The following is a 72,089-nucleotide window of genomic DNA, read 5'->3' on the forward strand; positions in this document are numbered from 1 at the left end:
CAGACAATCAGCTGCCTGCTTACATCTGTTCATTAATACCTTCACATTCTATTCCACTAAGTAATATCAAAATTACCATAAATAAGCTTCATTTTTGAATTAAACTTCAAGATATTCAGGTGTGCTACCCTTGAACTTCACTTTTGTCCAAAATTTCAACTTTCTAATTGTTATAAATTTTATTTTTGACTCCAACCAATTTCTATTAAAAACATGCATTTGTAGTTTCTGTGTAGTGCTGCACTAGCACAATCTGCACCAGTCATCTCTCAGCACCTTCACTAACCATTTAAAACTTTTGAGGAACACAAAAATTATAATTTTAAACTTTATTTAACAGGTCTCAATGCCAGTCTCTTTTGCAAGCACTGAGCATGCGTGGCAAATTGCACAATTTTCAGGCTATTCCAGTGGCGTAGCTACAGGTGGGCCTGGGTGGACGAGGCCCACCCTGTCTGGCCTCCAAAACAGTTCAGCAGCAGCTGCCTCACTCCCCTCTCTCCCTCTCCTCTACCCATGGACTGGCATTGCCCCCCACCCCAGCTTGGCACACTCCCCTTTCTTGTTATAACTCGGCACCTTTCCCAGCAGCAGCAGTGTTGCCTGCACCAAACTCAGTCTTCCCTTTGTCACATCCTGCCCTCGATGTCACTTCCTGTTTCCTCTCTGGCACGATGTGGCAGAAGGAAGTTTATGGGGCTGGTGCAGGCAGTGGATGTACATCACTACTGTTGCTGCTGTCGAAAGTACTAAGGTATGGGGGTTGTTTCAGAGAAAGGGGTATTGCTAGGCTGCGGGGGGGGGGGGGGGGGTAGAGAAGTGCTGGATCTGGGGGCAGAGGAGAAGGAGATAGATGCAGGACAAAAGGGGGGACTTTAGAAGGCCCACCCATCCAAAACTGACAGGTCTGGCTACGCCCCTGGCGCTATTCTGAGCTCTCCCCATTTCTGCCATAATACTCTGAGCTTCTTTGTGCCGAGCACAGCAAAATCCACATGTGTGCGATTGTGCTGTAATAAGATTCCACCCTACCTAGGTTAAACTGAGTGAAATTGGCACTTAAATCAATAATAGGAGCAAGTTCGACTCTATTCTAACAACTGCAATGTTATAGAGGAAAGACTTCAGACTCTCGGTCACAGCTGTTAGCACTTAAACAAAATAGCTGACCGCTCGGCTCTGCGTGTCTGATAATCAGTTCACGCTGGCGAGAATCCTCATTAGTCATAAAAACCTCTTGCACACCGGCATATCAATTCCATATGTTTGCTCGTTGTGTGACACTCTGAAAATACTTAGCTGTGGTTTTGTGCTGGGGCAAATCCAACTAGTCCGTACCCGACGGCGTGCTCCCGCTTCGCTCTTTGCTTCTTAAGGAGCCGGACTAACTAGCCCTTCTCAGCACCTACAACAATATAGCATAATATAATTAAATCAGATATCTTCTAATAGAGGAGAGTAATCGAAAAACTCACATACTCGGGGAACGAAGGAGCACCTTCAAGGACCACCAGCTTTCATCATTGTAATTACTCCTGCTAAGCAGGAAGTATTTATACTACTTCCTGTACGTTCTAAACCTCCCATGTTGCAGGGCTAAATTTAAAGGGCAATACTCTGGCCTTGATCTCGTAAATCTTAAAGGAACGCTTTCCACTCTACTATTTAAACCTTCTGGCATTAAGGATCTGAGTCTATAGATCCAACGCTGTTCTCTTCGTATTAGCTGACGGTTGCGATCCCCCCCTCTTATGTTGGCTGGAATATGATCCAATATTATACATTTAAGATCTTCAAATTTATGAGAATACTCAACACAATGTTGGACCAGGGGGGCATCCATACGCGAATATTTCAGATTATGCTTATGATCGCTCAATCTGTTCTTCAAGGACCGTGTCATTTTACCGACATATATTTACAGCATGGGCATATCACTATATACACCACATGATTAGACTCACAATCTGTAGCATATTGCAGATAATACTCTCGTCCATCCACCTGGATTTTGAAACACTTGTGTCCTCATCATCTGGGGACAAAATATACATTTAGTACATGGTCGATGACCTGGGTTTCCTTCACTCGGACCTTTCCTAGGTCTATCTTGCAAGATTTCTTTCAGGTTCGATCCTCTAGAATATGTCACTCTTAGTTCTTGTTTATTAAACACTGGATGCAATTGCAGAATCTTCCAATGTTTCTTCATGATTCGAACTGTATTTACTGTACCCTGCATATATCTCAATACGCACGTTTGTAGATGACTAGTATCTTCTTTTTCACGTTTATTAAATAAATGCTCTCTATGATTGTATTTGGCATGAGAGTAAGCCCGTTTGATTAGGTGGTTAGGATAATCTCTAGCTTTAAATTTCTGTTAGCAGGAGTAATTACAATGATGAAAGCTGGTGGTCCTGGAAGGTGCTCCTTCGTTCCCCGAGTATGTGAGTTTTTCGATTACTCTCCTCTATTAGAAGATAACTGATTTAATTATATTATGCTATATTGTTGTAGGTGCTGAGAAGGGCTAGTTAGTCCAGCTCCTTAAGAAGCAAAGAGCGAAGCGGGAGCTCGCCGTCGGGTACGGACTAGTTGGATTTGCCCCAGCACAAAACCACAGCTAAGTATTTTCAGAGTTGTCACACAACGAGCAAACATATGGAATTGATATGCCGGTGTGCAAGAGGTTTTTATGACTAATGAGGATTCTCGCCAGCGTGAACCGATTATCAGACACGCAGAGCCGAGCGGTCAGCTATTTTAGTTTTAAGTGCTAACAGCTGTGACCGAGAGTCTGAAGTCTTTTCCTCTATAACATTGCAGTTGTTAGAATAGAGTAAGAACTTGCTCCTATTAGCATTTATGTGGTAGTATATTGTATGAGCAAGTACCAAAGAGATTGTTCACTTAAAATCAATGAAAATTGGTTGTTCAGGGCTCCTAATAACTCCAGAAACTTCCCAGAGCCATCTGACCACTTTTCCCATTTGCACATGATGTCATTAGTGATGTCATCGTGCGATGCGTGTGATTACACTTATTAGCCCAGGCCAAGCCCAAACAAAGCCTGGGCTTTTTGCACAGGCCTGCCGGCCTGCATTAAACTATTCAGTGGCTCAGAACACCACATGTCACTTAACACCCACGATTCCCACGTCAGGACCATCAAACACTGCCACTGAATCCGTAGCAACCATAACGTCCTGGGAGACGGGTAAATTATTTTTTAAACCTGTGTTTACATTTTGTTAGGCGATAAGATGATTAGCCATCACTCAAACTACCCGGGGTTTTATCTTAAATTTATTGCACTTTTTCCTATTCTGTTAGCTTGGCCACTACAAAGACAATCTACAACCAGGCTATGCCATGGTGCTTCTGGAAACTCTGCAACCGTTTGTCGCAAATTAACCACTAGGTGCTGCCATTAGACATAACAGGGCCTCTCTCACAGGACTGTGAACATTTCCTACCACAGGCTCATTTCTTCTCTTCTCCTGCTTCCTTTTCTTTGTCAGGTGAGGAATAAAACCAGGCATAATCTTTCATTGAGCCAGGAGAGTGCTCAAGGCTAAATCATTTTAAAGATATTGAGTTATTTCCTCTCTGTTCTCTGTAAATAATCTATGATGAAAATCCGTGGGGAAAATAAAGTTGGATGGAGAGAAGGAGAAACACTGATATATAGAGAGACAAAACATAGTGACAGATAGCGAATAAAGGTCAGCATAGCCATCTAGTCTGAACCAGTACGGTGGATATAGTTGTACCTGTCTGCTCCATGAAAACATCCAGGTTATCTCCTCGATGCCTTTATTTAGGGCCCCTTTTACCAAACTACAGCAAAAGGGGGCCAGTGCTGGCATCGGCACATGTTTTACATGCGTGCTGAGGCCCCCTTTTATCACAGCTGGTAAAAGGGAAGGTCTCGCTTTCCTGCAGGAAATGGCCAGGTAGCAAGTAAAACACTTGCCGCGTGGCCATTTCTGGGAGGAGCCCTTACCACCACCCATTGAGGTAACCGGGTACAGTCTGGCGCTACAAAAATTAATATTTGTAGTGCCGGAAATTAAAAGCGGTAGAAGCAGGAAGTACTGCCAGACTGCTGTGATAGCCTGGCGGGTACTTTCGTTATAGCGAGCGGTAAGCTTGCGTTGGGCCTACTGCCGCTTAGTAAAAGGAACCCTCAGTGTTGTAGTTGCTCTGTACAGGTTATATCCCTCTATGCCTTTTTTGAAGCATGAAAGTAATTTGGGTTTGCTTTGGTTCCCTCCTCTAGCTACATGGAATGTCAAAGTGGAAGAGGATTGTTCTGGTCTGTAAACTGTTGTTACCTGCTTTGAACTGTGAAGTGTAAGCGGGATACAAGGCTAGATTAGATTTAGAAGTTTGTTGCATTAACAGAACCGCTTTACTGTACTACCAGGTTGCTCTGTCATCCAGAAGAGAAGATACTTTACATTCATTTTGTATGTATCATTGTATTCATGCACGTACTGAAATGTTGAGTCAGTTAAGTGACTGAAAGGACAAATATTAAGAGTTACATAAACATAATTAGCTAATGCAGAATTGTTTGTTCTATGTAATCTGTTCCAGCTTGATTAACAGCTGTATCAAAAAGGAAATGAAATTACATCAGAGGAAGGCAGGACGCTGAGAGGGCAGGGAAGCGACGAAGGTGGGACGCTGAGCCTGAGCAGTGCTGAGAGGGCAGGGAAGCGACGAAGGCGGGATGCTGAGCCTGAGCTGTGCTGAGAGGGCAGGGAAGCGACGAACACTCAGGCGAGCCTGCCTGCTTGCTTTCTGCAGTACCGCCGGTTCGCGCTGCGACTTTGGTAAATATTAGATTTGCAGGGGGCCAGAACGGAAAGTTGGTGAGCCGGCCCTCAGAAAAAGGTGCCAGTACGCTGTACTGGCACAAAAAAGTACTGACTTTATATAGATATAGTAGATGGCAAGATTCTGGCTCTTCTTTGCAGAAGGTTGGGTTGAGATGCCTTTGAGGTATAGAATCACGTTTTTCTCAAACTCACGGATTCTTTTACAGAGCCGTGGTAGGGCTACCGCAAGGGTAGTGTGCACTCCCTCGTAGTGCACCGTGGCACCCTGTAGTAGTTCTGTGTTTGCCATCACACCAGAAAATATTTTTCTATTTTCTAGTGCAGGGGGTGGGGAGTAGTATGCCCAGCAGTAAGTGACCATCAGCATGCACTATCTGATTACTGCTAGGTTAGCGCATAAGCGAGCCATTACTGCCTCCTACATAGGAGACGGTAAGGGCTTAGGCAGTAATTCTCCACACACCAAGATTTTTATTAGTGCACGGCCATTTACAATTTCTATTTAAAACACTGGAAATTCCTACTGTGGTAAAAGTGGCCTTGGCGTGTTACAGAGCTGTGGTAAAAAAATGGCCTGCAGTAGCATGGGCATGTGAAAATTGCCAAAGGACCCCTTAGCTTGATATGTCAAACATTGTGATTTGCTTTGAAACATTATAGTCCTGATTCATACTGTGAATTTCTACACAGAAGGGAGATGCAGACACAGCACAGAATATTAGCCATACCCAAATAAATTCTGGGTACCACTGCTGACCTGGATATTGAATGTTTGTGGCTAGGTTTCTTGAAAGTATTAAGTTAGACCAATAAAAGGCATAATCTACAACTAATTTTATTCAATTCACCTTTATGTCTGTTTTCTAAATATTCAATATAATATGGCTCGGGAGTCTGCCTGACTCAGCAGAGCATCCATTCATTTTGATATTCTGTACTGCAGCTTCATTATCTTTTATTGTGAGATGAATTGGGTAGAGTGCCAAATGGGTATCGGAACAAAATATAAACAAATCAATGTACAGTATAATGGGATGGAAGGGTAATAATAGAATGATTTTATGCAGGGTAATCAGAATTAGCTTGTGAGCCCACTAGGGACAGAGAAACTACCTGCATATAATAAATATAACTGCTTTGATTGTACCACAGAAAGGGCAATGTATCAAATCCCATCACCCCTTACCCCTTAATTTAGTGGCCAGCTCTGCTCCTGATTGAAATGCTGAAGTTCATACATTTATTTTTTTTATTTTTTTTAATAATACTTAGCAGTCTTTCCGCAGCTTTTGCCATTGCAGTGGCATTGTGTCACTATGGTGCTTATTTTTGAAGCTCTGTTGTGTTTTGGATGTCTTAAAACTGGCATTCAGACATCCATATTGCAGGGACATCCAAATCCCAATTTTGCAAAGGCAGGATATGGACACCCGACATTGTGTTTTGGGCTGGGACTACTTAGGTCCTGAAATCTGGGTATCCAATGACTATTACTGAAGGGAAGAAAACGTTCATCTCTAAAAAGAAGGACATCATTATTTAGACCTGGTTCAGTAACGTCCAGGTTACAGAAAGGTGTTCTGATTGAGCAGCTATCCACTGGACGGATTAAGGCATGACACCTCCTTAATCCCTCAGTGGCTGCTGTCCTCCTCCCTCTCCTCCAGAAGTGAAACCAGCAAGGGATACCAGGCTTTTTGACAGCTTAAGGTATAATGAGCATTCTTAATAAAGCAAGAAGCAGGTCTGAGGAGTAGCTCTTTAGAGACAGAAAAATAGCTACTGTACCTAAATATATGACACCCGCAAGCCTGAAGGCTACTGAAGTGGTGTACATTCAGGTACAGTAAGTATTTTTCTGTTCTGTTGAGGGCTCACAATTAAGCAAAAAAAAAAAAAAAGAGTTGAAGTGGGCTTTGAAACCTGTGTCTCTTGGTTTACAGTCCACTGCACTAACCACTGGCTGCCCCTCTGCTCTGCTTAGATGTCTGTGTGCCTATTTTCAAAGATGCTGCTATGCAGACATCCATGTCCCTTGTTTTGCCCTATTCATAATTTGGCCGTTTCAGTTTGCAAAATGGATGTTCATACTGGATGTTTCCAGCACATGGATGTCCATCTCAGATGTATTTAGAACAGGACATACATGTAAAATGGATGTCCGTTTGTGACGTTTTGAATTGGTTGTCCTTTAGAAAATGCCCCTCAGATCTCATTTTACAAGCCTATTCATGTTTTGAGTTGTGCATAAAATGGCACAAAAATTGTTTATGCAAGATAAACTTTTAAGGAGCCCTTTAACTAAGCTGCTTCTTGCAACTTAAAATGTCCTACCAAGGGATGCACTCAGGCAACTCATGGTAACTGCCAAATTAATGCACTCTAACCACATGCTAAAAAATCATTTTAATTTGTGTTTTGAGGGGGTGTATCAGGGAGTGGAGAGTGGTCGTTCTTGTGCTAATCATTTAGCGCACTTACATTACCATGTGCTAACTGGTTAGAGCAGGAATACCAGGTGAGCCCTTCCCACCTACAAAATAGTTGGCAATAAATGCTCACAGGGTAACATTTTTTAGTAGCCGCATGCTAATGGCAATATTAGCGTGTGTCCATCCTGTTAGACTGTCACTGGAATGCTTTGATGATTCACTTATATATACTGTCATCTACCAATATTTGCATATTTCCGATCTGACAAAGAAGGGCAACCTTCGAAAGCTAATCAAGAAATGTACTAACTTATGTCCAATAAAAAAGGTATCATCTTATTTTCTTTTCCATGTTTTATTTGTTTTATTTCTATTGATTACTAAAAATACAGAAAGCCCATTTTTTTTACATCTGCAGTAAAAATGCCATTAGCATGCGGCAAAAACCCACCAAGGGCATGCTAAGTCCACTTTTTACCACAGCTTAGTAAAAGGACCCCTAAGTCCCCATTTTACAATGCTGGTAAATGTATGTTTCAAACCCAAGTGAATGCAAATGGCAGGGAGCGTGGTCTGGGTGTGATAAGGGTGTGGCAAACACTTATTCCCTCATTTCGGAAGCAGACTAAACATTTATGGCCTGAAAGATTGGTTGGGAGTCCCACCTGCTACCAAGCGCATTTTGGGTTTGGTGAACACCTGCTATTGAGGGATGTTGCCCCCTTAATTTCCCTTATTCCATCTTTTTTTTAAATGTACATTCAATATTGGAGCCCAGACATGGCCTGGCATTACATATCTGGATTTAATGCCAACAGTGGTCGGCAAAATGCTGATCACTTTCTGCTGAATATCGGGCCCCTGGTATTTTAAATCAGTGGTAGTGTCTATATTTTAAATTATAGTAAAAAAAAAGTTCATTTCCGTTTATATTTTAACCCTTATAGCACAATGTATCTAATCAGGACATGGTAGATTAAGATCTCTTGTTTATTAATGTCTTAAGAATAGCTTTTCCAATATGTTTCCCCAGTACTACTGTCAAGAGAGTATACCTTACACAGCTTGGTATTCCTGAGTCAGTGGTAGTAAGTTTCCTATACTATACTACAGTTTGCTATTCAAATTCAGGCCCAGTTAAGGATGAAGAATTTGGAATTGAGATGTCCAGATCAGGACATCTCAAGTTTCACTAGTATTTTACAACAGAATCTGCCAATGTACAGCTTGTTCTAAAATACAGGAGAATTAGTTGTTTATGCATCATAACAAATAAATAAAATAAACATCCATTTTAGAAAAATAAATGTATATAATATTGATGGGTTCAAAGCTGGTACATAACTGGCTATCTTTGCAACACTGGAAACATTACCAGTTATCCCGATGCTGTCATAGTGACCAATTTCTCTTGCTAATGTGGTATTGGGGATGGGAGGGGGTGGGAAAAAAACCAATCAAGGATTAAGGGGGCAACATCTCTCAATAGCAGGTGTTCATCAAATCCAAAATGTGCTTGGTAGCACCTTTGTTTTTGCATTTTATTTTTACATTTCCTTTCTTCCGATTGTTGCTTTTCTTTTCTTCTGTTTTTCCCTTCTCTTTCCAGGGTCTGTTATCCATTTGCTATATCTCTTCTCTGCTCCCATTCTTTTCCCACTTCTGTCTCTGATGTTGACATTACCTGTCAGCTTCTTTATCCACTCACTGTGCTTCTTACCCTCTAGTGCTCAGTCTCCCTTTTTTTATTTTTTCACCTATCAACTTTTCATTTCCTTCTCTCACTTTCTTCTCCCAATCTCCCCCTTTCCCTTGTATCATTCCTTTCTCAGCCTATTTCCTTCTCTCTTTCATCCACTCCCCAATATTTCTTTCACTCCTCTCCTTTCCCCTTCCATCCAGCACCTCTCTCCTCTCCTCTTTCAGTTCAGCATCTCTACCTCTCTCCTCTCCTCTTTTCCTTCCAGTTAATCATCTTCACCTTTCTCTCTCATCTTTTCCTCTCTCTCTCACTGGGGTTGCTCCTTAGCTAGGCCACTGAAGCAAGTAGAACAGCTCTAAGAGAAATGTTAAGGACTCCACTAGGTTTCTAGTACCTGCACTCTGTGCAGTGGCGTTCCTAGGGGGGCAGACACCCGGGGCGGCGCCCCGCCCCCCCCGGGTGCAGCACCCCCCCGATGCAGCGTGCCCCCCCGGGTGCAGAACCCCCCCAGGTGCACGCCGCTAGGGGGGGTGCCGCAGCACGCACCTGCTCAGAGTTCCCTGACTTCACGCGTTCGCTGGAGCTCCCTCTGACCCGGAACAGGAAGTAACCTGTTTCAGGGCAGAGGGAGCTGCAGCAAACGCGTGAAGTCAGCAAACTCAGAGCAGGCGCGCTCCGCGGCACCCCCCAGCAGCGTGCACCCGGGGCAGACCGCCCCCACCGCCCCCCCTTGTTACGCCACTGACTCTGCGGGCTTCTGCCGGCATCTCATTCCATGAGGCAGACTTCCTGCTGCAATGGAGCCCTGGTAAAAGTAAGTACTGGAAGCCTCTGTGGAGCACTTTAAGTTTCTCTAAGTGCTGCCCTTCTTGCTGCCATGGCCTGGCTACAAAAAGAATCCACCGGGGGGGGGGGGGGGGGGGGAGGAGGGCACCATAATGGGGAGTTTACACTACATAAGAACATAAGAGTAGCCATACTAGGTCAGACCAATGGTTCATCTAGCCCAGTATCCTGTTTTCCAAAGAGTGGCCAAGCCAGGTCACAAGTACCTGGCAGAAACCCAAATCATGGCAACACTCCATATTACAAATCCCAGGGCAAGCAGTTGCTTCCCCATGTCTGTCTCAATAGCAGACTATGGACATTTCCTCCAGGAATTTGTCCAAACCTTTTTAAAACCCAGATATGCAAACCGCTGTTACCACTGAAGAGCATGAAATCAGGGATAGCTCAAAGTGCAGGAGGAGGGTCCCTCGGCATGTGACAGAACGGGGCTGAATATGTAAGTCACACGCCTAATGCATGTGTCTTGGAATGTCTGACATGCTGAAATGCCATGAGTTACCTTCAGGGTGTCACCTCTCTTTATTTCCAGTCATTCTAGAAGCAAGTGGTGAGAAAGATAGGGGGAATGTGATAATTTCAGATCCCCTGAATAAGTCCCAATCCAGGAGGTAGGCTGGGAAGAGGCTGCAATAAATGCCTCCTCTTTTTCCTTTTCTTTCTTCAAAACCTTTAATCAGCTCACTCTCAGGAAACTTACCTCTGGCACCCTCCCAAGAGTAGAAGAGAACAATAGACATTGCAGTCACAAACTCCTACAACGATTGGAGGGGAGGGGCAGGGAGAGGAACCTAGCACTACTGGGTTTAGCATCCTTGTGCTCTGTGGACCAGCCCCAGCCTATCTGAGCCTTTTAGTCTGTTCCCTTGGGATGGGGGAGGGGACAGCCCCAAAGGACTATTGCTTACAGTGTACCTCAAGCTCGGTTTAAGCTCCACCAGCAATCTGGGCCTACAGCCTTCATGGGAGAAGTCTACTTGGTCTACTCATATTTACTGCACTGGTTTTAGGTCAGTTCCCACCCACCAATTCCCACCTGGACACTTCCCACTACAGCAGGGAGGACAATTTCCACCCATAACCCCCAAAATACAAAACACACTAGGCCAAATAATCTCCCTCCCTTTTCTCTTCCACATCATTTGGGGGACAAGTACTCCCTCACCCCCCCCCCCCTGTTGCAGGAATGGAGGCATGAATTTGTGATGCTTCAGGAGTCAGACAGCACACACCAGTATGAGAGAAAAATCTTCTTTATTTGCCAGCAAACAAGCAAGACATCAGTTCTAGCTCTCTTCTCCTCTTTGTGTCTTTCTCTCAGCTCTCTGTGTCTTTGTCTCAGCTGCTTCTCTTCTTATGCTGTCTTCTCCTTCTTCTGTCTGTTCCTTCTGTCCTTCTCTTTCTTCTGAGCTCCTTCTCACGTAAACTGCTTCTGCTCCTACTTAAATACAGTTCTATCCAGCCTAGCCTAGCCCAGCCCCCTTACTCTCCAATTGGTTAAGGAATAGATTGGTCACTTTGCCTCAACCAATCATTACTTTTGAAATATCAGTTACATAGGTTCCAGACATCCTAAACTGACCTGTGACCTGGGGCCCCTTACACCAGACATTTGGGCTCCAGTCTCTTACATGTTATTATGATTGATTTCTCATATTCCTAGTACTAACTGCTAACTAAACTCTGGCATTCATTAAAGGGGTCAAGGGCCAATCTTACTTAATAGCATACATATCAGGTTATCACTTTCAAGACCATTTCTACATTTTACCTATAATTAATCAAGGAGAAGAGAGCTGACTAGTTCTGACCTCTTCACCTATCAGCTTATACATTGAACCAGCCAGAACTATGGCTAAGTCAAACCACATGTTGATCTCCTCAATGCAGTCCTTGCTTGACCTCTTAAACAGCAGACAAAGAGTAATACAGAATTTAACAGATATTCTACACAGACACAAACCTTATTAATTTACACAGAATCAGTATTCCTTATAAGCAAGAACTTCTAAATTCTAATCTATTTATATCTAGGATTATTTAGAATCTAACTATTTCCTTCTAAGCATTTTTCTATTTAATCCTAAACAAACTGCCTGCTTACAAAACTATTCAGTATGCCTAATAATGTACAGATGTTAAACTAGCTTTCATCATTCACCAGGGTGAAAGAAATTCCTGTCTCTGACCTTTCTAACCCAGCCCGGCAAACGTAAATAACCTAAACCAGATGACATTCCTTCACTTTAGTTGCCAGGTAAAAAGCTAGAATTCAAACTTCAAGCTTTTAATATCATTTCTTATATATATATAATTATGCCATGGCTGCCTCATTCCCCCCTTTGAGACTAAAATCAGCTTATGCAGAGATAAGTCTCACAACTCAAACTCTGGAGATTATAGTGATCCTAATTAGGAATAGACTTGTGAATCACCATTACCCTACTTGTTAAACAAAACACTCCAGAGGCTGGATAGGGAGACGTAAAAACTGGCCTTAGAGAAGATTCAGAGGGGGAAGTAGCATTATAAAAGGACCACCAAGTATAATCCTGGCTCCAAGGACCTGAACTCGAAAAGTAGGGAGGTATAAGAGCTGGGAGTTGCACAGGGACAGGAACAGCTGGGACATCTGTAGTATAAGGAGAAAATCGGGAACACACAATACAAGGGGAAGTAATCTTTGCCTGGCTAATTAGTTCCTGGACAGAGTGTAACCAAAGGTTGGAGCGAGTTGGGGTATTAGGAACAAGGAGGCAAGGAGTAGAAAACAACAAAAGCATCCAAACTACTAACATTTTCTTTCTTCCTAATCTAAAACAAATACAGCAAACTAATTAAGCAATAATATTTCAACAGTCTGTGCTAATCACAGATTATTCTCATATAGTGTTCTCAGTCTTTGAGTTCTTATACCAGTTGGGATAGACCCTCAACTGACAAGGATCAAGCTCTCAAATTCCAGGAAAGCCAGAATCAGAGCAAGAAAGAGTCTCAGTGTGAAGCCGAAGTTCAGCCGCTCCTGCAGTATGCAGTTGACCCTTCTTTTCAGCTAGTAGATTCTTTGGTTCGGGTCAGGCGCAACTTCAATGGCTCCGCTGGATCACTTTCTGCTCTCCACTGTCTAGGCTCCGTCTGATCCGTGCTGGGCTCAGTCTGGTCAGCAGACTTAATTCGAGACCAATGGACCCATGGAGTAATCCCTGCGACCTTCACAGCTGCAGGGGTAGAAAGCAAAACAGTAAAAGGTCCTTTCCATCGGGGCCCCAAAGGCTGGAGCCTCCAGTCTTTCACCCAAACTCTATCCCCTGGCAGGAAGGAATGTACCTGAGCCTGGAAGGGGACAGGGTTTATTTCTCTCACATAAGACTGAAGCTCAGAAATTATCTTACCCAGGAGGGCTACCTGCTCCTGCACCTGGGCAGACCCTAGAATCCCTATGTCTCCCTTAATTCCCTGTAAATGGCTGGGGGCTTCCCATACACAATTTCAAAGGGAGAGAGGGCTGTTCCTTTAGTTGGGGTGCATCGGAGGCGGAAGAGGGCTAGTGGCAGTGCCTGTGGCCATTTCAGTTGGGTTTCCTGACAATCTTTGCTAGGCTATTTTTCAAGGTTCTGTTTGCCCGCTCAACCTGCCCTGAACTCTGGGGACGATAGGCACAATGCAATTTCCAGGTAATGCGCAATGCGCGGGACAGGGCCTGAAGTGTAGCTTCAACAAAGGCGGGACCATTATCTGAACCTATGGCAAGGGGCAGTCCATACCTGGGGATGACATCCCTAAGGAGGGCTCGAGCTACTTCTGTGGCTTTCTCAGTGACTGTAGGATATGCTTCCACCACCCAGAAAGGTACAAACCATAACTAAGAGGTATCGGAGCCTACCGCTCCTGGGCATTTCTGTGAAATCTATAACTAAAGACTCAAAGGGTGTTAGTCCTCTAGACTGAACTCCTGGTGGAATACGGGGTCCCTGACGAGCATTATTCTGGGCACAGAGAGTACATCGGGCAGAGGCAGTGGCAACCAGACTATCCAATCCTTCCAGCACCACTACTCGATTGAGTAGGCGGGCTAGTGCTGTTTTCCCTAAGTGTGATAGGTCATGAGCTTGAGACACTACAGGCCAAGCTAGGTGGCGTGGCACCAGAACTCTGGTATCAGGGAGATGTAACCAGCCATCAGGTCTCCTTACTGCACCTTCTTCTTGAGCCCATTTCTCTTCCATTTGGGTATACATAGGCGTCCATTCTTGCAGTCGAATTTGGAACAGGGGAGTCACAGTACTTGCTGGGGGTCCTCGAGCAGCTTCCTTGGCCACCCGATCAGCATGGCGGTTCCCTCGGGCCACTGGAGTATCTACCCTTTGGTGTCCCCTGCAGTGAATGACAGCTACCTTCTTAGGGGCCCACACAGCCTCTAGCAGCTGAAGTATTTCAGGTCCATACTTAACAGGTTGGCCTGCAGCATTTATGAGTCCCTTTTCCTTATACAAAGCTCCATGAGCATGTAGAATTGTAAAGGCATACTTGGAATCAGTATAAATGTTGGTTACCAGTCCTGCTGCTAACTCCAGAGCTCGTATGAGGGCCACAAGTTCTGCTTTCTGGGCTGAAGTTCCTTGGGGCAGGGCTCTTGCTTCTATCACCTTGTCCTCTGTCACCACAGCATAGCCTGCCAATCGCTTAGAGTTCTCCACATAACTGCTTCCATCTGTAAAATAAATTACATCTGGGTCCCTCCACGGAACATCTTTAAGATCTGGTCGACTGGAGTACACTTCATCCATAGTTTGGATACAGTCATGATCTGGAGGTCCCTCAGATGCTGGCAAAAGAGTGGCAGGATTGAATGTAGCCACTGTTTCCAGGTGTATCCGTGGATTCTCACACAAGCTGGCTTGGTACTTAACCATACGGTTATTTGTAAACCAGTGGTTGCCCTTATACTCCATGAGGGTGAGAACTGCATGGGGGACTTTAACAACCAGTTCTTGCCCCAAGGTCAACTTATCAGCTTCCTGGACCAGTAAGGCTGTTGCTGCAATGGCCCTCATGCAGGCTGGCCATCCTTTAGCCACTCCATCCAGCTGTTTAGACAGGTATGCAACAGGCCTCTGCCAGGATCCCATCATCTGGGTCAGCACACCCAGAGCAACCCCCTGTCGCTCATGGACATACAGTGAGAAAGGTTTCTCCACATCAGGAAGGCCTAACGCAGGGGCTTGGAGTAGGGCTTTCTTTATGGCAATGAAGGATTGTTGAGCAGTAGGTCCCCATTCAAATGGTTCCTTTTCACCCCCCTTTGTGGCTTGGTAAAGGGGTTTCGCCATCAATGCAAAATTTGGAATCCAAATTCTGCAGAATCCAGCTGCTCCCAGGAATTCCCTAACTTCTCTTCTGGACTTGGGTTGGGGAATTGCAGCTACCGCTTGCTTCCTACTAGCATCCAGTCTCCGACTTCCCTGGGAAATACAAAAGCCCAGATACTTCACTTCTGACTGACAAAGTTGGGCCTTTGAGCGTGAGACCTTATAGCCTGCATCCAAGAGTAGCTCCAGCAATTCTCTAGTAGCCTCAAAACACTCTTCCTGGGTCACTGCTGCAATCAGGAGGTCATCTACATACTGGAGTAAAACTCGCCTGGAAGGCTCAGATTTAAAAGTCTTAAGGTCTTGTCCTAGGGCTGTCCCAAAAATGGTGGGGGAATTCTTGAACCCCTGTGGCAGGCGGGTCCATGTATACTGAAGCTTCCTTCCTGTTACTGGGTTTTCCCATTGAAAGGCAAAAAGCAATTGACTGGCGGGGGCCACCCGAATACAAAGAAGGCATCTTTTAGGTCTAGTGTCGTGAAATGGGTAGCTCCAGAAGGTATCAATCCTAACAGGACATATGGATTAGGCACTACAGGGTGTAATGAGATAGTGGATTTGTTAACCACTCGTAAGTCTTGGACTGGCCGGTAATCCTCAGTCCCTGGCTTCTGAACTGGCAATAGTGGCGTATTCCATGGAGACTGGCAAGGACGAATAATTCCATGGGATAACAGACGATTCAAATGTGCTTGAATCCCTTCCAGAGCCTTTCTGGGAATTGGGTATTGGCGAAGATGGATTGGCCGGGCACTTGGAAGTAAGTCTACATGTACAGGAGGAATATTTCGGGCCAACCCTGGGGGATTATCTTCTGCCCATACCCCACTGACTTGAAAGCTGTCTGCCAGGGGTAGGTCAACTTGGCCATGTGACTGATGCAGCCGCCATTCTTCTTCAAGAGGGCAACAGAAACTCAGTATACCCTTAGGGCTGGATGTTGGGGGCCGAAAGGAGACTGAAGTCTGGCCATCAGAGTCAAAAGAAATTTGGGCCCTAAGCTTGGACAGCAGGTCTCGACCTAACAAAGGGATTGGACAGTCTGGCATATACAGGAATTCATGAGTGACTATGTGTGAGCCTAATTGGCATCTACGGGTTGTCAGGAAAGGCCTCCGGTTCTGCACCCCCGTGGCTCCCACCACTCGGACAGTTTTTCCAGACACAGGCGCTAATCGCTCCGTCACAACAGAATGTTCAGCTCCTGTATCAATCATGAATGGAATTGAGCGGCTCCCTATAGTTAACTTGACCATAGGTTCCTGGGAGCCCAGTTTGTAGGAACCCGGTCTGTCCTATTCGTCCCATTCTGCCATCTCGGCTATCCCGATGATGTCAGATTCAGGAGGCTCATATCTTCCCTCTCGAACTCGGCCTCGGCTTCCTCGATCTCCTGGTCCCCTTCTCAGTCCCTGGCGCCTCTGGGGGCATTCATCTTTCCAGTGCCCTCTTTCCTTACAATAGGCACACTGGTCCCTCTCCAATCTTGGTCTGGGATTCTCCCCCCTTGGCCGGGATTGATTGAAGGAATCTCGGGGCCTGGCTGGTGGTCCGGGGTCCCACTTTGGCTTCCCATTAGCTAGAGGTCGACCTCGGTTAAGGGTGGAATTAGTAATGGCTGCCGCTAAAAGGTCGGCCTTCTTCTGCATCTTCCGGTCAGCCTCTCGGCGCACCTCCTGATCTCTATTAATGAAAACCTTGGTTGCGATCTCAATTAGCTGGGTGGTATTCATCCCTGCGAATCCCTCCTGACGCTGCAACTTCTTCCGGATATCTGGCATACTCTGGGCCACCAATGCACTATTCACCATTCTCTGGTTTTCTTGGGGCTTCAGGGTCAAATGGGGAGTATGTTCTGTAGGCTTCAATTAGTCGCTCTAAAAAGGCCCCAGGGGATTCAGTTGCCCCTTGGAGAATTTCAGAGACCTTTGCCAGATTAATGGGCCTCTTTATGCCTTTCCTCATACCTTCCAGCAAGTCCCGGCAATAGCCAGACAACAGTTCATAGTGCTGCCCATCATTTGGATCCCAATCTGGAGCTGCGCGAGGAAACCGAGCTCTAACCCATCCCTCTGGGTCTTGTGTCCCCCCGGGGACACGCTCTCGCGTGATGGCCTCAGCATTTTGCAAAATCTTCCGCCTCTCCTCAGTTGTGAAGAGGGTCAGGAGAAGTTGTTGACAATCAGTCCAGGTTGGGTTATGGGTGGCCATAATGCTAGCCACTAGGTCCACCACTGCCTGAGGCTTTTCAGTATAAGAGGGGTAATGCGTCTTCCAATTCAGGAGATCGGTGGTTGTGAAGGGTACATACTGATAGGCCTGTGCCTGTATAACCTGACCCTGATTATTAGGATCCGGTCGAGTGGTAGTTACCTGGCGGAGAGGCAGAACTCTCGAGGAGGTGGGAATGGAACCTGAGGTAGAGCTAGGAGCTACCCTCCTATCATGCTCAAAGGTGATTGCAGCGGGTCTAACCCATTCAGTGGAGGTAGGTTGAACCCCTGAGGGATGGGGAGGGGTACTCATAGACTGAGAGGTGGTCACAGGTGAGTCAGTCCATTGAAATGGATGCCGGGCCCCTGATGAGTGGGTAGGGGTATTAGAGGGAGAGGCTGGGCTGTCAGGAGTTGAGGAGTCAGGGAGTGGAACCCAAAACGGGTCTTCAGAAGTTAACAGGAGAGGATGTGGCAGAGGAGAGTAGAGACTGGGTGAAAAGTCCAACCTAGGGTGTGGCAGGTTTGGCACAGGAGGGGAAGAACTATCCGGAGAAGCCTGTGCTGGAGAGGCTTGGGCTGGGCGGCGTGGATCTCTGGGGGTGGCACGGAACCCCAACAATGGGCCATAAGGTGGTGGCTCAAGATCTGAGGGGTCATCAGAGAGTATGGGTTTCTCAGACAGGGTAGGGGCGGAAGCCACCGATTGGGTGGTAAGCTTCCTAGGGCTCTTTCCCTCTTCTAGTTTAGATTTTCTAATCTTTCTTTGAACACGGCCTAACATGAATTTTACTGGGGATCCCATATAAGTTTTCAACCAGGAGGGAGGGTCAGTCACAAGGCTGTCCCAGGAATCTATATAAGGGAGTTGTTCAGAATATTCTGGTTCTCCTACAACTATGCTGTAGACCTTCCGGATTACTTCAATATCTAAGCTGCCACTAGGGGGCCACCCCACTCCCATAGATGGCCACTCAACTTCACACAAGGTTCTTAAAGTACTTGAGCTTAAAGTCTGTCCATAGTCATTAATTAAAAATCCTTTTCTAAAGTTCTTAAGCATACAATCTAGGGGGGTATCAATTTGTCTAGATGATGTCCCACCCATAATGCTTACAGTTACAACACACAAAAGGGAGGGAATTTTTGAAAGTGCAGTAAGGGGTCTGCACTCTCGAGACACTAGGTAGACAGACAGCAATCGCTTCCTTCCGTTGCTGACCAATTGAACTCGCGTTAATTGGAAATGCAGCTATAAGAAGTCCGCACTCAATAATCATTCACGCATCACACATTCCATACAGAAAATCCCACCCAACAATTTCAGATTTCTCAGATACAGATAAGCTCAAGCGTTTTCGCTTCTAATCTCCTCTAGATTAGAAGGTACTAGGGCCTTCGCTGAGAGTTGATCAGGCTCTCCTTCCTCAATTTGTTTGAGGGGCTGATTTACAATTTTCTAGCTAGAATTACAATACAGAATACAGAATACATACCCGGCGAATGTTCTCCAGTCAGTTGGGTGCTGGGATTAATGCAGGATTCATCCCACTGCTGCCACCAAGAATTGTTGCAGGAATGGAGGCATGAATTTGTGATGCTTCAGGAGTCAGACAGCACACACCAGTATGAGAGAAAAATCTTCTTTATTTGCCAGCAAACAAAGCAAGACATCAGTTCTAGCTCTCTTCTCCTCTTTGTGTCTTTCTCTCAGCTCTCTGTGTCTTTGTCTCAGCTGCTTCTCTTCTTATGCTGTCTTCTCCTTCTTCTGTCTGTTCCTTCTGTCCTTCTCTTTCTTCTGAGCTCCTTCTCACGTAAACTGCTTCTGCTCCTACTTAAATACAGTTCTATCCAGCCTAGCCTAGCCCAGCCCCCTACTCTCCAATTGGTTAAGGAATAGATTGGTCACTTTGCCTCAACCAATCATTACTTTTGAAATATCAGTTACATAGGTTCCAGACATCCTAAACTGACCTGTGACCTGGGGCCCCTTACACCAGACATTTGGGCTCCAGTCTCTTACATGTTATTATGATTGATTTCTCATATTCCTAGTACTAACTGCTAACTAAACTCTGGCATTCATTAAAGGGGTCAAGGGCCAATCTTACTTAATAGCATACATATCAGGTTATCACTTTCAAGACCATTTCTACATTTTACCTATAATTAATCAAGGAGAAGAGAGCTGACTAGTTCTGACCTCTTCACCTATCAGCTTATACATTGAACCAGCCAGAACTATGGCTAAGTCAAACCACATGTTGATCTCCTCAATGCAGTCCTTGCTTGACCTCTTAAACAGCAGACAAAGAGTAATACGGAATTTAACAGATATTCTACACAGACACAAACCTTATTAATTTACACAGAATCAGTATTCCTTATAAGCAAGAACTTCTAAATTCTAATCTATTTATATCTAGGATTATTTAGAATCTAACTATTTCCTTCTAAGCATTTTTCTATTTAATCCTAAACAAACTGCCTGCTTACAAAACTATTCAGTATGCCTAATAATGTACAGATGTTAAACTAGCTTTCATCATTCACCAGGGTGAAAGAAATTCCTGTCTCTGACCTTTCTAACCCAGCCCGGCAAACGTAAATAACCTAAACCAGATGACATTCCTTCACTTTAGTTGCCAGGTAAAAAGCTAGAATTCAAACTTCAAGCTTTTAATATCATTTCTTATATATATATAATTATGCCATGGCTGCCTCACCCCAACATTATCTTTTACACATCCTTTTCCTCTTTCAGACATGCTATATCCCCCACCCCAAACTAGGTTTCTACCTAATTCATATTTAATTTGGGATCTAAATGCCATAAATATGTAAATACATAAATAAATACAAACTGCAGTCCATGTGTGTGGGGGGGGGGGCAATGCCCCCACACCCCCCCAAAATAGGTTTCAACCTAATTCAGCCCCTCAAATTGACACACTGATTATAATTTATAACAAATTACTACTCTACCTATGAAAAGTTATTCCATTATTATACATTCTCTGTGTACATCCGTATGCTGCTCTAACCGGAATAAACTGGACTTATGGGACCCGATACAAGAAAGAAGCTACAGTCGGTAAAAAAAAAAGAAAAAGGCTGGGGGGGGGGGGGGGTGAGAAATATCCTGGGGGGGGGGGGGGAGTCCTTGGTGGGAATTGTCCTAGGTGGGAATTGTCTTGGGGAGAACTGGTGGGTGGGAACTGTCCGGTGGGAACTCACCTGATACCACTGAACCAAACCATGTCTATCCCATTTGCTTTAGCCAGAGAAATACTGAGAAGCTAAAGGTAGTACCAGATCCCTATAAGGGGAGCAAAGTCAGGACGTAACCTACTCATCTGGACTGGTCTGGCATAGACAATAAGGAATTGTTAATATACATCTGCAGGAACTCCATCCCTGTTGTACAGATTGTGTAAAGATAGGTGCAGAGCCGTAGCGAGGGTGGCTGACACCTGGGGCGGGTCGCCGCTGCGCCCCCCCAGAGCGCATTGTTAATTGATGAAGAAACGAAGAAGCGAGGGGCGGGCGGGAGGGCCGATCCGCCCCCAAGTCCACGTCGCTGGGAGCTGCGTCAGCTCCGTTGGTTCCTTGCTCTCTCTGCCCCAGAACAGGAAGTAACCTGTTCTGGGGCAGAGGGAGCAAGGAACCAACGGAGCTGACACCCCCCCAGCGGCGTGCACCCATGGCGGACCGCCCCACCGCCCCCCCCCCTTCCTACGCCACTGGGTAGGTGCACTTTTTCTGTGTGTCTACTTTTATGCATGCATTTCCTTGCACAATTTTATAAGAACCCTTTCCAGTGTCTTAAACATGTTTTATGAGCAAAAAATGTTTTATAAAATCATCCCTAATGAGGAAAATTTCCAAAAGCTGTTACTGCATTCATTTACTATGTCACTATCAGGCTTATTTTCGAAAACGAAGGGCGCCCATCTTTCAAACAGGGTCACCCAAATTGGCATAATCGAAAGCCAATTTTGGGCATCCTCAACTGCTTTCCCTCGCAGGGATGACCAAAGTTCACAGGGGTGTGTAGGAAGCATAGTGAAGGCGGGACAGGGGCGTGCTTAACATATGGGCGTCCTCGGCCGATAATGGGAAAAAGAAGGGCGTCCCTGACGAGCACTTGGCCGACTTTACTTGGTCCATTTTTTCTTGCGACCAAGCCTCAAAAAGGTGCCCGAACTGACCAGATGACCACTGGAGGGAATCGGGGATGACCTCCCCTTACTCCCCCAGTGGTCACTAACCCCCTCCCACCCTCAAAAATAAACTTTAAAAATATTTTTTGCCAGCCTCAAATGTCATACCCAGCTCCCTGACAGCAGTATGCAGGTCCCTGGAGCAGTTTTAGTGGGTACTGCAGTGCACTTCAGGCAGGTGGACCCACGCCCATCCCCCCTACCTGTTACACTAGAAACCCACTGTACCCACATGTAGGTGCCCCCCTTCACCCCTTAGGGCTATGGTAGTGGTGTACAGTTGTGGGTAGTGGGTTTTGGGAGGCTCAGCACCCAAGGTAAGGGAGCTATGCACCTGGGAGCAATTTGTGAAGTCCACTGTAGTGCCCCCTAGGGTGCCCGGTTGGTGTCCTGGCATGTAAGGGGGACCAGTGCACTACGAATGCTCGCTCCTCCCACAACCAAATGGCTTGGATTTGGTTGTTTCTGAGATGGGCGTCCTTGCTTTCCATTATCACCGAAAACCGGGGACGACCATTTCTAAGGTTGACCTAAATGTTGAGATTTGGCCGTCCCCGACCGTATTATCGAAACGAAAGATGGCCACCCATCTTGTTTTGATAATACGGGTTTCCCCGCCCCTTCGCCAGGACGTCCTACGAGGACGTCCTCAGGAAAACTTGGGCGCCCCGTTCAATTATGCCCCTCCACGTTATCCTAAGAAGAGGGATGTTTGAAAATTATCCACCCTCCCTGTGGGTTTTTGTACTAATGGTCCTATGAGTTTGTGTTGCTGTCAGCAGGGCCGTGCTGATACGGTAAGCGGGGTAAGCACTGCAGGGGGGCGCCAACCTCTGGAGGGCGCCGCCACGGTGCTTACCCTCACCGCTTACCTGAGCTCCCTGCCGCCGAGGCCTTTAAATATTTTACCTCCGGTCGCAGCAGCGTCAGTGAAAGCGCTGCCGACGTCTCCCTTCCCTTCGCGCTCGTTGGTTCCCTTAGTGTCCCGCCTTCTGAAGGTGGGACACTGAGGGAACCGAGCGCAAAGGGAAGGGAGACGTCGGCAGCGCTTTCACTGACGCTGCTGCGACCGGAGGTAAAAGATTTAAAGGTCCCAGGGCGCAGAGATGAGGTAAGGGGAGGACAGAGAGGCATGGATGGGAGGGCAAGGCCCAGGGAGAGGACAAATTGCTGGAAATGGAGGGGAGGGGAGAGAGGAGGATTGCTGGCTATGGATCGAGGAGGGAAGGGCAGAGAGGGACAAGGATGGACATGGATGGGAGGGCAGGGCCCAGGGAGAGGACAAATTGCTGGAAATGGAGGGGAGGGGAGAGAGGAGGATTGCTGGCTATGGATGGAGGAGGGAAGGGCAGAGAGGGACAAGGATGCACATGGATGGGAGGGCAGGGCCCAGGGAGAGGACAAATTGCTGGAAATGGAGGGGAGGGGAGAGAGGAGGATTGCTGGCTATGGATGGAGGAGGGAAGGGCAAAGAGGGACAAGGACATGGATGGGAGGGCAGGGCCCAGGGAGAGGAAAAATTGCTGAAAATGGAGGGGAGGGGAGAGAGAGGAGGATTGCTGGCTATGGATGGAGGAGGGAAGGGCAGAGAGGGACAAGGAGGGACATGGATGGGAGGACAAGACCCAGGGAGAGAGGAGAAATTGCTGGAAATGGATATAGAGCAAGAAATGAAGAAGAAAGGAGGAAAGTAAAGAAATAAATGGAAAGGAAGCCCTGGAAACTGAGTTAAGAGGACAGATAGCAGCAGAATCAGATACTGGGCCAGCATGATCGGATAAAGAAAGTCACCAGACAACAAAGGTAGAAAAAAATCATTTTATTTTCATTTTAGCGTTTGGAATATGTCCACTTTGAGAATTTACATCTGCTATCTTATTTTGCAATGTATAGCAATTTGTTTCTAAGAATATTGCTGACAATTCCTTTCAGTGTGGCAAGTGGTGAGCGAATCTTTTTAAGGGGGGGGGGGGCTCCAACTGATAGTCTGCAGGGGGGCGCCAGAGACCCTAGGCACGGCCCTGTCTAGACTGCCCACACTGGGACAAAGTGCATGGGATTTTGTGAAGGTTGAATACACTGAATACTGATTAGCAGGGCTTGGCCTAACTTCAGGGTCTGTTCTAGAATGAAAAGATGACATTTGAGAGGCTCAGCAAATACCATCTCTGTAGAATTTGTAAGTTGTTGGTTGGTCATTTGTATAATGTATAAGCTGAATTAAAATTGGGTCTAGCTTAGAACTGATCTCTGTGGAAGTCAAATGATCTGCCTCCTCCATACAGACAGAGATGGAAGAAACTGGAAAAGATGTATTATGGCGCAAGAGTATCTCAGTACTGCATAGAGAGGAATTTATGCAACTCATTTAAGGCATGGCTGATTTTGCTAGTTTGTTTATAGAAGATGACCATTTGTTAAGAAGAATTGTGATTTACAATTGCATGGGTGTCCACAGGACAACCTTTAATTATGAAGTGAATCCAACACCTGGCATTTTGTGCCAACCTAATGAAGGCAGTATAACATATCATTCAGCCCAAAAACAAGTACCAACTATTTCTGTTATTACAAATGCTTGATATACCCTGGCGCTCATTTTCAAAAGAGAAAAACATCTCAAAAGAGACACAAAGCGTCAGATAGACACTTTTCATGGAAAAACGTCCAAGTTGTGATTTTCAAAACTCAGATTTGAGGTGGTTATCTCCGCAGTTTGTCAACATTTCAAGAGGGCATGTTGGTGGGGGGGGGGGGGGGGGAGGGTTATTTTGGGCGGAATTTGGGCAGGCTCAGAATTTGGACCTTTTCCCGGGATAATGGAACAAAGTAAAAACATCTAGGGCAAAAATTGGGACATTTTTATTTGGACCTCTTTCAATTATGACTAAGTCACAAAAAGGTGCCCTAACTGACCGGCTGATCACTAGAGGGATTAAGGCATGAACCTCCTTAATTTCCCAGTGGTCAGTGATCCCTCTCCCACTCCCCAAAGATGTGACAGTGAAAGTACATGCCAGGTTCTGTTACAGCTTCAAATATTATGGCCATTTCTATTAAAGCAGCAGCTGGTCCCAGGAGTAGGCTAGTGATCAATGCATTGTAGAGAAATAGACCCAGGCCCATATCCCACGCTAACTAGTACACTTGTGGTGGAAATTGCGAGCCTTCCAAAACTCACAAAATATCGATTGTTCCTATTGATAGGAGACACCTGCAGACCTGAGGGCTTTTGTAGTGGTGTTCAGTTAGGTATAGTCCTGGAGGGCTCACAATATATAATAAGGGGTTAAGGTGGGATTTGTACCTGAGTCCCTTTATGTGAAGTCCACTGCCTTGACCACTAGGCTGCCCCTCTGCTCTACTAGGATGTCTGTGTGGCTTGTTTGCTAGGAATGGTCCACACAGCCATCCCTATGACTTGTTTTTGTGCATTTTTCTCTAGGACATTTTTCTTGACATGGCACCTAAAGAAATATGTACTGAGCACAAAATCGTCTTGAAATTAGTGATTTTCAATATAGACATTTTTTAATTTTGAAAATTGCTATATTCAGGGTGCGAATTTTTGACATTTTCATCAAAACATCTACAACTGGACTTGGACATCATATCAAAAATTTCTCTCCATGTCTAACAGAATGTACAGCTACAACCTCTTTGTTGACATTTATTTTAGCATAAGCATAGACATAGAAACTCATAAAACCTGGTTTCAATTCATTGAAATATATTTTGCAACAGGAAAAATCAAATTGTATCACATTATAACACTACAAAAATAGAAACAGAGATGGAGAGAGATACCAAATGACACACCCGACTCATCTATTTTAGTATACCTAGTCATCTGTTTGCACATTTGGTTATGCAGTAGAACATCTACTTTGTTTCCTTCAATACATTATATCACATCATGTGCTTGGGTAAAGTCACTAATTAAATTAGCAACAGGTGAGTCAAAGGCAGGTTTTTCTTCACTTCTCAGAGTAGCTTTGATTAGGGCTCCCAACTTTTCCACAGACCATAACAGGACACTTGAAAAACCTGAAGAAGGGTTGCTGAGGACTGATGGGAGAAGGAGAATAATGAAAACCAGGGTTATTGCAGGCCACACAGACATCCTGCTCTAACCCTGATGTCTCCTAGTCATTCCCTGTTTATTGCAAATGGGATTATTGAACTGAAGCCTCATGGACAAACTGTAATAATTGTGAAATTCCTGTCTTTATTTCCTGTATGACAAGGTGTATTCTTTTTGTATTCCTGTACTTTGTTTATGGCAATGTTTGTTTTATTTGTATAATGGAAGTTGTATAAATGGAAAATTTAAATAAAAAAATAAAACAAAATAAAAATTGTGAAATTCCAAAGGTAGCATAAAGCTTTTGTGCATCATTTTACAACCTTTGCAATTTTTCCAGTGATCCAGACACATGCAGGTGTACTATAAGACATGCAGTTCCAGGGAATGTTCATGAATTATTGCATTTCTCATAAAACACTTGTATACCGCTAGGTCATCAGAAAAATAATGGGGACAACAGCATGAGAAACCAACTGAAGAAAAATCAGGAAGACAACCCCCTTGTATCATCCAATAGAAAACAGAAAATTAGGGGTGGGCCAGATAACCCTTTCAAAAATTTAAATGCTGAAAAACAGGTGCCGATGTGTCTTTTCACTTTTAGTTTTGCTCAGACTCACACACGTTTGTTTCTCACTATCAGGCCCGGATGCCATAGGCTTTGCAGCAGTAAGGGCGCCCTTGTTCTGTGCGCCATTCTTCGAGCATTGCAGGGAATAGGAAATGTCTTCATTTAGTCACTTAACCCTCCATTGCCCCATGTAAGCCGCATTGAGCCTGCCATGAGTGGGAAAAGCGCAGGGTACAAATGTAACAACAAAAAAAATTGACTACATTAGCATGCTACTTGCGCTGATTGTAGACGAGCTCTTTGTTTCCCACGGTAAGGGCCTTTGAGCATTTTGTGCAGGTTAATGCAGGTGCTAATCCAGCACTAATGGCCTCTAGAACCTGTGTTTACCTCTGAGCATCAGGGTCTCAGTACTTGGAAGTTGCAGAGGCTTCCTTTCGCTTCCAAAAGAAGACAAAACTGACAGTTTAATGTAAGAAATTGAAAAGAAATTCTCTCCTCAAATCCCTCTACACTTCCCCTGAGCTGGCATTGTAGCGTTGCCATCTGAGCATTTGGAAGGAATAGTTACATCATAATGCAATTTTTGTGGTCATCTTCGGTGTACACGCTGGTGCTGATGCTCAAGCCCTATGAGCATTTGGCGCTGTACAGCGCTAATCTCTTTACTGCTGGCGTTAGTTTTGAACATCGGCCCCAAAAAGTCTTTACAATTTAAGGGGTCTTTTACTAAGCTGCGGCAAAAGGGGGCCTACACTGCCATCAGCACATGTTTTTGATGAGCGCTGAGGCCCCCTTTTACTGCAGCGGATAACAGGCTGTTTAAAAAAAAAGAAAGAAAAAGAAATTGCCGTACGGCAAGTGAAACACTTACCATGCGGCCATTTCGGGGGGGGGGGGAGCACTTACCGCCACTCATTGCGGTGGCAATAAGGGCTCCCACACAGTGGCGTTCCTAGGGGGGGCAGTGGGTGTGGTCCGCCCCGGGTGCACGCCGCCAGGGGGGGGGGGGGTTGCCGCGTGCGCCAGTCCTCCGTTGTTCCATGCTTCTTCTCTGCCCCAGAACAAGAAGGAACACCCCCCCCCCCCCCCCAGGGGGGGTGCCGCGTGCGCCTGTCCTCGTTGTTCCATGCTTCTTCTCTGCCCCAGAACAGGTTACTTCCTGTTCTGGGGCAGAGAAGAAACATGGAACAACGGAGGGCAGGCGCGCGCGACACCCCCCCCCCCCCGGCGGGGGGGGTTCCTTTGCGGGGGTGTCCTTTCGCCGGGGGGGGGGGGCGCATCGGCGATCCGCCCCGGGTGCCAGCCCCTCTAGGAACTCCACTGCTCCCACGCTAAACCGGCAGCTCACGACACTGCCCAATTACTAAAGGGTAGCCCAGCGGTACTTCCGGTTTACAGAGCGGTAAGCCTGTGTTGGGCTTACTGCCACTTAGTAACAGACCCCTAAGTAAGAAAAACAGTTTTCTGAAAGATGCAAATCATTTCCAGCACACAATTACTTAAAATCAGATAACTCTGTAAAACATATCGGGGGGGGGGAGGGGGGGAGAATCTGCTGTGACGCTCCGAGTAGACTGAGCTAATAGCTGGAGCAGCACAAGTACTACATTAATTTGTACTTATAATAAAGAAATTACATTATATCTCAAAAGCACTACTCTTGTAAGAAGAGTGAAGCTTGACTTGTTGGAAAACTCGCACTCTTTCGTCCACAAACATTGTACCCTGCTGCTCAGCTCTTGTAAAGTTTACGGTAAAGTTGACAGCGGGGCGTTTACTAAAAGGAAATCACACAAGGCACAACAACATTCATCTCTTCTCCGAGGTGTTACAGAAGAAGTATGAAATAGAGCACGGGCTCCTTCTGCCCCATTATTACAGCAGCAGAAAAACCAGCTTTTCTACTGTTGGGGTTTTAACCTCTGCTGGCAGCCGGGTCTGACTAGGAAAACCGGCCAGGTGTAAAACTCCAAAACTTGACTCACACCTGCAGCCTACAGGAGGCAGTCCCGAGTGACGTCGACACGAAATATGCGGACTAAAGTAACAGTAATAACGCTGGCGCGTGCGAATGAACCGGGAGGGAGGGGGCTGAGCTCGTGCCGTCCCTCTAGGTGTCACTGTGGAGGGTAAATAAAAGCCAGCGCGTGAGCCGGTGGCAGGCAGCACACGAGGGGAATTTGGTGTACAGGGACTTACAGCTGTCTACATTTGACGTCTAGTAGTAACACAAAATTAAACAGCATGTTTTCATTGAGCTGCCGCCTCTTGCTCCAGTGCCGGACACAGGCTCCTCTGATTGGAGCAGTGGTTCTACCCCGCAGAACATGCAGCACCAGTGCCTCCCGAGAGGACGGGCAGCAGAAAGGAGCTTCCAGGAACCCCACGGTCTTTATGGACGTGTTCGCCGACAACCAGCGGTTGGGGCGCATCACCTTCGAGGTAAGGGCACGAGGGGCGGGCAATTAAGCGCTCTTCACGCGGCAACAGGATGTGGGGGGAGTTGGCGCGCGCCCTGCTTGGAGGCACTGGGCCCAGGGTTTATTAATACTTGGTAACTCTACGGTACCGCAGCAGCCACTCTGCTGGACCCTGGGCAGGTAGAGGGCATGAAACGACAGTAATCTTCACTACATAATAAGTACGATGCGAGACACCTGCGCGTTGCAAAGTAGGAAGGCGAGGCGAGGGCTGATGCAATGCAATGCCCGAGAAGTAATGTCTGCAATCTGTTGCTCTGCACTGTGCTGAAGGTCAGACGCTGAAAGTTGCCGTTTTGCTGTTGACTGAAAAAAAAAAGACCACGTCGCATTGCAGTAACTTTTTCTTTAATAAATGCTTGTGTTGTCTGCTTGCTCATGGTAGTGGGGGATCACTCCCGTATGTGTAGACCTAGGTCTGGCACTTCTCCGACTCTGCTCGATCGAGGCAGCGTTCACAGCTATCTGAGGGGGGAGGGGAAGCTATTATTACACAACTATCTCTGGTTCACTTTAGCGGTTGTAGTCTGAACCTGGAAAGCAAGTGACAGGCGATAATGCCCTTGAAAGGAAGTTAGCCAGATGCCTCTTTTGAAGGTGGTTACTGCCCTCTATAATGGGATTAAGAACCCAGATCAATAAGTTCTGTCTGGTGGTGGGTGTCAGAATTATTTCATGGTTTTGACTTCAAAAGGTCTTATGTTCCTGGATTGTCTTAACATTTCCGTTTAGTATTCTCACCATAAAATCATTGATGCAGTGTTCTGGTTTTGTAAAGTGGGACAACAGGACTTGGAGAACCCATATCATTGTTGTTCCATTATAAACATAAAAAATTATACTGTTTTGTCACCCTCTTATCACTCATCCATCACACCCTGTCTTCCTCACCCAGCTGACCCCTGTTTCTCACCTAACCCACCCCATCCTCTTCCTGTGAGACTGTCATTTGAATGCTTTTTGTTTCACTTACATATTCTGATATTAACATTTGCTCATTTCTGATCTAAAGAAGTTACCTTTTACAGCTAATCAAGAAATATATTGTTACCTTTTTTATTAGGCTGTCATTTTCTTTTCTTGTCTACATTTTTTCTATTTCATGGTATAAGTTCAGTATTCAGTGCCTTTCTGTCCAAGATTCACATTCTCATGTGAAATGTAGAGCAACATACAACAGGAAGCCTGGTTTCTAGCACAAGAAAAGATAATTTTTTATTAAGTATGCATTGATGAGGGCGTCTGTATTGAAAACTACATCTTACCATAAGATACCAGATCCCTTTTTTTTTTCTAATGGAGATAATATTGCTGAAAGCTCAGGCTATATCATGGATGGAGGATACCAAAGTTAACAAATTTTGTTCTATGATAAAGAAAAACGGCAAAAAAATCACATGGGAGATCAAGACATGTATTCACCTTTGAGCACAATTTTAAACTGCAAGATAGATCTCTGCATTTGGGAGGATACTGCCTTGGACAGAATCAGATGAAGGCAGCTTTGCCATTTGGCTAATTGAATCCTGAAAACCAAATGCAGGTTTGGCTTTTCTCTCTATGCTTGTAAATTCATCAACTGGAAGTTTCACCTGTGGTCTTCCTAGCGGGTCAAGGATTTGTCTTAACACATTAATAGACAAACGTGTTACTGAGGGGAGGGGAGACAACTAAGGAACTATCCCGCGGATTCTATATAGTGCACTTAGATTTAGCACCATCATTGGTGGGATTCTATAACACTGTGCATAAATTAATTGGCTTAACAAGCTAATGAACACTGATATCAACACTTAACAAGCAACACTTGGCACAGAGTAGAATTTAGGTACGCAACTCACTAAGCGTATTCTGTAACAATGTGCATCGAACTTCTAATGCGCGGAGGCAAAAAGGGGCATGGTTATAGTTGGAGAAGTGGGCATTTCATGGACGTTCCAAAATTTAGACACCTATAGTATATGGCCTACAGTGCCTAAATCTATGCGCTGAGATTTACATCTGGTGTTCATTGGTGTAAATGGATGCGTGCAGATATCGGCGCTGAAATATCGGCTAAGCATATTCTATAATCAGCGTCTAAATGTAGGTGCCGATTATAGAATATGATTAGTCGGCACTGATTTCAGGTCCAATTTTTTAGGCACCATATATAGAATCTCCTCCTAATATGTTTAATGTCATTCAGATCCTTTTGCTGCTCCATGTTAATGCAGTTCTTGGATCTTATATACTTTGAGCTCTTTTTTTTTTTTTTTCTGGGGATATTGATGGAGCCACCATTCCCTTGTTGATTGCACATTTTTTTGCCCATGAAGGCATGCCGAAGTGGCTTTATATGCATATTATGTCAGACCCTGTACAACATGGTTTACAAGCGAGGTTAATTTCTGACATAACAGCTGGGGCTTCTGTTTTCCCAACAGAACCCTCAACAGCACTTTTGGATCTCTTCAGCATAGGAATATCTGCCTTTAGTTGTTATAATTTAGGCCTAACTTAATTCTGGTAAGATTTTGCACTAGTCATTGTGAGTTTCCAGTTTGGGGAGGGGAGTATCTTCACATTCTGTAAGACAGTTCATGGACCATCTATGCAAACGTATAACTGTAACAAAAAAATAAAGCAATACAAACCTCTCTATAACAGGTGGTTATCACAACATGGAAAACCTATTCCTTAGTATTTAAATTTCACAGTTGGCATTTCACTTAAAATGGTAGCCATGGTGTTAATACAGCTTTTGAGTGCTAACTGCTATCTAGGTATAGAGGTACCTGGTATCATTTTCCTGCTATCAGTGATATTTAGTACTTGCACCTGCCACATAAAATCTGGCTCTGCCCTTGGGCTGCCCTGGATAGTTACAGGGTAATCTGTGCAGACCTTCAGCAGCAGTATTACTCCTACCCATCTATATTCTGCAGAATATCAGGCCCCTGGACTTTTTTAACTAGGGGGTATCAGTGTATTCTTAAAGTATCGCCTTTAGTCACTTAAGCAGTTCTTTTTTTTTTTTTTTTTCTAGCAAAAAAGGTGCCGGTACGCAAATGCCTAGCCACCCTTCAGGGCTGGGGTAATCACTGAGGAGCCCACCCCACAATAGCCAGGACCCCTGCAACCAGTCACAGAATCTCTGACAAGGTAGAATTGGTGTGTAGAGCCTGATCTCTTTCATTAAAACTTGGGGGCCATGGGTCAGTTTTAGCATATAATGGAAAAGGTGCCGGTGTTCAGTACCCTCTCAAAAAAAAAGCCCTGCACTTAAGTATTGGTGGTTGAAGAAAATATTCAGTAGTTTTAAACTTGAAAATTGAGAGAGAGCGCCCTTTTTACTAAGCTGTGGTAAAAAGTGGCCTGCAGAAGTCTGGATGCGTGAAATTGGTGTATTCTAACATAGTAAATGACAGCAGATAAAGACCTGTATGGTCCATCCAGTCTGCCCAACAAGATACTTTATATGTATATGTGCAGGCCTCTAAGACTTGTTGCTATAAGCCTATATCCCGCTGTACAACCTTGGCACACCAGTTCACACCTGGAGACTCTCTCTGGAAAAAGTCCTTTATTGAATTAACAGTGTTTACTCACAGTTAACTGCAGATCAGAGGTTCTGCCCCACTGGCACAGAGTCTGTGGTACTGAGATTAGCAGTAACTCAGAGCTGGCAGAATGGTGTACAATGCTCTTTTTCAGCAACCTTCAAGGTAAAAACTAAGTGCACTAACCAAGGGTAACACAAGAAAGGATTCGGAACTGTCTTACAAGATGGCAACTACCTCATGATTAGAGGGAATAAAACAGGGGATGCTCTGACCCAGAAAGCAGGGGGGAAACCCACCAATGGGACCAGAGCTTACCAACTGGCAACAGCTTAGGCAACTACCTCATGATTAGAGGGAATAAAACGGGATGCTCTGACCCAGAAAGCAGGGGGGAAACCCACCAATGGGACCAGAGCTTAACCAATCATTTAACAGCTCTAAACTGCTGGATGCCCGTGCTACGTGTATATTAGCCGTATCGCAACTTAGTAACAAGGTCCTTTAGAGCAATATGTGCAAATACAGAGGCCCTGTTGACTAAGGCACATTACTGTTTTTAATGTGCCTACAATTAGCGCACACGCTAACCGTGTAGGCGCTTATAGGGATATTATAGGTGCATACATGGTTAACGCGTGTTAAAAATGCTAACGTGCCTATAACATGGCTTAGTAAACAGGGCCCTAAGTTAGGTGCTATCGCACGCCCATCAAAGTAAAAATGACCTAATGTGGGAGGGGGCATCTCGGGGTAGAAAATGGGTATGAATGTGCTATTAGGCTAGCGCATGCCAACTAAAATAACAGGTCTATTGAGGGAGCCCTTACCGCTTTCTAAATAGAAGGCAGTGTGTGCTATATATTCAACAATTAGGCAGTTTTCTATTTTGTGGCCGCACTATAAATGAGATTAGCGTGTGGGGAAGTCCTGCATTAGTACACATTAAGCCCATTTACTTTTGCAGCTTAGTAAAAGGGCTCCTAAGTGTGCCTGAGCAGCTGGACTAGCTACATCATTAGAGAGGGATTCCCTCTCCCCGTTTTAAGCCTCCAGGGCTCTGGGCATCATCTGGTTTATCCAGCATTGACCCTGGTTAGTGTTTCCCCCCCCCACCCCACTTCAAAAATAGTGACAATTGCAACAATAAAACAAAACCTATAATTGTACAAAGCCTAAAGCACTAAAAACTATATAAAGGCTTTTTTTTAAGGCTTCAGTTTTGTTTTGGGAGAACAGAATTGACTATTCACAGCACACAATTTGATTCCACAGGGATACGTGATCATCACTACAAATTAGTCTTAGAACAGAGCATGAGATGCTGACTGACTGAAAGTCCAAAGACTGATCGCCTCTTTCAGTGTGGTTGAGGAGACCTTTGTATTTTGGCTAGCAAATCTTGCTTAAGACACATTTGTATCATAGGATTCTTGGTGTGACTGCATGTTCTGTAACTGTTGGATCAAAACTTTGATAATATCAGAAATCTGAAAGCTTAAGTGATTAATAATTCATAGGGTTTGGTGCAGTTCTAATTGACTGCTTAGCAGTTTTGATAACTTATCTCTCTTTATAGGCAATAACTTGCTTGTTATAAAAGCATCTGCTGGGTCACAAGTGTCTGGGGGTAACTGGTATTTCGCTAAACACAAACTATTTAAGCTTTATTACAATGCAGATGTTTGTGCATAAAAAATACAGGTTATAATAAAATGTAGGGGAATGCCATTATAGTGCTAATAATTGTAACTTAAAATCCTTAAAGGGGGAGGTCACACAATCATACCTCATACCATTGTTGCACCGACTGCATACCATTCACTCACATTCACAAGTCAAGCACAGATAAGAATCTAGTTTTACCTAACAGAGAAAACAAATCGTAAATAAAGGTGAATGCAAACAAAATATAAGGTGATACTTTTTTTTTTTTTTACTAGCTTTAATACATTTCTGAACTAGGTTTCAGGAGCTAATACATAAGAACGTAAGAGTAGTCATACTGGGTCTGACCAGTAGTCCATCTAGCCCAGTTTCCCTCTTCCAACAGTGGCCAATCCAGGTCACAAGTACCTGGCAGAAAACCCCACTTAATAGCAACATTCCATGCTACCAGTCCCAGGGCAAACAGTGGCCTCCTCCATTTCCATCTCAATAACTATGAACTTTTCATCCAAGAACTTGTCCAGACCTTTTTTTAAACCCAGATATGCTAACTGCTGTTACCACCCCTTTCCTCAGGTCAGTGTAAGCCAAAATGATGGAATCCTAGAGTCCTGCTTTCTAAGGTGCACTAGCATTTTTAGTGTGTGCTAAAAATTAGCACACGTTAATACTAGACACCCATAGGAATATATGGGTGTGTCTAGCATTAGCACGCGCTAAAAATGCTGACGTGGCTTAGTAAACAGGGCCCCTAATCTTTTTAGAAGGCTAATGTTAACATGTATTCCACAACCTAGATTAGATTAGTTACTGCGGGGTAGAGGTTTTTCAAACCTAAAACCTGCCTATCGTGAAAATTCACATACATTCCCATTTTTTTGATATTTGACATCTTGATTTCCTGGCCAAATTGTGAGAAATGGTGGGGGAGGGGGAAGCAGATAACCTTAAAATGCAGAGAAAAAGGTGTTTCCACATTGTCCAAAATCCTAAGCTTTTATATTAAAAGGAATCTGGTTCCTTGTCTAGCACTTTTTTAAATATAAAATATGCACATCATGATTTACAAATATTAAACATACAAACATTTAAAACAAAGGTATAGTCTAAACAACCCAACCATTTAAAATCACTTAAAAGTACACAAAAGTTTTCAAATTTTTCATAGTCCTAAAATAAGTCTCAAAACATATTTTAATCCTGTCTTGCACTTCATGCCAAGAGCATCCTCTCAAGAAGATAACTAGTTGTATATCCTCAGGAGCTTAGTCGAGATCGAGAGGCGGGGATAGTGCTGGGCAGACTTATACGGTCTGTGCCAGAGCCAGTGGTGGGAGGCAGGGATAGTGCTGGGCAGACTTATACGGTCTGTGCCCTGAAGAGCACAAGTACAAATCAAAGTAGGGTATACACAAAAAGTAGCACATATGAGTTGTCTTGTTGGGCAGACTGGATGGACCGTGCAGGTCTTTTTCTGCCGTCATCTACAATGTTACTATATCCAAGTCCCATATTGTGTTCTTGGTGGTTTCCTGGATAAAGTTTATGTCATCAGTTATCTTTAAGAGTTACCATAATAGGTCTTTAAGAACACTTACAAAGTCAAGAAATTTATTAGCATCTATCGGTTTTCTGAAAATATCCAATGAAATTATACCCTTCACAGCTTATATATACATCTAAAAAGGTATGCATTTCTTATTAAACTGCATCTTATTTATAAAGTGTGATTAGGGTAGGATTACAACGGATGTTTTCAGAAAATCTACAGATGTCAAGTTTTTGTTTTTTTTTACTATGAGTTGCTATAATAGGTCTTTAAAGAACAATTTACCATATATCCAGTTTCTTTAAAATTAAGAGATTGGGCTCAGATTCTACAACCTTTGAAAAGAGGTCATTGGAGATGCGCAATCCTTTTCTGGATAAAGGATACCTAGCAGACTGTGTTGATAGGTGCTCAGAGCATAGAAAGACAAGAGTTGCTCATACCAAAAAATGGGATAAGGAGAAGAACATGTAGTCTGCATGCTACTATTTACTCATTTATCAAGGGGCATTCCAAAGATTCTGAAAAAACATTGGACTATATTTCAGCATTTGGACTACTTTAACAACGATATCTCATTATTGTATGCAAAACCAATCACAAATTACATGATTTATTTGGTGCCATCCATTATTTGATCACACCTATGATTAAGAAGGAGGAGTCTAGATTGCCACAAGAACACTTCAAATATGGGACTTCCTCTGTTTGCCAAGTTAACTTGTAATGTAAATTGTAGACAGCAATTCTGAAATAAGGTATCTATTAAGACAATTGTAGAAATAGAGATGTGGTCTATTCAGGTATCTGCCCTTGTAATTTGGTATACAGTGGCAAGCAACAAGAATTAAGCAAGAGACTTATAAAGCATAGGAATATGATTACAGGGAGATTACTGACAAACCGTTTTGAGGACAATAAGTTTTTCTGGTGTTAGCAAAACCTGAGATGACTTGGAGAGGTGGTGACCTTGATTTCAGGGCCTTTTATAACAGCTTTTTAAAAAAATCTACCTTCATCGTGCCTGCTTAATTTTACTGGGTCTAGTGGACTCCTTGCCCGTCTGTTTCCTTTGACTCTTAGTCACTGAGAGTCAAGTGTCCACAAAACTGACCTACCATTCCCTCTTCTTCCATCCTTGAATCACTTCTCCTTCCATAGGTTTTATAGCTAGCCTTCACAGTATGGGATATGGTTTCTGTGGGTATCGTAACATTTACTACTATAAATCATTTCTATAGCGCTGTCGTACGCAGCGCTAACCAAAATTTATTTAGGGATACCTTTTACTAAGGTGCTGTAAGAAATTATTGTGTGTTAAGTGCCATGCAGCCCATTGGTAAACAATGGTAAATCCATTAGCGTTCCTTAGTAAAAGGACCCCTTTAATGTTTGCTGGTTTGAAGCTTTGGAAGAAATTCTGTGCATAATTTTAGAGTTCCCATGGGTTGCAGGAAGGTGGAACCTTGGTTGAAACTCGTGCGACATGAAAAGGCCACAGCTCTTGTTCCAGCATATCATCAGTACAGTACATCTGCTATTCTTATGAAACTGAGAACAGCATAGGTCACATGCTGCAAGAGTTGTATTGTGCAGGAAGGCCATGGTGGCAGCTGACTTTGAACCAGAGAGAGCTGTATCATCCAGCAACTATATTGACAAGAGGGATGAAATTAAGGGAGATAAGCTAGAGATGGTACTTACCAGGGGCTAATAAAGTGGTAGAGGAAGCAATGGATAAGCAGAACATGTGTGGAAGGGGAGAGAAGCTGGAGAATTAAGGGGCAGGGGATATATGTATGTGGGGGTGGATGGAAGAGCTGGGAATAAGAGGTTAAGGGACATGGAAGGAGAAATGAGCTAGGTAGAGGAGGTGTGGAAACAATGATGTGATCAAATTTTGCATATGATACAACAATTCAAAGTTGTTAATCGCAAGTGAATTATGAAATTGCAGGAGGACCTTGAGAGAGACAGCATCTAAATAGCAGATGAAATTTGAAAGTGGATAAAAGGGCAAAGTGGGTTATATAAGAGAGAGTAAATTGAACTATAGCTACTTACTAGGTTCCATGTTAAGTCACCAACTAGGAAAAGGATCTAGGTGGCGACATGGACAGTGCTGAAATACTTTGCTCAGTTTTTTCAGCAGTGGCTAAGAAGGCAAAAATGTTAGGAATTACTAGGAAAAGAATGGAGAATAACAATGTCTGCCCCTCTTTATTTCATTTCTGGTTGTTGCTTCTCAAGACATAGTAGAATGAGGAAAAAATACAGAAAAGGGTAACCAAAATTAATGAAGGGATGGGCCAATTCGCCTGCAGAGAGGCTAGAGAGATTAGGGCTCCAGCTTCAAAGGCTAGCAGTAGGGCGATATAGTTATCTGTTCCACCCATATGGGTGTCTCTAGCATTAGTGTGTGCTAAAAATGCTAGCACACCTTAGTAAATAGGGCCCTATGCTTGTATTAGCCCTTAATCCTGCAGCCCCACTTTGAATGACTAGTGCATTAAGTGGTTCAGATGGTGTTAAAATTAAAAAACAAAACAAAACCAAATTACATTAATAGTCAACCTGTACAGCTGATGAAAAATAACAGGTGACATCATCAAGATACAAAAAATAAAAGTCCATAAATTTATAAATGAAGTATAAGCTCATAATATATCCTGCCACCCATCATAGCCATCAAAGACATGCAGATAAAAGTAGATTTTAACCTTTTAAGCAATAAAGCATTCCACAGAGCAGGGATTAAATAGAAAAAGGAGAGGATGACAATACTTTTCTGTTAAATAGGAGTGAGTTATTGATAGGGTTCCATTTGATGACCTCCGTTGACAAACTGGAGAATAAGGGATCAAACAATTGGATAGCTTGGAGTCCCTGAATAGTCATATGTGCTAATAAAAACTTCACATTGGATTCTACAGCTAATTGGTAGCCAGTATGCTCTACTGGTGTACAAATGTTGCAAAAAAAAAAGTGCTTAATACATCATTACAGAGAACATTACAGTAGTCAGTGGAGTAGATTCACATGATAAGATCTCTAAAGTCATTTGATCTGTTTTTGGATTGAGCATGAAGCCAAAAAACTGGACTTGATTTATGCAGAAACGTGAACATCAAATGACAGTTCACAAGCTAAGGACTAGATTCTATATATGGCACCTGAAAATTCAGCGCTGAAAAAAATATACACCTACGTTAGGCATACAGAATATAGAATATGGCAAGTGGCCTTCCACATGATTAAATTTAGTCATGGGCATTTTTATATCAAGTAAAACTTGATGTAAATGCCAACACTTAAATTAGGTGCGGACCGGGTATATTCTATAACAACGCGCATAGATTTTAACAATGCCCGTGGCCATGCCCCCTTTTCTGCTTTGCGCTTTAGAATTTATGCAAATCACTTTATAGAATATGCTTAGACAGTTGTGCTTGTAAATTCTAATTAATGCTATTTAGTGTCGGTAATTGCTGGATTTGCTTATGCAACTTGCCGCACTATATAGAATCAAGGGGTAAATGATTGCCCAAGATCACACATGTACTTTGGTTTGAAGAGACCAGAAAGCCACATAGCTTGGGATATAGCAGGTGTTAATGTCCTTTTATTTGTAAAGAGCCAATCGGATACTTTTTGCTGAAAATTCAAGAGAAGAAAAATCAGGGCTTTGGCCATCACATAAACAACAAACTGTATATCATTTGTAAAGAAAAATCCATGAATGCTACTGTCCTGGACTAAATGGCTAGGAGGCTTAAAAATTGAACAAGTTGGCACTATTACTGCCTCTTGAAGTATAGCACAAAAAATTGGTTTTCAGTGCCAATATTCAAACTAAATCTTAATTTTTAAACTTTGCGTTTTGGATTAGAACTGTTTTTTTTTTTTTCCTAAATCAAAAGTTTGATACTTTAGATACCAGAGTAACTGGTTCACGCCCATCAAGAGCCTCTCTAATGTCACTAAGCATAGCAGTAATCATATCTTTTTTAAGACGAGCTATCCAGGATGCGGAACTCAAGAGGCTTCCAAAAAAGTAGAGCTATTGGAAAAACAACTTTCTCAGGTACCTTGGAAACAGAGTGGTTTAATACAGTGTGCAGGGCAATAATTGGCAGCCAATGGAGAATTTGTTTCAATGTAGGTCTAGAACAATTGTATACCAAGAATTTCCTACCTTTTCTAACTTGCCATGGACACCAAACAAATTGCTCCTTTTTATATACTACTGATTACTTGGTTTTGTCTTCCCTTCAAATCCTTTCTGCTGTCCAAACTTGATGAGACAAACAACTTTGGTGATACCAAAGATGAGTACGTAGAATTTTTGTTTTTAAAATAAGAGTGAATGGGCTATGTCAGCATTAGCGCATGGCAGCTGCAAGCGCGGCTTAGTAAACGGGGGGATGGTGTTTTTCTAAATGTGCTCCGTAGAGGAAAGAAAATATTGGAGAGCTGCTTTCTAACATAAAGGAAAATGGGACTTGATAAAACGCCTTTTCTGTGGTTTTTGCAACTACATTCAAAGTGGTTTACATAGTATATACAGGTACTTATTTGTACCTGGAGCAATGGAAGGTTAAGTGACTTGCCCAGAGTCACAAGGAGCTGCAGTGGGAATAAGGATATTGTAATTTAAGAATTCTTATAAATAGGGTATTATTTATAATATAAATATTTTTTATTTTTTGTTCTTCATATGAGAACGTTAGGAAACGTGTGTGTGATTTAAAACTAGACACAACTTGTTCGTTTTTGCTGTACTTTGCTTGCATTTTTGAAGGGAGCCTTTTCAGTTTGTTCTAGACTCCTTATGAGCCAACTATGGCTTACAATTGAGTATTCATTCTCTTTCATTTTGGGCATTCTAGAAGCGATTCAAGATGGCTTTATGCTCCATATCAGGCTCCCCTGTTTTCCTAACCATTTTTGGTAATGTTGTAAATATGTGATTGAAAATACTACTGTCCTACTTCTCATAGCCAGCTCTGTCTATACATGTTATATTTGCTAGTAATGACAATGCCAAACTGTAGAGAGAAATGAATGGTTATAACATGTTAACATTGGCTTCTGCTTTGTTTTACAGCTGAATTCTGATGTGGTTCCTAAAACAGCAGGTAAGAATGTTGCTGAAAATTTGAGTCCATAATTTTGTTGTGATTTCTCAGATTATGGTGGAATATTGTAATCTGTTTTGGCCTTCCTATACTAACTTGCTGTTCTTTCAATTTGGCCCTTTGATAATGCTGCTAATTATTTTACAGTGCCTGCAGTGTCTGAAAGTTGGCTTACTTCCAGTGTATTTCTTAATGTTGCAAAATCCTGAATATGTGCCGCAAAGGGTTTTTAATGTAAAATTGATCCCCTGCTCTGCAAGAGTACATGAATTCTAGATGTTGGGTACCTGTTTCATAGTTGACCTCATGGGACTTGATCAAAACTAGCTAAGGGGATTTCATGCCTTTTGTTTTTGATAAGAATGGAAGTTGATTTGGCTAGGTTTGCCTTTCAAAAATCACAGTTGACAAATAGTTCAGACTAAAGTTCATCCTGTCGTAGTCAAGGTATGAGTTAAGTTTGGCTATTTGGGGGACCTAACCTGATTGAAGTCAAGCCTTATAGGAGAAAGAGAAAGGGGATGAGATTTGATATACCACCTTTCTGTGGTTACAATCAGGTTTCCATATTATATACAGGTACTTATTTTATACCTGGGGAACGGAGTGACTTGCCCTCAATCCAAAGAGCTGCAGTGGGAATCAAATGCAGTTCCCCAGGTTTTCAGACCTCTGCACTAACCATTAGGCTACTTCACTCCATATATAAATTCTTTTTAATAAGAGAAACAAAATGAGAAGGCCTAACTTAATATGTATAAAATATGCAACATATTAAGAGAGTAATAGTGAAACCAAGTTCAAAAATAGCACTTTGATGCCAGTTTTGCTGTGTCTCAAGAAGCACTCTGCTAAAGTCATAGTCCCACTCTTTTGGCACCCATATCTAGGACTTAATGAGGTCTCATAACTTTCATGACACTGCTTCAGGGTTCCTTGCCAGTGATTTAATGTTCCATATCATCAAGCTGATCAATCCATAGACTGGTGGGTTGTGTCCATCTACCAGCAGGTGGAGATAGAGAGCAATCCTTTTGCCTCCCTATATGTGGTCATGTGCTGCCGGAAACTCCTCAGTATGTTCTCTATCTCAGCAGGTGGTGGTCACACACAGCAGCAGCTCTGGCTAGGCCTCCAAGCCTAATTTTTAGGTTTTGTTGAGTGCCTGGGGTTGAGGGCTCTTCTTGAGCAAGTGCAAACCTGGTGGCGCCAGGTCCCTCCTTTTCTCCCCCCTCCCGCTGGCTCCGTTAAAAAAAAAAAAAAAAAAAATTTTGAACGTCCTTAAAAGCGTTTATTTCGACGTTTATTTAAACGTTTATTGCAGCTACTCACTGGGACACCAGGTCGTTACAGCTCGGAGCGGAAAGCAGGTAATTTTTACCTTTTTATAGCGGGCAGGGGGTTCCCCGATTGATCTCCACGTGGCATATGGCGTCGGAGGGCGAGGGCGCAAAGAGTCGCTCCCCGGATCGCTTAGGCGCTTCTAGAGGGGATGCGGGGGTCTTAAAGTCTGATTCGCCCATGTTGGGTGACAGTTTCGTGACCGATGAGTGTCCCGGTCCTTCGGCATGGCGGTTTTTCCCGCCATAAACGCCCATCCCCCGCTGCTCGCCTCCGCCATCTTGGCCGGCCATGCGGCTCGGACGGCTTCTTCGTGGGCCGCCCTTGAGGGAGACATTAATGCCATGGACGCCCTTAATTTGGGCGACAGCACCAAAGCGGCTAAAGTTAAGCGCCGTTTTTCCCGCGCGGCTCCTTCGCGGAGTGTCGCGCCGAACGCCATTTTGGATGCGCAGCATGTCTCTCCCCCGCTCTTGCGAGCGCCGGTTGAGGGTGCGTCTAGGGCTGTAGCCCAGGCTGCGGAAGTGCACAGTCTGGGGGGTTTCTCCCCCGAGTTTGTTTTGCTGCTGCATCAGGCCTTCCTTATGCAAAACGCTGCCCCTGCTCCCTCGTTTGGTAAAGAGGTTGAGGTCCCCGGAGGTAAACGCCCTCGGGTTGATTCCCAGGCCTTGGAGGACCTTGTCTCCTCCGATGTAGATGAGGACAGCGTATCTGAGTTCTCCCAACGGTCCTTTGCGGATTCCTTGGAGGAGACGGATCCCCGCTCGGTTGGAGCGGATGACCCCTCTGCAGCGCGGCTTTTTAGCTCAGAGGATTTGCCCAACCTGTTAGTGCAGGCCATGGGCATTTTGAAGATTTCCTCTCCGGAGGACGTCTCTCCCTCAGCCCCTGTTGGCTCTGCCATTATGCTGGAGATGAAACGCCCGCCTAGAACCTTCCACGTGCATGATGCCATGCACACCTTAATTTCGGCTCAATGGGATGTCCCGGAAGCGAGCCTCAAAGTGGCTAGGGCTATGTCCCGCCTCTATCCTTTGCCTGAAAGTGAACGTGAGGCCTATCTGTGGCCTACCGTGGATTCTTTAATCACTGCGGTGACTAAGAAAACGGCTTTGCCGGTGGAAGGTGGCACGGCCCTAAAGGACGCCCAAGACAGAAGATTGGAGGTGGCCTTAAGGTCGTCCTTTGAGGCGACTGCTTTAAGTTTGCAGGCCTCGGTTTGCGGTTCCTATGTGGCCAGGGCGTGCCTGACTATGGTGCAGCGGGCTTCCCCCTCGGATCATTCCTTGAGGGCTGATTGGCCGGCCCTGGAATCGGGCTTAGCCTATTTGGCAGACTTGCTGTATGATGTCTTGAGAGCCTCAGCTAAAGGCATGGCTCAGACAGTCTCTGCGCGGCGGTGGCTTTGGCTGAAACATTGGTCTGCTGACCACGCCTCTAAATCCCGCCTGGCTAGATTGCCTTTTAAAGGCAAGCTGCTCTTTGGGGTCGAGCTGGACAAAATCGTGACCGATCTCGGCACGTCTAAGGGCAAGAAGTTACCAGAGGTCAGGGCTCGGGCTAGTACTCGTTCCGGTACCTCCAGAGGACGGTTTCAGGAAGCCCGTCGGTACCGCCCGGGCAGGTCGGGCTCCTCTGCCCCCTCTTCCTTCAAGAGGACTTTCTCCCCCAAGCAGCATTCCTTTCGCAGAGACCGCCGTCCCGGAGGTGCTCCCTCCGGTCCTCCCCCAGGGTCTCGTACCCAATGACGGGGCCTTGGTCCACGCCCCAGTGCAGATTGGAGGACGGCTGTCCTCGTTTCTGGGCGAGTGGACCACAATAACTTCAGACGCTTGGGTGCTGGAAGTCATCAGAGACGGCTACAAGCTAGAGTTCTGCCGACCCTTAAGAGATGGGTTTGTACTCTCTCCCTGCAAGTCTCCGGTCAAAGCTGTGGCAGTGCAGCAGACCTTGGACAACCTGATCCGCCTGGGTGCGGTCGTTCCGGTGCCAGAAAATCAGCTTGGCAAGGGACGTTACTCCATTTACTTTGTGGTACCAAAGAAAGGAGGTTCTGTCCGGCCTATCCTCGACCTCAAAGGGGTCAATCGGGCCTTGAAAGTGCGGCACTTTCGCATGGAGACTCTCCGCTCTGTTATAGCGGCAGTGAAGGCAGGAGAGTTCTTGGCTTGCTTGGTCATCAAGGAAGCGTACCTGCATATTCCCATCTGGCCTCCTCATCAACGCTTCCTGCGTTTTGCAGTCCTGGGACGACACTCCCAGTTCAGAGCCCTCCCTTTCGGGTTGGCTACTGCTCCGCGGACCTTTTCCAAAGTAATGGTGGTCATCGCGGCCTTCCTGCGAAAGGAAGGAGTACAAGTCCATCCTTATCTGGACGACTGGTTGATCCGAGCCCCCTCTTATGCAGAGTGCGGCAAAGCTGTGAACCGGGTGGTTGCTCTTTTGAGCTCCCTGGGGTGGATCATCAACTGGGAGAAGAGCCAGCTGCGCCCGACTCAGTCCCTGGAGTATCTGGGAGTTCGATTCGACACCCAAGTGGGCAGAGTGTTCCTGCCAGACAATCGGATTGTCAAACTTCAGGCTCAGGTGGACCAGTTCCGAGTAGCCTCTCCTCTTCGGGCTTGGGACTATGTGCAGCTGTTGGGCTCTATGACGGCTACGATGGAAGTAGTGCCCTGGGCCAGGGCTCATATGAGACCACTACAACACTCTCTGTTGCAGCGCTGGACTCCGATGTCGGAGGATTATGCTGTGCGCCTTCCCTTGGACCCAGCAGTGCGCAAGGCGCTGAGCTGGTGGCTGCAGACAGAGAAGTTGTCTGCAGGAATGCCTCTGGTGACCCCAGAGTGGATTGTCGTCACGATGGACGCCTCTTTGACGGGCTGGGGAGCCCACTGCTTGGGAAGGACAGCGCAGGGGCTCTGGTCTCCTGCAGAGGCAAAGTGGTCTATCAACCTCCTGGAACTCAGAGCCATTCGGTTGGCGCTTTTGGAGTTCATCCCGGTACTGGCGTTGAAGCCAGTACGGGTCCTGTCGGACAATGCCACTGCTGTGGCCTATGTCAACTGCCAGGGAGGTACCAAGAGCGCCCCTCTAGCCAAGGAGGCCATGAATCTATGCCAGTGGGCGGAAGCGAACCTGGAACAGCTGTCAGCGGCCCACATTGCCGGAGTCATGAATGTCAAGGCGGACTTTCTCAGTCGCCATACCTTGGAGCCCGGAGAGTGGCAGCTATCTGCTCAGGCGTTCTTGGACATCACGAAGCGCTGGGGCCAGCCGAGCCTAGATCTGATGGCGTCATCGGCCAATTGCCAAGTGCCGCGCTTTTTCAGCAGAGGACGGGACCCTCGATCCCTGGGAGTAGATGCTCTTCTCCAACAGTGGCCGACACAAGAGCTTCTCTGTGTTCCCGCCCTGGCCCATGTTGGGCAGGGTGCTAGACCGGGTGGCAAAGCATCCGGGCCGGATAATCCTGGTGGGTCCGGACTGGCCCAGACGTCCCTGGTATGCGGACTTGATCAGGCTCTCAGTCGACGATCCTCTGCGACTGCCTGTGGAGCAGGGCCTGTTACATCAGGGTCCCGTGGTGATGGAGGATCCCTCCCCCTTTGGTCTTACGGCCTGGCTATTGAGCGGCAGCATCTGAGAAAGAAGGGCTTCTCAGACAAGGTCATCGCCACTATGCTGAGAGCGAGGAAGCGCTCTACTTCTACTGCTTACGCCAGGGTTTGGCGTACCTTTGCAGCGTGGTGTGAAGCAGGCTCACTTTCTCCCTTCACTGCTCCAATTTCTTCAGTGTTGGCGTTCCTGCAAGAAGGTCTGGAGAAAGGCCTGTCGCTCAGTTCCCTTAAAGTCCAGGTAGCGGCTCTGACTTGCTTCAGGGGCCGCCTGAAGGGTGTTTCCCTGGCTTCACAGCCAGATGTGGTGCGCTTTCTTAAGGGAGTTAATCACCTGCGCCCTCCTCTGCACTCTGTGGTGCCTGCATGGAATCTCAATCTGGTGCTAAGAGCATTGCAGAAGCCGCCTTTTGAACCCTTGTCGAGGGCATCTCTGAAAGACCTGACGTTGAAAGCAGTCTTTTTGGTGGCTATCACTTCAGCCAGAAGAGTTTCCGAGCTCCAGGCGCTCTCATGTCGAGAGCCTTTTCTGCAGTTCACTGAGGCAGGAGTGACTATTCGCACAGTGCCTTCCTTCCTGCCCAAGATTGGTTCTCGCTTCCATGTGAATCAGCAGCTCTGTCTCCCTTCCTTTCGTAGGGAGGACTACCCAGAGGAATACTCTGCTCTCAGATGTCTGGATGTGAGACGAGTCATCATCAGATACTTGGAAGTGACCAATGATTTCCGGAAATCGGATCATCTGTTTGTCCTGTTTGCAGGTCCTCGTAGGGGTCTGCAGGCTGCTAAGCCTACAGTGGCAAGATGGGTCAAGGAAGCCATTGCAGCAGCTTATGTGGCCGCGGGGAAGGTGCCGCCTATCCAGCTGAAGGCTCACTCCACAAGAGCTCAGGCGGCCTCGATGGCAGAGGCCGGTTCCGTCTCCTTGGAAGAGATATGCAAGGCGGCAACTTGGGCTTCGGCCCATACATTCTCCAAGCATTACCGCTTGACTGTGGCTGCTCGGGCGGAGGCCCGGTTTGGAGCTTCAGTGTTGCGGTCAGGGATTTCTATGTCCCGCCCTGGGTGAGTACTGCTTCGGTACATCCCACCAGTCTATGGATTGATCAGCTTGATGATATGGAAGGTAAAATTATGTATCATACCTGATAATTTTCTTTCCATTAATCATAGCTGATCAATCCATAGTCCCTCCCAGATATCTGTACTGTTTATATTCTGGTTGCATTTCAGATTCAAGTTTAGTCTTCAGTTCCTGTTCAGGAAGACTTCGTGTTCAAGTTATTTTTTCACTTGGATTCTTCAAGAGTTGAGACGAGTTTGTGTTACAGTGAGCTGCTACATTCCTCTCCCCTCCGTTTTACGGGGCTGGATTGAGATTTAAATTCTGCCGGCACTCCCTCCCGCTTCGTGCGGCTGTAGGGCAGCTTTGTACCCCTCCCGCTTCGGCGGTGTTAGGGTCAGTCAGCTCCTCCCGCGGTTGCGGTTGCAGGATAAGCCAGCTCCCCCAGCATCGGCGGGTGTGGTGTCCCTCCCCCGCTCCGCGGGGATGAGCTGGACGGATTCCCCTCCCCCACTTGTGTGGGGATGAGCTGGGTTAATTCCCCTCCCCCGTTTCGGCGGTGGTGAGCTGGGCAGTGTGTCCCTTTGTGGGTGTAATTCTCTAAGTGCTGAGTCCTGCGGATGGAGCTTTGATATCGACATACTGAGGAGTTTCCGGCAGCACATGACCACATATAGGGAGGCAAAAGGATTGCTCTCTATCTCCACCTGCTGGTAGATGGACACAACCCACCAGTCTATGGATTGATCAGCTATGATTAATGGAAAGAAAATTATCAGGTATGATACATAATTTTACCATAGTACCTGTGGTATTACACTTTTCTGTTTGACTACAAGTTTTTTAGACAAACCCAGCATTAGAGAATAACATGGGGACAAAGTTTGTCCCCGTGGGCCCTGTTCTCTTCTACGGAAGCCTTGAACACTTATGATTTTATATTTAAATCTTTTTATTAAAGTATAAAAAGGAACAACTGTGCAACTGTTGTGTATAAATTACAAATAGAAAACAATAATAATCCTCCTTCCCACCACCACCCACTACCCTTCCAACTAGAAAATGACACGGGGACAAAGTTTGTCCCTGTCCCCATCCCCGTGTCATTCTCTACCCAGCATGAAATGGATTTTAGCGCTTGGAGATCTTACTCTCCCCTTGCTGGTGTCTTACATCTTACTGTTGTGCACAGTTTTTTTTTTTTTTTTTTGCATCAACAATGCAACTGATGACTATACAATAATCAAATTACTAGTATAGCATATGCAGTTCGTTAAATTAACGGACCAGGCATAACCAGTTAATCATACCACGTCAGGTATAGTTTGCTGCACAACCTCTTGAGACCAGTTGCATGTACCTTATTCAGCCCTACATTCAATTTTATCCACACATTGGCCACCAACTTTTAATTATCCCAATGTCTGTCATATCCCTTTTGGGTCTCTTTTACTGATCTGCTGTAGTGATTCCTGGTGTGGCAAATGCGCCGCAGCCCATTCATTTTGCAGCGGTTTAGTAAAAGAGGCCCTTTTATAAAAGAAAAAAAAACTGCACCCATCCCCTCTGCTGTCATTACAATTTTTTTTTTGTTGTGCCAACTTTGTGAATATCACACTTGTGTGTTTTATGATTCTGTTGTGATGTTTATGCAGCATAATCATCCAAGCTTTGAACCCAGTTCTCCATAGAAACATAAAAGTAGCCATACTGGTTCAGACCAATGGTCCATCTAGCCCAGTATCTTGTTTCCAGCAGTGGCCAAGCCAGGTCATAAGTACCTGGCAGAAAACCAGATCATGGCAACATTCCATGCTACAAATCCCAGGGCAAGCAGTTGCTTCCTCATGTTTGTCTCAATGGCAGACTATGAAGTTTTTCTCCAGGAATTTGTCCAAACCTTTTTTTTAAACCCGGATACGCTAACCGCTGTTAACTACATCCTCCAGCAAAGAGTTCCAGAGCTTAACTATTAATTGAGTGAAAAAATATTTCCTCTTATTTGTTTTAAAAGTATTTCCATGTAACTTCCTCGAGTGTCCCTAGTCGTACTTTTGGAACGAGTAAAAAAAAAAATTGTTTTATTTCTACTCGTTCTATACCACTCAGGATTTTGTAGACCTTAATCATATCTCCCCTTATCCGTCTCTTTTTCAAGCAGTTCCATCCCCTTTCATTTTGGTTGCTCTTGTTTTCAACCTTTTTTAAATCTGCTATATCTTTTTTGAGATACGGTGACTGAACACAGTACTCAAGGCATGGTCGCACCATGGAGCGATAGAGGCATTATAGTATTTTCGGTCTTATTCACCATCCCTTTCCAAATAATGCCTAGCATCCTGTATGCTTTTTTTCACCACCACCGCACACTGAGCGGAAGATTTCAGTGTATTATCTACGACAGCTAGATCTTTTTCTTGAGTGCAATGGACCCTAGCTTCAGGTAACTATGATTCAGATTATTCAATCCAGTGTGCATCACCTTGAAATTTGTATCTGCCATTTGGATGCCCAGCCTTCCAGTTTCCTAAGTTCTTCCTGCAGTATTTCACAGTCCGCTCATGTTTTAACAACCGTGAATAGTTTTGTGTCATCTGCAAACTTAATCACCTCACTCGTCATCCCGATTTCCATATCATTCATAAATATGTTAAATAGCACCGGGCCCAGTACTGATCCCTGTAGCACTCCACTGTTCACCCTCCTCCATTGAGAGAAATGACCATTTAACACTACCCTTTGTTTTCTGTCCAGTAACCAATTCCTACTCTACACCAGAACCTTGCCTCCTGTCCCATGACTCTTTCTGAACATTTTGGACATGGTCCTTATTCCTGTAATTTGTCTATTTTGAAATTGTAACTGTATATTATGCTGTAATTTTACTATAATTATGCTATTACTGTAATGTAAGTTGCTTGTATCAAGCTATATCTGGTGTTGCCTCTTTGGATGAATCTCTTCAAAAGGGAGATTAATATATATATGTATTAATATTTTTTTTTTGGTACCAGAGAACTTTAGAGCACTGTGCACTGGAGAGAGAGGATTTGGATACAAAGGGTCCACATTTCATAGAGTGATTCCTTCATTTATGTGCCAGGTAACAAATTTAATGTTTTCTTTACTTTACATTAAAACTGTGACCTGTTTAGCTGGCAATGTACAGAGTGACCTTGCAAAGGAGGTGATGGAGACAGACAGTAATAGCATTCAGGAAGTCGTAGGTTAAGGGCTGAGAAGAAAGCCAAAAGTTTACTGGTCTATAGAATGAAATTAGGCAGATTACTTAAACCTTAAGGTTCTTAGTGTCATATTCCATGTTGCATGTTTTATCGTTGCTTTACAAGATATTTGCATTGCTTGGGAGTGTCTCCAAATAAACAAAGGTGCCTTTTTATTAAAGCTTAGTGCACACTGAGTGGAGGAGTAGCCTAGTGGTTAGGGCAGTGGGGAAACGCTTAAAAACAAAATCTAACTTGCATGTACCTCCAAGAAATATGGATGGCAAACAGAACAAGAATCCATGTTCAGAGGTGCATAATGCTTGGCCAGAAATGGGGCTGATTTTCCAGGTAACCAAGCTATACAAATAGGCTGTTTTCAGATTAAATATTGCCCTGAAATATTCATTGTTCGTATTCTGGAAAGTAAAATGAGGACTGCACCCTCTGTACATGAATGGCCAACATAATGCATTGTACCTGAAGAAGTTTCGTGCCAGCACAATGCAGTGAGCATGGGAGCCAATTCTGCTTTAGGCTCTGGCTTATTTCCATTTTGCTCATAAAAGATAGTGCTTCCATGAGGGCTGCGTTTCAAATGACCTTTTGAAGAATGATAAGTGCAATATCTGCTGTAGCTGTGTGTGTTTGGGGCCTGACGGTTTTTTTTTTAAACCCTTTTGGACATTTGGTTCAGATGGAACCAGGGCTGGGGTCAGGTGCCACAAGTCTTGATTCACAACTAACCGTGTTATTTTTTTCCTACTCTTTTCTCTTACATTCCCTTCTGACTTCACCTAGCCCAGTCACTGAAGCAGTGGCCTTACAACTGGGGTAACTGGAAACCAGCCATTAGGTTAGGGTGTTGCTTGAGCAGTGATCGTAAGTCATTGCCATAATCTATCCTGCCTCACTTTGATGTAAGGAGAGGTTTTGTGAGTAATAGAAACTGTAGTGCATCAGCAGGTTTTCTTCAGTTCCTTTAGTGATGTCAGTCTGTAGTATCACTGTCTTCTCTTAACTCTGTGCTATTAGAAGCTAGATTGCGCCATCGCTGGAAGAGCAAGACAAGAGTAAGGCTGGTTTAACATCCACAGCTTAAAATAATTAATAGTTACATATTTTCATGGAAAATTGAGTCGTGTGTGTGGGTTTCTGAAAGAGACCTGGCAAGACATGTAGGAAGTATTTGATATGAATTGAGAGGATTGGGACAGTCCATTAATGAAGTGTCATTTACTTTGCAACTGAGAGATTTCCAGGATTGAACAACTGATGTATCATAGTAAATGACAGCAGATAAAGACCTGAATGGTTCATCCAGTCTGTCCAACAGTCCACTCATTCTCAATTCATGATTAAACCAACAATGAATGTCTTGTCTTTGGCATTTCTGGGACATAGACCATAGAAATCTGCCTGACACTGTCCTTGTGTTCCAACTTCTGGAGTTGCCATCAAAGCCCACTCCAACCTATCTGAATCTGTTTTCTCATTTTGCGGGACACAGATGGTAAAAATCTACCCGGCACTGTCCTCACATTCCAGCTACTAAAATTGCTGTCTACGCTCTCTCCAGCCCATCCTAAACTGGAAATTCATATATGGGACATAGACCATACAAGTCTGCCTGATGTCAGCCAGCCGGAGGCGCCATCTCCTAAGTATCGCTTGACACGTCAACGCAGCCATTTAAGGGTGTTTGGTTTGTTTTTTTAATACCATCCATTTTCTAATTAAAGATCCTCTGTGTTCATCCCATGCCTTTTTGAATCCGTCACCCTTTTTCGTAAAAGGAACTTGCATGGGACTACAGTATTTAAGTGACATTCAGATTTCTAGTTCAACACCACAAACAAAACCTGTATTACATAAGAGATCTACTGAACAGAGCTGTTCGTCTAATATTGCATTGGAATCTTATTAAATTGGGAAGGCATTATGTTTGCTTCTTTATAAGAAAAGCTTGGCACAGGATGCATTTTCACTATCTGAGTCCATTGTCTAGGTTTCTTTTTGCTGTATAATGGTATGGTTGAGGCCTTTTGGCTGTGCCACTTTGCCTTTGCATGTTAAACACAATACTGTACTAGCAAGAGCAGGGAGCTAGCATCACGCATTAAGAAGAGATGCAAAACTGAATGCTAAAAACTCTATTTCTTTCTGAGAAAAGACTGTGCACAGCAATATTTGGGCAAGATTTAGAACAATACCCAAAACATTTCTCTCTGTGTTGATTAGCAATTCCTTTTAAAATTCATGTTTAATAATCTAATTTGCATTTTCAGGGTGGTGACTTTACCAACCACAATGGAACAGGAGGAAAATCCATCTATGGCAGCAGGTTTCCAGATGAAAATTTCATCCTGAAGCACACAGGACCTGGTAAATATAGAAGCTCTCTTCCCTCCTACTTGAGTTACTTAAGTTATTTAAAATACAGCTCTTTTCATTGAGGAGTTGAGAGAATAGGAATGAGATATCAGGAAGATGATGATTGGTTCTGTATTACCAATACAAGAAGATGATATTGCTACAGCAATAGTATATTCAAGGGAATTCTTTTTTTTTTTTTTTTTTGCTGAGTTTAAAAAACATTTGCTCTTTGTAAATTTGTTTTACAAAAGATACCCTATGGTCTGCTGTTTGTTGGGGGCTACTTCTACCTCCCCCCCAGACCTATAGAACCCAATATAAGGTGGCAGTTTACAGAAAGTCTTCCAGCCCCCTCAATGAGAGAAAAAATGAAAATTCCACTTTTAAAGGAATCAGAGAGAGGGAGAACTGTTAAGTTCCATAGTGCTGGGCATGGGTGGTGGTAACCAGTGCACTTGACAAAGGACTCTCTGACCTTCATCAAAATTTGTGCACATCCCTTCCAGAGATGTGCATGAACAGTGCTTACCTGTTCAGTAATACTTCTGGCTACAGAGTAATTCACTGGTACGGTAGAGCAAGATGAAAAAGCTGCTGGATCACGAGGAACCCCACAGCAGGGAGATCTGTGCATACTGGAATATACCAGCTCAGTGGTTTTGCTTGTTCATAGAAAGGGGATGGTGCCCAGTACTAACAATTGGGTCTGATTTTATAATGCTAGCTTGAGTACTTACCATGACTTATTTCTCTCCCCACCCCCAGGTATTTTATCAATGGCCAATGCAGGACCCAATTCCAATGGCTCTCAATTCTTCATCTGCACAATAGAAACTGAATGGTGAGTATTTCTGTGATGTGTACTCGCGGACTAAATCCACTCCCAATTTTGCCTTTTCTTTCTCTTTATGCTAAAGATTTAAGGGTCAATTCTTTAAGGGTTACCCAAATTTGGGCACTAAAATGCAAGGCACCTGGTGCAAATCCTATAACAGCATCTGGGCACCCAGATCTTATTATTGAATACAGCATAAGTCAACATTTGTGCGCCAAAGTTTAGGCACTATTACTTGAGCCATGCAAGAAGCAGGCATAAATGTTGGTATGTAAATTTATTTATTTATTTATTTACGGTTCATTTCTACCCCACATTTTCCCACAAATGCAGACAGAATGTGGCTTCCATGAATTACAAATTTTGCATTTAAGTGTGTAACTTTAATTTTACATGTGTTAAGTGTGGGACTTGCCTATGCTCTGCCGCGTCTACAACCCCTTAGTTGTACCATATGTGAGTTGCACCATAAGGGGTCCTTTTTTAATAAGCAGCAGTAAGCACTACCGAGAGCTTCCCTTGCACCAAAATGCACTACCGTACTTGTATCCCCCGCAATCTTACACGCTTAAACCTAATCTACAGGTAAAAAACAGAAAATATTATACCCGAACCATCTCTTGCTATCGCTCTGCTGCCCAATCAGGATCCGGTGCTCTTCTATTGTTTTGTTGTTCTTTGCCGTTGTTTTATTCTCTTTAACGATACAGGGACTTGTTTTAATTTAACGCCTCATAATGTAACCATAATTATGTTGTAACAGATTGTACTTCCATCAATACAATGTATTGTAAGCCACAATGAACCCGCAAATAGGTGGGAAAATGTGGGATACAAATGCAATAAATAAAAAAAATAAATATTCTCAGGTGCCCTGCAGTAGTTCAGGCATCTGCTCACGCTTCCATAGGGCTAAAAAAAAAAATAAAATAAAAAAAATAATAATAATAATTTGTATTTTTGAGTACTGGGGGGCATGTTTGGGAGGCGGAGAATAGGTGTACACATCGCTAATCGGTTAGTACAGATACATTCCTGCATGCTGCCAATTAGTGCGTGAGCCCTTTCCACCTACTATATAGGTGTCAATAAGGGTCCAAATGCTAATTTGGAAATTGGTGCCTGGCCATTAATTGTGGGCATTTTACAGCCGAGCTAAAAGTGGCATCAGCACGAGGGGAAACCCATGAGCTACTCATAATGCATTGCCCCTTTTAGTGCAGCTTATAGGGCCCCTAAGCTTGTGGAATACCACTTAGTGCCCAGCTGGCACTTAACACGAGTGAATGTTACATTCAAGTACGCAAGTGCTAGTATATTATAATCTTATTGCTAAAATGGCACATTTAGGCATTAAAGTTTTATTGAATTGGTGGAGGGGGGGCAGTTAATGCTTAGATTGTAGTTTCTTTTCCTCAAGTACACTTCTCCGCCTCAAACAGGCTTTGATGAAACATAGCAGTTAGAACATGGTAAGAGCAACACAATGCTCTGCATGCCCATTCCACACACCCAATACAAAAAATATTTAATGTACGATTTGCTCCAAGAAAATACCGCAAAGTCCTGTAATGCATATCTGTGCCAGCAGTTGCTGTGTGGTACAATATGTATTACCTTCTTACCGACTTTACAAAAAGGGCCCCATAGTCTGCAAAACTGTGTATAAAAACTATCCATTTTCCTCTTGCTTCCTATATTCATTTCTCTCTCTTTCCATTAAAACAAATAATGCAGGAGCCAGCCTGGTGGCTTCTGGTAGCACTGTGCAAGGACTCTGCTCTTTGAGTTGTCAGAGATGGAGTTGATTATAAACAGTATTTACTGCTGATGGCTGGAGCACTCTCCTGCCAAGGGGGCTAACATTGACACTTGGTAGCTAAATTCAAGGTCACAAGTGAGCTGTGGTCTGGGAGGTAATGCCCAGAGGACTTGAGCAGTGGGCTGATCTTATGATTCTGGTAGAGTTCTGCTAGTCAGACAGTGGAATGCTTGGAACCGCTCCTGATCGGTCCATTTCCCTACAACCCCTGCTTTGGCGTTACTCCAATTCTGCTGAAGCCTTACCTTTGCTTTGTCTGAGCTATTAGCTCTGTGCTCGTGTGGAATTGTTCTCCTTCCCTTGCTTGCAGTTTCTGTTGCTCTCTCTGACTGCAGGCTCCTGCCTGCGTGTGTTTAATTACCTCTCTCACTGCACCTGGGTTTCTGTGTTTGGCTGTGTGGTGAGTTCCTACCTTGTTCTGTTCCAGTTTTTGTTTTGCTTCCCTTTACTTCAGAGTTCCCTTTGTGCCGTGTTTTCTGCTGGGCAGGTCCTGCCCTTGTGGACCCTTTGTTTCTCTCTGTGGGGGTTGTTTGTTCTTCCTGTGTGCTCCCAATTAACCTGTTGTCTGCAGGGTGTCTTGCCTCTGGTTGCTGTGTGTGTGCTGAGCTTGGTTTAACCCTTTTTTTGCAGAGTTCCTCTGCTTCTGGCAGTTGCCTGTTTACTGCAGTCTTCCCTTTGTGACTGTTTCATTCCTTTCTTTGCTGTACTACCTCCTGTATTACAGAGCATTGTCCCTTTTTGTGCTGGGTGGGTGTGTTATGCACTCTGTTTTGTGGACTTTTCCTTCCCTGTCTGCTGACGGTCTCAGCCTACAGTATCTTATCTTGCAGTCCCTCACTTCTTTGTGTGTGCTGGGCTTCGGCTTGACGTGTTTCTGTGTAGGCTTCCCTTTCTCCTTGATTACCAGCACCGAGGGTGTTGCTGGCGCTCCGTGGGGGACTCCTCATTTAATCTCTTTCTCCCCTCCCTAAGCACGAGTCGGTTCCAGTTAGGCCGTGAGGCCCACCTGATTGCCCTATCTTCCCTTTTCTGGAGGTGCAAGTTTGGTTGCTGCGTGTGTGTACAGGACTTGGTAGCTGGGGTAGTGTGTAGTCTTGGCTCGGCCCACCCTCGGCCTTGGCCTAACCCCTATACTAGGCCTCGGCCGGGGCCCAAGGGCTCACAACCAGACTAACAGATGAGAATCATAGAAGCCAGGGTTCAAAGCCTGTCTTTCCCACTAATTTTTTCTTGTGGCTCTGCTATTGTCTGATGTACAAACTTAAATTGTAAGTGTCTTAAGGCAGGGAAATAACTGCAGTACCTGAATTGTTGACTCCACATTAAGCGCTGATTTTTAGAAAAGACCGAGACTCTGCAGTCTGAATCTCTTTCCTCAGTCTTCTTTCCTGAGCAGTACTGCTGACCCTGCTTGATCTCTTCTCCACATCTAAGATCATCTCCTTGTTTTGGTTCATGTCATCTTAAGCAGAAGGCTGTTCTTGTTTGTGGGTTGTTTTTTGCTGGCAAAGAGGCTTCCCTTTCAGCTTTTTATTACTCCTTGTTGTACACCTCTGTTTCCACAGAAATATGGTTAACCTTTCTCCATTTATATTATTTTGAGTTATTTGAGCCCTGTGTCTTTCCTCTCCTTACTTTTCTTTGAATTTAGTCATATCATTCATAGTCAATATGGGCCTGTGGTGAAGAGTATTTATAACTCTCTAGCTTACCCCTTTGGTTATCAGAAGTACTGGGAAGCAGCTTAGGAATTAAAAATAATATAGGAGAATATTACTGTTCTTTATTATACTTATTCTCAAATGGTAAGTTTGGTGGATTTGTAATGGCCCACTTAATGCTGACAAATCAACTGGTCTTGACTGCAGTGGACGCAAGATGTTAAGAGGCACTGGCCTGGAACTAAGCTAATACATGGATTTTGGCCACTGCAGAATCTAGGACTGTTCATTAGTTTGGTCCTTGGGCTTCCTTCCATCAAAACCAGCTGTCACTGCATTTAGGACGAGCACTGGCCTGCCTAATCCTGGGCTGCAGGGGAGGATAACCAGCCTGGGGGGGGGGGGGGGGGGGAGAGAATAGCAATGTGTCTGAGAATTGAGAATAAATGAGCCCTAAAAGATGAGCACCAGCTCGTAGATATTAAGTGGAGGTGTGAGAAAGGCAGTTGGTGATACTGTTTGTTGTTATTGTAGAAGTCCTGCCTGCTGCTGGCCTTGTCAGCCAAGTGCCTATGACAATGCTAGGGCAGGTTGTGGGGGAGGAAGTGTTGCTGTGGCTAGGCTTTTGAATCAGTGAGCCAGCAGCTTAAAAGGTTGAGTCAAACCCATCTTGCCACAGTGGCTATTTTTAGCTATAACTTTGTAGAAGAATGGATTGATTTGTTAAATCAAAACTGACAGTTAAAAAGCAAAAGGGTTTTATGCATGCTGTGCATTTACATGCAAAACAGAGGATCTTCTCTTTACACAAAAAGGCTAACGTTTGAATAGAAGCAAATATTCTTCACTCCAAAGATAGTTTATAAACCTTTTGCATCTCTCTTCTAGCAGGCCTCCTCTCGGCTGTCTTTTGACATTGAGGGGGCAAGTTGTCATTGTGGGCTATTTTAACACAGGGTCTCATTGCATAAAATGGCACCCTGTGCTAAAGTAGCCCAGATCGATATCGTCCCGTCTCGGTGTTTTTGCTCTGTGCATATAGGATATTCTTAAAATCAGCGGAAGCTGAATGATCACTGTGGAGCTTTTCCTGACATTCTCCCTTCAATTTATTTCACAGGCTGGACGGCAAGCATGTGGTCTTTGGACGTGTAAAAGAAGGCATGGATGTAGTGAAAAAAATTGAGGCCTTTGGCTCCAAAAACGGGAGGCCCTCCAAAAAGATCTTTATTAGGGACTGTGGCCAGTTATTATAAACCTGCTGTTTTTAGACGTTTGTGATTTTATTCCAATGTCCAATGCTGTGAAGCGAAAAACTAACCATGTTTGCAGTTCTCTTTTAGTACTTGGTTTTTGTTTGCTTTAATGGCAAGAGCACTTCATTATGGGTTGGGTATTTTAAAGTCTATTTTGTTCTGTTTTCTAAGTTTACTGAATGTATTACAATTATGTTCAAAAACATGGATATATGGATGGGGATTGCTGAGAAAGATGAGTACAAGGGAGGGTTATGTGACCTAATGTCATCAAACATCAGTTTTGTTCTTGTGCACATTGTTTGAAGCTGGTGAATTAGTTATATAACTTTGTGTGTGCAAAGAATATTTGCTGACTAGATTTGATCAAGAGCTTTTTTTTTTGTAGCATGACTGTGAACTAATTGATGGTTAAGTTAATTTGTATGTATTTAATGTGGTTTTTTTTAATCAGTGATAGATGAGTAACCAATGTTTGTTCATTACTGATAGAATGGTGCTATTGAGCATTATTGTCAGACCTGTGTTCTGGTTCTAACTAGCTGTAGGTTCTCTTCAAATACTCATAGGAATGGAATCTAATCTTGGACAACAGATAAACTTGGACTGAGGGGTGAAAAAAAAGACTCATGAAATAACTACTTTACATCTTTTTTTTTTTTTTTTAAGAAAATATATGTGTTTGGTGAGAACATTGTTGAAAATACAAGGTCAAAGATAGCATTTGAACTAGGAGTTCTTGGTGATCTCCAATCATTTTAGAGCAAACTAAAATCAGTGTTTCAAAAATGTGATTATCCTATTGCACTTAACTTTTTAACTTGTCTGAACTCCACTGGAGACACTGCTGCATATTGTAGATAGCATTCTGAAAAATGTAAAATTCTTGGATTTCCTTGGTTTTTGTATTGACACTTGATGGAAACATTTTGAAAATTCTATTTTTAATGTAAAAATAAATCCTATTTTGCTACAAATATTGGTGTGTGACATTGATTTGAGAGTCTGACTAGGTTATATTTGTTTAAATACTGCAAGATTTGAACTATAGAGGGGTAGTGTGTGCATTTTGACCCTCTTTAACCTAGAAACTATAAATTTGCATTCTCTAATGAAGACCAACAAGCCTGCCCTGAACTTTGATGGATCCATTAACACTGCAAAACATCTGTGGTAGGTGAGCCATGAAAGGTCATGGATGCAGCTGTGTTCAGTAAAGCCTAAGCTATACTTGGTCGTCGCCACTCCTTTGAGCCATAATGAATGTTATGTTATAATGGACTTAACCTGCCAACTCCCTCAGTTGAGGCTCTATGCAGGTTATTGGTCTATCAGAATTGACAAAAGATCAAGATCATAAACTATTTCTTAAAAAGACTTAGAGAACAAATAAATCTTCACCATTTTGTGAGAAGAAAAATAACCTTTTAAAATATTGGATCTCAGTAGGGAGGTCATTCCATAATTACATGGCAGAATTATTATTATTACATTTGTATCCCACATTATCCCACCTTTTTGCATGCTCAATGTGGCTTACAATTCATCGTGGATACTGGAAATAGAAAAGAATGTACATTTGGTTTTACAGCAAGTTTTGGGTACATGATGGTGAAATACATAATATTGGAAATAGAAAAGAGTATACAAAAGAATGAGAAAACATTGCTTTAAATCTCACATAGTAAAAAACATAGTAGATGACGGCAGAAAAAAGACCTGCACGGTCCATCCAGTCTGCCCAACACGATGAGCTCATGTGTATACCTTACCTTGATTTGTACCTGTCTTTTTCAGGGCACAGACCGTATAAGTCTGCCCAGCACTATCCCCTCCTCCCAACCACCAGCCCCGCCTCCCACCATCGGCTCTGGCACAGACCGTATAAGTCTGCCCACCACTATCTTTGCCACCCAATTTCGGCTAAGCTTCTGAGGATCCATTCCTTCTGCACAGGATTCCTTTATGTATATCCCACGCATGTTTGAATTCCGTTACCGTTTTCCTCTCCACCACCTCCCGCGGGAGGGCATTCCAAGCATCCACCACTCTCTGTGAAAAAATACTTCCTGATATCTTTTTTTAGTCTGCCCCCCTTCAATCTCATTTCATGTCATCTTGTTCTATCGCCTTCCCATCTCCGGAAAAGATTTGTTTGTGGATTAATACCTTTCAAATATTTGAACGTCTGTATCATATCACCCCTGTTCCTCCTTTCCTCCAGGGTATACATGTTCAGGTCAGCAAGTCTCTCCTCATACGTCTTGGAACGCAAATCCCATACCATTCTCGTAGCTTTTCTTTGCACCGCTTCAATTTTTTTTACATCACATTTCTAACTGTTGGAAATCCTAAAAGCAGGTGATTACAACTCCTGGTCACAGTGGTTGAATTTGGTAGTTTCACCAATTGAGGTAATCCCTCTGGGCAGTTTCCTTCTAAGATCTTAAACACCAGGCAAACCACCTTAAAGTGGACTCGAGCCTACAATGGCAGCCAGTGCACTGCAACTCTCTCAGCAGATGCATATCACGTTCAACTCTTGATCTGCAAAATGTTAGTGTAGCTGCTGAATCTTGGTCAATTTTGTAGCAATACCCAAATATAAAGAATTTCTATAAGCCATCAACGCTAGAATCGATAACTGAACAATAATTCTAAAAGGACTCTTGCAAAAAAACATGAATGCAACAAGTGAAGTTGTTTTGGGTAGACAGTATTTGTTCTCACCCATGTCAGAACATAGGAGATGGCATACCACTTCTAGTGGGAGGTTTGATCATATTGCCCATAAGTATTGGTTGGGTCTTTTAAGGAGCACTAGTCTCACACAGCATTCATGTCACGTGCCAGAAGGCTATAATGCCTTGAGCCTGGTTTTTCAGTGCTGAGATATGACAATACATGAAGGAATTGGATTACTTTTGTTTTCTGCATGCTTTTGATACACAGAGAAAAAGTATCCTTTTTGGTGATGTAATTTTTTTTAGATCAATAGCTTTGAACCTTGACTTGGTATCTGGGGATTTAATGGAAGCGCTGGTATTCTATTTTTAATTTAGGGTGTAATTATCCTTCCCCGTTATGTGGTCCAGCCACAATCTAGGGATGAATAAAACACCCAAGGCTGCATAAGTTTGTTCGTTACTACGGGGAATAATATCTAATTCTCTGTAATACCTAGACTCCTGCTTCTTCAGAGTCGCGCACACACTCTGAGTAATACAGAAACCAAATAAGAGAAATCTGTAAATATGAGAAATCACCTCTTAAAGTTTATTATTATACTCACCAGAATAGATCTTACAGAGAGTATTGCAAGCTCAATCAAAAGACATGAATCATTTCTCACAGCAGTGATACAAACAGGTGTCACTTGTTACTGAAATAGACTGCTCTAGCTTGTCAGTTTATATATCCTTTTGTTCTACATTCTGCATTACTAGCAGTTTCAACTTACAATTAGCAAATCAATTAGGCAATTTATTAGCTTCGACCACAGTGACTATCCTGTTTTCCCAGTTTCGGTCAGCCCCCCTATAGTTCTGTTTTCTTGCACCTGGCTACCAGTAAATGGGTATTTTTGCAACATATCTCTGACCGCAGGTTCTCAAAATGGCCTGATCCAGCTGGCTTTTTACATATGCTTTGCCAATTATTGCATCTTTGCCAAGTTTCACTTGCCTTTTTGCCTGTCACAATATCTGTTTTTGCAATACAGTGAAATTCAGAGTCAGACATAGTCTTATGATTTATGCAACTTGAAGCCTCTTGACCTGTTTTCACAGAAGACAGCCATTTTCTACACCTAACATAAGCCATGCTGAGTCACTGATCCATCAAACCCAAATCCTGTCTCCAACAGGGGTCAGTCCAGGTCACAAGTACCCTGCAGATCTAAATCATGTATCTATTTTCCACTGTTGATTTCCAAGGATAGACGATGGATCTCCCAATCTGGTTAACCATTTTTAAGGACTTTTTTTTTCTTTAGGAATTCGGTTTTTGTTTGTTTGTTTGAATCTCACTGTGTGTGTTGTGCCTTAGTATAACCACCAGCAACAGGCTCCACAGTTCAGCTACATGCTGAATGGGTTCTGTGGGGAGAGGAGGGGAAGGGAGGGAGAAAACCACTTGCCAAGAGGAAATTTAACTTTCTGGTGTGAGAGCCCACAGCACTTCTCTCGTTTTGGTTTTTAGTTTTATTGCGGTCACTTTTTAAAATTGGTTTTCATTTCTTACAATTGTGTTTATTTCATTCAGATTGTATCTAAATTTTAAGAAAGCGTAGGACAAGCACATAGGATCTGTAAGGGTGAGAAAGGGATAGTAGATGACATAGATGGGCAAACTGGATAGGCCATATGGACTTTATCTGCCATCATTTTCTCTGCTTTTTATGACCAAGCATTAAGATGCATCTTATTGAGACTAAAAGCAATTGAGCTTTCTTTTATATAAAACAAAATATACCTATTGAAATAGCAGAAGACATACTGCTTTTTGTGCTTGTTTAGGATGGAGCAATACCTGATAGAGGCATTTATCTTCAGATTTAGAGTACTGTCCTCTCAGCATGCACCAGGGCAGGGCTTGACAAATCCCTGGTGGCTGCTCACCATGATACTTTAAAAATTTTAGCCTTGTGCCTGGGATTTCCTGCCCCACCCCTTCTGAATTCTTTATTTTTGCTGTTGTTTTGCAGAGCTGCCTAACAAATAGAGCATCTCCCACTTCCCTTTGATTCAGCACACTGTAAACTTGAGCTGTGCTGAACAGCTCAAGCTTAGAGAATTGATAGGAAAGCAGGAGATGTGATGTTTCTTGGGAGGCTGCTATTTCCCTTGCCTTGCTCTTTGCAGAGCTGCCTAAGGCCATTAGTTGTCTGGCAGTAATTGATATCAGAGCAAGAGATGAGAGGGGAGGGGAGGGGATACTATGAGATTCTTGAAAGTGAGACAAGCTGGAGCATGTATGACAGCTTGGTGCAGAACAATGTGGATTCAATAATTAGACATTTGTGGAGAGAACAAATGGGCATAGGGAAGATGAGTGGTGCTCAAGGTGGGTGAGTGGTGTTTAGGAGGGTTAATGGTGGGACTGGAGAGCAGTAGGGAGAGCCTACCTCAAGGGGAGAGAATTACAACTTTTGTTTCAACACGTGTTGCATTATGGGTACATTATGACACTGAGATTTGTGTTAAGCTTGTTTATTTTTTAACTTTTGTGGGGGGAAGGGGTGTATTAGAGAGTGGCATGGTCTTAGGCCATGGTAAGTCATGAAATGGAGGAAATTACTATTGGTTAACCTATTAAAGGGTGCTGTCACACTTGACAGCCTGCTTGAGGACAGGAGACTAGCTTTTGCCAGTGATTTGCAGAGGCACATTAAGGGATTGATCTAGTAGAGTACCTTTGTCTATAGACACAGAATAGTAGGAAATGAGCCTTAGTAAATTCAGTTTCTAAAAAAGCTGTTGCTGATCTCAGAGGGGATTCTCTTCCCTATGCTCAAACTTTTCTGAGGAAGGAGGGGAGGCAAGAGCGGTTTCAGGCATTGGTTTCTAGCTTAATTGAAAAGTTTATTGAGGCCTGTTCTAAGTCTCCTACCTACTAAACTGTATTAACTGTAAAACCTTAACACTTTAACCCATATTATCTCCAAAACCTCTAATTGTTGGATATTCCCAGTAGCTGGGGGAAGACAGCTGTGCCACTACCAAGAGGAAGTGGTCACCACTGCACAGTAAAGGCATGACAGCTAAAACGGAACACAATCAACTTACAACCTTCCCAAGATATAGCTGAGTGCCACTATAGCAGATAATATCGAGCACCTAACACCCCTTCCCTGTGCCACCTTAATGGAATTTTATGTCAGCATGTGTTTTAATATGGTTTATCATGGAACCTAAATATAACTTGCCTTCAGCTACTATTGAAAAGGTGCAAGATTAAAAAAGCAAATTAGGTCAGCTAGGTATTTTTAACATGGAGCTTCATCTAGTTGTAACACACAACAATGTTGAACAGTAAACGCATAACATGGTTCAGTGAACAGTAAACGCATAACATGGTTCAGTAAACAGTGGATGAGCTTCCTATAAAGGATTTATCACCACCTCACTCCTTAAATGCAACAACTAAACTTATGCAGGAAAAAATGTGACCTTGACTTTATTAGTATTTATTTACCACCTTTTTGAAGGAATCCATGTGGTGTACAGCAAGAATAAGCCAAACATAAGCAATAGACAATTACTACTACTACTTAACATTTCTAGAGCGCTACTAGGGTTACGCAGCGCTGTACAATTTAACAAAGAGAGACAGTCCCTGCTCAAAGAGCTTACAATCTAATAGACAAGTGAACGGTCGGTCCGATAGGGGCAGTCAAATTGGGGCAGTTTGGATTCACTGAACGGTAAGGGTTAGGTGCCGAACGCAGCATTGAAGAGGTGGGCTTTAAGCAAAGACTTGAAGACGGGCAGGGAGGGGGCTTGGCGTAAGTGCTCAGGAAGATTGTTCCAAGCATAGGGTGAGGCGAGGCGAGGCGAGGCAGAATTACAGCAGTAAAAATATTAAAATAATACAAAGTATTTATTGGGATTTATTAACTGCCTATATGAAGAGATGCACCCAAGGTGGTGTACAGTATGGCACATTACGCTACAAAACCAAATGGCAACCTTGTGCATGCAACAAATATCTGCAGGAAAAAAAATGAACTTGCTAAGTTCCCAAAGTAGTATCCCTTCTATAACCATTCAGTGATTGGATTTAGAGAAAGAGAAGATCCATACTCTAGCAATTGAACTGTGATAAGATAGAGCTCCTCGATTGTTCTTGCACTGTTTCTTTAAGTATGTACCTATTCTGAGGAGGAGCACAAACAAGAATAAGTGCTACCTATCCCAGTACTGTAGACAAATCAACCTTTCATTTGCTCAAAGTTCCATCTGGAGATCTAATTGTAACAAAAACACAACTTCCATAGGGAACACAGAAAGCTGAATAGCTATAACCTTTGCTGCTCATCAAGGAGAGCATTCCAAAAAAGGAGAAAAAAATGGAAATAGAGAAGACATGGGTTGGCAAATCCAAGATGGACAGAGGGGACCAGAACAACAGCATCAATTCTGTCCTCAAATCAGACTATAGAGAAGACAACTGAGAGAGTTTAAAAAAAAAATAGGGATGTCAGTTCATCACACTAATAAGGTCTGAGTAATGTTGAAGGACTTGTCTTCTGAAACTCTTGCTACAATGCTGGAACATCTACAGTGGGGGAAATAAGTATTTGATCCCTTGCTGATTTTGTAAGTTTGCCCACTGACAAAGACATGAGCAGCCCATAATTGAAGGGTAGGTTATTGGTAACAGTGAGAGATAGCACATCACAAATTAAATCCGGAAAATCACATTGTGGAAAGTATATGAATTTATTTGCATTCTGCAGAGGGAAATAAGTATTTGATCCCCCACCAACCAGTAAGAGATCTGGCCCCTACAGACCAGGTAGATGCTCCAAATCAACTCGTTACCTGCATGACAGACAGCTGTCGGCAATGGTCACCTGTATGAAAGACACCTGTCCACAGACTCAGTGAATCAGTCAGACTCTAACCTCTACAAAATGGCCAAGAGCAAGGAGCTGTCTAAGGATGTCAGGGACAAGATCATACACCTGCACAAGGCTGGAATGGGCTACAAAACCATCAGTAAGACGCTGGGCGAGAAGGAGACAACTGTTGGTGCCATAGTAAGAAAATGGAAGAAGTACAAAATGACTGTCAATCGACAAAGATCTGGGGCTCCACGCAAAATCTCACCTCGTGGGGTATCCTTGATCATGAGGAAGGTTAGAAATCAGCCTACAACTACAAGGGGGGAACTTGTCAATGATCTCAAGGCAGCTGGGACCACTGTCACCACGAAAACCATTGGTAACACATTACGACATAACGGATTGCAATCCTGCAGTGCCCGCAAGGTCCCCCTGCTCCGGAAGGCACATGTGACGGCCCGTCTGAAGTTTGCCAGTGAACACCTGGATGATGCCGAGAGTGATTGGGAGAAGGTGCTGTGGTCAGATGAGACAAAAATTGAGCTCTTTGGCATGAACTCAACTCGCCGTGTTTGGAGGAAGAGAAATGCTGCCTATGACCCAAAGAACACCGTCCCCACTGTCAAGCATGGAGGTGGAAATGTTATGTTTTGGGGGTGTTTCTCTGCTAAGGGCACAGGACTACTTCACCGCATCAATGGGAGAATGGATGGGGCCATGTACCGTACAATTCTGAGTGACAACCTCCTTCCCTCCGCCAGGGCCTTAAAAATGGGTCGTGGCTGGGTCTTCCAGCACGACAATGACCCAAAACATACAGCCAAGGCAATAAAGGAGTGGCTCAGGAAGAAGCACATTAGGGTCATGGAGTGGCCTAGCCAGTCACCAGACCTTAATCCCATTGAAAACTTATGGAGGGAGCTGAAGCTGCGAGTTGCCAAGCGACAGCCCAGAACTCTTAATGATTTAGAGATGATCTGCAAAGAGGAGTGGACCAAAATTCCTCCTGACATGTGTGCAAACCTCATCATCAACTACAGAAGACGTCTGACCGCTGTGCTTGCCAACAAGGGTTTTGCCACCAAGTATTAGGTCTTGTTTGCCAGAGGGATCAAATACTTATTTCCCTCTGCAGAATGCAAATAAATTCATATACTTTCCAAAATGTGATTTTCCGGATTTAATTTGTGATGTGCTATCTCTCACTGTTACCAATAACCTACCCTTCAATTATGGGCTGCTCATGTCTTTGTCAGTGGGCAAACTTACAAAATCAGCAAGGGATCAAATACTTATTTCCCCCACTGTACCTTTTCCTTCAGTACCCACTTCCTATTATTTTAACATATACTAGTATATGTGACCTGGATTGGCCACTTTTGGAAACAGGTTATTGAGCTAGGGTCTGACCCAGTATGGTTGTTCTTATGTTTCTTTCAGACCTGTTGATAGAATACATCGTCAAAGTCTTTTATTAATTGCTTTTGTAACCTGCCTCTTACATAGATAAAATGAATAGCTTTCTAGCACTTAAAACAACATTGCTTTTTTGAAAGTCAATATTACATAAGTACATAAGCATTGTCATACTGGGACAGACTGGAGGTCCATCAAGCCCAGCATCATGTTTCCAACAGTGGCCAATCCAGGTCACAAGTACCCAAAACAGTACAATACATTTTATGTTGCTTATTCTAGAAATAAGCAATGGATTTTCCCCAAGTCCATTTTAATAATGGTCTATGGACTTTTCCTTTTGGAAACCATCCAAACCTTTAAGCGAACTGCTTTTACTACATTCTCTGGCAACAAATTCCAGAGTTTAGTTAGACGTTGAGTGAAGAAATATTTTCTCGGATTCGTTTTAAATTTACTACTTTCTAGCTTCATTGCGTGCCCCCTAGTGCTAGTATTTTTGGAAAGAGTAAACAAGCAATTCACGTCTACCCATTCCACTCCACTCATTATTTTATTGTCCCAGTATAAGTTATGCCAATTTAAGATATCGATGGGATTTTTGTATTTTCTTTCCTTATAATTTATACAAATTAGGAATATGATTGCAGTATTAAGGTGGATCAAATTGGTGGAGGGGTTGCACCAATTTAAAGAGGGCTTTGAATCAGGCGCGTAACAAGACCTCGGCGGGAGGGGGTTCCAGATCCCGAGGTGGGGGGCACATTTTAGCCCACCTCCCCCAGCCGCCGCCCCTCCCCTGCCACTTTTGGCCCCCGCCGCCGCTGCCAGGTACCTTTGCTGGCGGTGGTCCCCAACCACCACCAGTTGAAGTCTTCAGCGCCAGTCTCCGGCGCATTCGCTCATCTGTTTCTGTCAGTCCTATCTCCTGACATTCTGCATGCATGTCCTGTATGTAGCCCCATGCAGGACGTGCATGCAGAATGTCAGGACTAACAGAAACAGATCAGCAAACGCGCTGGAGGCCGGCGCTGAAAAAGACTTCAGCTGGCGGGGGTTGGGGACTCCTGCCAGCAAAGGTACCTGGCGGGGGAGGGTCAGCATCTGTGGCAGGGGCGGGGGTTGAAAGTAGAGGGGACCAGGGCTAAATCTGTGGGGGCCTATGCTCCCGTGGCCCCACCTAGCTATGCCCCTGCTTTGAATCAAATAGACTAAAAATTCTACAAGACACAAAATACACCTTGGAATCCTTATGAGTAGAAATTCCATGTGCAAAGGGAAAAGGCTAGTGATAGGAGAATACTATCATCCACCTGGCCAGAATGAATATACAGATTCAAAATGTTGGCAGAAATTAGGGAGGCTAACACAATAATAATGGATGAATTTAATTACTCCGATATTGACTGGATAAATGTAACACTGAGGCATGTTGGGGAGGTAAAGTTCCTAGATGAAATCAAGGGCTGTTTTATGGAGCAGTTGGTTCAGGAACCAACAAGATGGGGAGTATTTCAAGACCTAGTCCTTAGTGGAGTGCATGATCTGGTGCAGGAGGTGTAAGTCTGGGGCCACTTGATAACAGTGATCATAACATGACCAGATTTGAGTTAATAACTGGAGTAGGTACACATAGGAAATCCAATATATTAGCATTTAACTTTCAAACGGGAGACAGTAAAATGAGAATGGTAAAAAAAAAAAAATCGTAGAGATGCAGCTGCAAAGGTCAAAAACTTACATTAGGCATAGACATTGTTCAAAAATACCAGGCTGCGGTAAAAGGGAATGTCCACTGTGGCATCGGTGTGCACCAAGGCCCGCTTTTACCACAGCAGGTAAAAGGCATTTTGTTTTATTTTAAAGGAAATTGCTGCGCAGCAAGTTAATCACTTGCTCCATGGCCATTTCCCAGGGGGGAGCTCTTACCGCCACCTATTTAGGAGGCGGTAAGGTTTCCTGCACTAACCTGGCGGTAACTGGGCAGTACACAGCACAGCCTGATTACCGCTGGATAAGCCCCCTGCACAGAAAAGTTTTTAAAACTTGGCACAGAGGGGGCAGTCACTACCGCTGGGCTCCAGTGGTAGTGCCTGATTGGCATGCACCAACGCTATGGTAGCTGTACCACAGCATTGTAAAAGGGCCTCATAATGATCTGACCAGATCAGTGGATGCCAAGTAAGATAAAGAAGTATTGTGTGAAAAATTTGAAGAAAAAGGTGTAAGCCCTTTTTGATGGGTGGAGACTGATGGACTTAAATTAAAATTAGGAGAAGTAAAAAAAAAAAGAAGAAAGAAATGACCAGAGCCGAATTAAGGCATGGGCAAACTAGGCACGTGCCTTGGGCCCAAAAGGTGGGGGGTTTTGGGGGGAGGGGAGGGGCTGTCAGATGTGCTCAGGATTCAGGAGGCTAGGATTGCCGACTGTCTGGATATTTTCAGAATTCTAAACATTTGTAAATTACCTGTCTCAAACAGTTGCGTAGCCAAGGGTGGGCCTGGGTGGGCCCAGGCCCACCCACTTTGGGCTCAGGCCCACCCAGTAGCAGCACACCTATGATGTGGCTGGCAGAGATCCCCAAGCCCCATCAGCCGAAAACTCCCAACAACTGTTCCTCCTGTATACCTTGTAAATAGCAGATATTTGCCTTCAGCGAGCAGTGATTGTTACATACTGCTCACACCAGCCCCACAGCCTTCCCTCTGATGTATTCCTGCCTATGCGGAAACAGGAAGTTGCATCAGAGGGAAGGCTGTGGGGCCAACATGAGCAGTGTGTATTAGTTGCTGCTCGCTGAAAGTGAAAATCTGCTATTTAAAAGGTATACGGGGGAGGGGGGATGTTTGAGAGTCCATCTGGCATGCAGGCGAGAGAGGGAGAGACCAAATCATTTGTGGGACAAGGTGGAGTTCTTCTGCCCACCTATTTTGGGCCTAGGCCCACCCAAAATTGGGTGTCTGGCTACACCCCTGGTCTCAAAGCCAGAAGGATGGCTAAGTGTGTGACTATTTTTCAGAATTAGCCCGCTATTGCTCTCCAATATTCCCCCCCCCCCTCCAGTGCAGAAGATGTGGTAGAATCCATCCAATAGGAAGGCTTCTAGTCACAAGAAGGCGGGACCGGCTGAGCTGCAAGGGTTGCAAATGCAAAGCTGAGCTCTGTCCATCAAGGAGGTTAGATTGAGAACAGGAGATGACATGACGTCAAAAAGCCTTCCTTTCCTTCTCCTCCATGCAGCCGTCATCCATCATCCCCCGTTCACCCAAAATAAAGCAAGCAAATCTATGAAATGCTGTATCCATGTTGTCATTTTCTATTCTTGGTAGAACTTTTATTTGAGTTTATTTATATTTTTTAACATGCTGGCTTGTTCAGCATACGGATGTACACAGAGGAAGTATTGATTTCATCGATTAGAGTAGTAATTAGTTCTAAATTGTAAATCATTGTGTCATTTGGAGGGGCTGGTTATAGGGACGCCCTGTATTCATGCAGAGATGCTTTCATCTAGTAAAGGGCCACAAAAACAGACATCATGTTATGAGAATGAAGTGCTTAACAATAAGACATTTTATTTTTTGTTACATTTGTACCCCGCGCTTTCCCACTCATGGCAGGCTCAATGCGGCTTACATGGGGCAATGGAGGGTTAAGTGACTTGCCCAGAGTCACAAGGAGCTGCCTGTGCCTGAAGTGGGAATCGAACTGAGTTCCTCAGTTCCCCAGGACCAAAGTCCACCACCCTAACCACTAGGCCACTCCTTAAAAAAAAAATATATATATATATATTAGGTTGAAACCTGGGAGCATTTACATCTTTTTTTTTTTCCTGTGCCTACATCAAAAGGAAAAGATGGCATGTGGGAACTTGCTTCTTTTTTTTTTTTGTGGAATGCAGTGGCATATTATAAAAATGCACTTACCTTTTTTTTATTACTACTATTTCACAGGGGGATATTGAATAATGAGGGAAGGGCTTCCTTCATGCAGAAGTTCTGTCCAGAGTCAGTCTAAATGTGCCAACATTGTCCAGTCTTACTGCATGCTGGGACATAGTGATACGAATATGTACTGAGAATATTCATTTTCTTCATAGGAGACTACCTTGAAACAGCGTTTTGTAACGAGAAACATGGATCTGTGTCGGTTGACATCTGGTCTCCAGTACTATGAATGCAATGAAAGCTAAGCTGCTAAATTGAAAGTTAAAAGCTAAGTGTTGTAAAGTGGATCCTCTTTTCTCAGCGGTTGCAGCTCTCCCCAACCTGAAGAACACCTTCCAGTACTGCTCCTGTTTTTCCTCAGAACAAGGAAGCTTTTTATTGCCTAGGAGGGCTTCCCTCCTTCCCTCAGTTGTGGCACCAAAACACAAAACAAAGCACAGTTATCGTTCACCTTTCTCAAGCCGGTCAGTTTCCCAGTCCCGGCTTCCACAGCTGCTGCATCTCCCTCCCTCCTGGGGGGGAAGAGTAGCAGCACATAAAAAAAAGAAACCAAATGCCCTGTTCAGGGTAGCGGGTTTTTCCAAAACCCAGTTCACTTTTAGTCAAGCTTTACAAAACACCGCTCAGTTCAGCTAGGCTTTCAAAACACAGTTCAATTTTAGGCCAAGCTTTCCAAAACACAGCTCAGTTTAGCCAGGCTTTCAAAACACAGTTCAGTTCTAGCCAAGCTTCAAAAACATAGCTCAGTCCAGCTAGGCTTTCAAAAAACCACAGTTCAATTTTAGGCCAAGCTTTCAAAAACACAGCTCAGTTTAGCCAGGCTTTCAAAACACAGTTCAGTCCTAGCCAAGCTTCAAAATACAGTTCAGTTCTAGCCCAGCTTTCCAAAACACAGCGCAATTTAGCCAGGCTTTCAAAACACAGTTCAGTTCTAGCCAAGCTTTCAAAAATACAGCTCAGTTTAGCCAGGCTTTCAAAACACAGTGGCTCTGCGCGGGCTCAAAGCCTAGGGTCCCACCCTCTTGGTCAGTCATACTCCTACCTGACCTCCTCCCGCTTGACCCGTCTTGGCCCCGCTACTTCCTTGGCTTTCGCTGAGCCAGAGCTGAAAAGTCCATCGGCTCTTCCAGGGTGTTCTCCGGTTCAGTCAACTCCATAGGACACGGCTCACTCTCTGCCTCTCTCTCCTCAGAAGCCCAATCCATATTCTCCTCGCCCCGCCCTTCCCCCAGCTGCTCACCCTTTCTTTCATTAAAGCTCTTTGGTGGCTCTTCTTTCTCCACCCACCTG

At 44.1% G+C, this 72,089-nt stretch overlaps 1 protein-coding gene across 1 annotated transcript; it reads left to right on the forward strand.

The window, feature by feature from the left end:
• Window positions 1–28,422: 28,422 nt before the first annotated feature.
• Window positions 28,423–58,839, forward strand: PPIF (peptidylprolyl isomerase F). The gene is made up of 6 exons (XM_030203241.1): window positions 28,423–28,738; window positions 40,643–40,673; window positions 49,709–49,797; window positions 52,207–52,303; window positions 53,060–53,135; window positions 57,733–58,839. Exons 1-6 carry the CDS (start codon window positions 28,541–28,543, stop codon window positions 57,866–57,868), a joined length of 627 nt encoding a protein of 208 aa, XP_030059101.1. The 5' UTR covers window positions 28,423–28,540; the 3' UTR covers window positions 57,869–58,839.
• Window positions 58,840–72,089: the final 13,250 nt, after the last annotated feature.

Source organism: Microcaecilia unicolor, chromosome 5, assembly GCF_901765095.1.
Source record: "Microcaecilia unicolor chromosome 5, aMicUni1.1, whole genome shotgun sequence".
Lineage (NCBI taxonomy): Eukaryota > Metazoa > Chordata > Amphibia > Gymnophiona > Siphonopidae > Microcaecilia > Microcaecilia unicolor.

Bases quoted from the DNA above. Each gene is read 5' to 3' on its own strand.
- PPIF (XM_030203241.1), top strand. From the start codon at position 28,541: ATGTTTTCATTGAGCTGCCGCCTCTTGCTCCAGTGCCGGACACAGGCT. The intron at 49,798-52,206 runs GTAACAAATTTA...TTGCATTTTCAG, and splicing joins TTCCTTCATTTATGTGCCAG to GGTGGTGACTTTACCAACCA. The intron at 53,136-57,732 runs GTGAGTATTTCT...TTTATTTCACAG, and splicing joins TGCACAATAGAAACTGAATG to GCTGGACGGCAAGCATGTGG.